The sequence below is a fragment of the Phymastichus coffea genome, unplaced genomic scaffold (assembly GCF_024137745.1).
Source record: "Phymastichus coffea isolate CEN01 unplaced genomic scaffold, Cenicafe_Pcof_1.1 PCOF00126, whole genome shotgun sequence".
NCBI classification, from domain to species: Eukaryota; Metazoa; Arthropoda; class Insecta; order Hymenoptera; family Eulophidae; genus Phymastichus; species Phymastichus coffea.
In genome coordinates, this window is record NW_026706937.1 from 198,771 (window position 1) to 270,859 (window position 72,089).

General features: G+C 41.0%; 1 protein-coding gene and 1 long non-coding RNA gene across 4 annotated transcripts; one reads left to right on the forward strand and one right to left on the reverse strand.

Annotated features, from left to right (window-relative positions):
- The first annotated feature begins 20,092 nt into the window (after positions 1-20,092).
- LOC131671447 (runt-related transcription factor 1-like) lies at positions 20,093-41,456 on the forward strand. 3 transcript variants are annotated; one of them, XM_058947860.1, is made up of 7 exons: positions 20,093-20,314; positions 23,746-24,491; positions 24,576-24,806; positions 32,760-32,885; positions 36,908-37,084; positions 38,913-39,239; positions 39,695-41,456. In XM_058947860.1, exons 2-7 carry the CDS (start codon positions 24,119-24,121, stop codon positions 40,093-40,095), a joined length of 1,635 nt encoding a protein of 544 aa, XP_058803843.1. In that variant the 5' UTR covers positions 20,093-20,314; positions 23,746-24,118; the 3' UTR covers positions 40,096-41,456. The 3 variants fall into 3 exon arrangements, with proteins under 3 accessions (XP_058803843.1, XP_058803845.1, XP_058803844.1); XM_058947862.1 differs by having other exon boundaries at positions 32,760-32,873; XM_058947861.1 differs by lacking the exon at positions 20,093-20,314 and adding an exon at positions 20,471-20,492.
- LOC131671448 (uncharacterized) lies at positions 29,550-29,954 on the reverse strand. The gene is made up of 2 exons (XR_009302542.1): positions 29,745-29,954; positions 29,550-29,669 (listed from the first exon to the last, which is right to left on the reverse strand). It is a non-coding gene; the product is annotated as an uncharacterized LOC131671448 (long non-coding RNA).
- Positions 41,457-72,089: the final 30,633 nt, after the last annotated feature.

The window sequence follows — 72,089 nt, forward strand, 5'->3', positions numbered from 1 at the left end:
AGCCTCCCTCTTTCTCTCTGTCTAGCTCCCCTCGACGTTTTTCCGTTTGGTTTTCAAGAATTTTCTTTTTATTTCGATCTGATGTGTTGCGGCTTTTTAAATAAAACGTGGCATTTGATTCATCCACGTTATTGATCAACGTTGGAAAGTGGTTGGAAAATTTTATTTAATAAACTTTGATAATCCCTAAAGAAAGACTTTCGGTTCGCCACGCGACGACTCAATGGGAATCAAGCAACGCGCCGGACAACGGCATAATTTTGCAGCAAGCCTGGCAGAACGACGCCGACTGATAGTCGAGGCATCGAAAACAATTTGCCAAAGCGGCGGAGTGCTGCGAACGGCATTTACGAAATCGAGGAGGGAGGCGGCCGATAGGAGCAACAATCAACAACGACTCGCAGGCCGCGCGCGCGCGCGAAATCGGCGGACGTGGCTATCGCGGCGAGCGGCGAAATGCCTATATGCCGCGACAACGCGATCGCGTTACTAAGCCTGCGCACGTATCGCCCGGTCGTGCTGCCCCGCGGAGATTCTTCTTTTCGTGCCCGTTAAAGCGAACCTATCTATTTCACTGGGTTAACGATTCGCGATGCGTCCCTTGAAAATCACCTTTGACGCGTCGGCTCCCCTCGTCGATGCGTTATCGCTCTCGTAAAACCTTGGCACGGCCGCGTTGCTGCCCCTGCCGCCGAGAATTTCGTCACTGTGCATGCGCGCGAGCTAGCGATGGATGATGGGATTTTTATGGTCGCCCGCCGGCTGCCTATATGCGTACGTTTTTCTTTCCTTTTTTTTTTCTTTTTTTGTTTGATTTGCGTTACGAGTATGCCGTTTGATGCACCTTTCGACCTTTTGGCGTAGGAAAAAGGACTAAGTGATCGTTAGATCACTGATTAGATTCAGGTTCAAAGTTAGTGGATATTTTTTGGTCGATGGTAAATCGAGCAAATCAAATTTTTAATTTCAATCTTATACATATGATTATTATATTTTTTCCAAGGGTGATGCTACGTATGATTTGATATCTTTGATGTTGTAATCTGACTTAATTTTTTTAAATTGTAGCAGATTATAGGGTTGATGAATCGTCTATATAGCAGTGCTAGCTGCACTTTTTAAGGAATCAAGTTGGGAAATACGAATGATTAGTAAGCGAACGGGAATGTATTGGCATCGCGAAAATGTCAAAGAAATCATGGCATTCACACGGGAGATCAAACAAACCGAAAAGTCATCGCACATCGCGTTTGATCATCTGCAATGCCAACATGAGTCGCGAATCACAAAGAAAAAGCGACCGCTGCAAAGCGAGAACTGCAAGAGCGCATATTCAAACGGCAAGTCACGTATCACTCGCTTCACAAAATTAGGCATGGGCAAAAGGACATAGAGAGAGAGAGAGAGAGAGAGAGAGCGGCGCAATATAATATCAGCGACACCAGGTCTGGAAAAAGGTGCACACGAAGTGCGCATTCGTCGCTGTCTATATGCGCTCGCGTATACACGCGGCGAATAATCAACGAACGTAGGGCGAGAGCGGCGAAGAGAGGAAAAAGGGAAGCACGCCAAGCCTCTTTCTCTCTGGCGTATTATAAAAATCCACAAAATAACCGAGCAGGGCCATTAGCAATGCTCTTTTAACCCTCGACCATTCAACCCCCTCTCGCAAGAGCGAGCTCTGTATCCGTGTGATGCGTGTAAATTTTCCAGCGGCGCGGTGGTCGAGCTCTGCTCGCCAACGAGCGAGACACGGCTGTACATTTTTCGTCGACTACCGCTGCTACTGCTGCCGCTGCTGTACAGTAGCTGCCAGAAATTCAAGCCCTGTCACTCTCGCGACTCGCCCGCTAATGGGATCGATGTACTGGTTTTGCAAGTTATCTTTTTTTTTTCATCCACGCCTCTAACATATTTTTCAGCAAATAATGCTAGTTTTCGGCTTCGACGTATAACACCGGATGGGTCCGTGTAATTTTTTTACTCGCCAAGAAAGCGATTTGGTCGATACTAGCAAAATGCTTGTGTTTAAAAACAGCCGAACGATCGTTCATTCAACAAATTAGTTAACTATTTGCGGTATTCATTGGTGGGTCTCTAAAAATGGGAGTAATAACGTATTCTTTCTTAGCATAGAAGATTTGTCACGATAACGAGTCCAACAATTAAACTCATCTATTTATTTTCTAATGTTCATAATGAACTCGACATAAAAAAAATACTTAAAGCGTAGTTTTGAATTGACATTAAAATGTTACTATAAAAATCATTAAATATTAATGCACATGAATATTCAAAATAAATATGTATCGAAAAATAGAGTATCGGTAAATAGCTCGCATCTATGCGCATACACGGTGCGAAAGGCTGAAAACATTCCGCGAGCGTAAATTTTTAACGGGCAACTGACCATAGCCGAATCTCTCTCTTTCTCTCTCGGTATGCGACTGATCCGAAATTTATGAACGCAACTGTATCTCTGGTCGTCGGTGCGCTGGTTCTGGCCTAACCAACACTTGTATACAGAGACTCGTATGCGCGCGCGTGCAAGTGGCGGCGTCGCGTATACATACGCACATGTATATACTTTCATCCTCTCTTTATCGGGCTGGCCAGCAGCAGCACCAGCAGCAGCCTCCCATCCCCCGCGCACACCATCATCCCGCTTTCCAGTGGTAATCCGACTGGCTAGCCACTCGCGCCAACAAATACCCTCAGCGCGGTTCCGCAGCGCATGGAAATGGCTCTCCAAGCCCCTTCCCCCTCCCGTCATCCCTTCTCCCTCTTTCGTCCAATAGCCACGCACGCTTTTTCACACTGTCCCAAGCAATTTCAGCTTTAAACAATAATATCGGCCGTCCACGCGCTTTTCAGACCCCGTTCCACACCTGTATATATACTTTCGCTCGCCGGGCTTTATTCTTTCGAGCGCCGCACTGCTGCTGCTGCTGCTGCTGCTGCTGCTGCTGATTTTTTGTTTGCATGCGAGCCGGTTAATGAGTTTTGCACTACGGCTGATGATGGTTAACGAAGTATTTTTGTTGGCTGATTGCTGCTGTTTGCCCGTTTCATTTTCATTATTTTTCAGTTTCGAATGCGCTCTCTTCGGCTCTTGATTGGTCTTCATACTTTTTCTAAGTTTACTTCCACGTTGAATGAAATTGAGCTGTGGAATAATGGACTGTGAAATTTCACTACTCTGAAATTCGCAAAGTAAAACTTGTATACGTTGGATCGAGCACATAAAATGAACTTGGAACGTCGAACAAACTACGTAATTAAGAGCGTCAAATATTAGCTATTCGATGAAGTACAAAGCCAAAATAATTAGAGAAACAAATGGTTACTGAAGGTGAAAATTCAGTTCATAGCATGCGATATACTGTTTAACAATCAAAAGAGAAGAAAGAGAGAGAGAAAGGCTGAAGAGCAGCCGGTGGTTCATTCAACCCTCATAAAACATTGGCGCGGCCGCACACACGAGCTTGCATTCTTTCTCCTCATACGCAGCCGCCGCAAAAATCAGCCGCATGCGAGCTCGACTAATTTTTCATCGAGTGCTCTTTCGCAGCAGTCGCGGCAGCAGCAGTCGCCGCCGCTGAAATTCAAATACACGGCCATTTTCGAGAGCACGAGCGCGAGCGAGAGGGAGAAAGAGAGAGAGATAGAGAGAGAGAGAGAGAGAGGACGAGTGAGATAAATGAAACGCGAGCGCGAGCCAGTGGAACCGCGTTGGTGAACCGCGCCCCCGACACCCGGGGTACCGCGAAATGCGGCCGCCACGTCGACGGGAAAATTTTTACCCCTCTCTCGCTCGCAGTGCAGCTGCCACCGCACACGCGATTTTCGATCGATCGCCACACCAACACCATCACCACTACCACGGCTGCGATGCCGCGGATCGCTTTTGGCGTGCTTCCCTCTCTCTCTCTCTCTCTCTCTCTCTCTCTCTCTCTCTCTCTCTCTCTCTCTCTCTCTCTCTCGATGTGCCTGGGTTAGTAGGATGTGTCGCTGCTCTGAGCGTTTTGCGCGTGGTTTAGTGCGTCGATGACCTGCCTGCACGATGCCCTCCAATGGGCGTTTGCTCGCATGAATATTATTGTGACTCGTGTGCGTGGCTGATTTTCACTTTTGCCTCGCGACTCGTGATTGTTGCCAAAACACGGAGCTTTTGGCCCCTTTCCATTACAATAAATACACTTACTCTTTCTTATTTCTTTTTTTCAATCCTATAAGAAACAACAACATTTTAACTTTCAAGATTCGAACTTTTTTCCTTGAGTTCATTTTATTATTAATAATGCATGCTCACGCGTTGGATTTAACCGAATGAAAATGAAGCTGGAGTTACAAACGTAAATCCAAACCCAGTAAATGTAAACGTATCCAACAGAACAGAAAAAATATTTTACTTACTATAACGCTTTTGATTTGAGTCTTCTCCGTCATTAATGTTTCTAGAAAAATATTCAAATAAAGTCTTCTTCGTGGAATAGTTCGTGCGTTGATATCAAATTCAACATCTAGAAACTTAAACTGATAAAAATATGGTCTCTGATACACCGACAAACATGAAATACTAAATGAAAAATTCCTCTCATACGAGTACGTAACAAATGAACAATTACTGTCTGCAATATAGTTGAATTCCTATTTTTTGTTGATACTATTGACTAGCCAAACCACCAAATGCAATGTCTAGGATAGCCCAATCAGCCGAGGGAGAGAGAGAGAGATAGAAACAGTGTCCAATCTATAGAGGCTGAGCGCGCGAGCCATTACATCTCGTGTGTACGCGCGTAGGTCTCGCGACGCGTAAAAGCGCATGTAGCGCGTAAAGTTAAGAGGATTACGCGTAATTTCGTTGACGTCGCGTGGGCGCTACGATGTAACGACAGCGAGACAATTAACGTCAGACGCGAGCACGGTTGCCTAGGTGAACGACTCTGTTCCTATAGTTTTTTTTTTCTTTTTTCGGGCCTTTATTTTCAATTTTCTTTTTCGTTTCATTTTTCATTGCGGCCTCGCTCTCGGCCGAGCTTTTCCACCTTATATTGCCGAGGCAGCCTTTTTGACGTGGCGAGCTTTCAACCTCACGCTTTATTATAATGCTTTTAGTTGTGTGGTCGTGCGCAAAGTTTGCCATGCTGCCGTGTCCTCGCGTCGCCGCTGCTTTTCCCGCGCTACGTGTTGTACAAAGTTATGCTCGGTTGCGTGAGCAACCTTAACGCGATTTATTATTCCGAATGAACGTTCCCCGACGGCGAATTTTCTTGTTCGTTGTACCGCCAACTTGATCTTGATTGTCCTGAAGTCGTCAGGATTCAACATCTTGGTCCGAACGTGTACTTTTCTTTTGGAAATATAGTTTTGCAAAAGTTTTCCAAATCGTGAATCCCGGCTATTAAATTTCGATTGACGATAGCATGTTATCCATCGTTGAGGCTCTCACGCTAAAAGAAAAATGACGACTTAACCAAGAAAATGCAAGTAGCTTCGGATGTGAAGAAACTTCGGTAAAAAGCTTGTATCTTCGTGAAAATTGCGTAGCGAATTCAGTAGTCATGTAGCGTGCACACGGGCGGGTGGGGTAACACGCAGAGGCACGATATTTATCGTGCGTCCGCAAAAAAGGAGTCGCTAACAAAAGAGCGTAAAAATGAAGCGCGAGCGGCGTGTAAAAATCGGCACTACGCGCAGCGCGCCACTATGGATTGGAAATGAGTGATCGATGCTCGCGCGCGAATAAACCCTGTATGGAGAAGAGCGGAGATGGGGATGGCAAACGCATTTTCCAGGCTGTGTGCAGGCCGAGTGTACGTGCATATATGCATACGAGGGCGCGTTCGTTTGTCCAGTGTACACAGACTTGCGCGCAAGCAAGCATCGCCTGCTGACCTGTCACACACGGCTATATCTCGGCCCTCTCTCTCTCTCTCTCCCTCCCTCTCTCTCGTTTTTTGAGGCAGGGCGAATTGCCATGCTTCACCGACTACTACGTGCTGCTCGCGCGACCTTCTATTACTGTTTTTAGAAGCATCATCACTTTATAGCTACGTTCAGATGATCGACTTTTGATAATCAAATATTTTAATTTATATAGAAGGGAAAAAATTTGTAGAATATCATTAATAAGCGATTATCAAACAAATCTCAATATCGTGATTTGACAGAAATATTCTAAATTGAAATAGAATTACTTTGGATCTTTTACTTTAGACGACAATTCGCCACCGGGAATAGCGCTAACACACCTATAACTAGATGGTCTGGCAATTTTCTTAAAATGACACTTTATGATTTACTTCTTGCTTGTCAATTGAGTAATGATGTGATGTTCAAAATTTCTTACATGCATACAAAGACAAATTATAATAATCGACTACCGAAAGATATAATCGCGAAATTAAAAAAAATGATCATCAGTTTGTCTCTGAAACAAATTTTGTCGAACGTCGAAAGCATCAAATAACATCGACAACTTTGAGTCAGCCAAACCATTGAAGATCGCTGTGCTCGCCGACAGAAACGTCGCAGCAGTTCGATTGGATCGGTCGTCACGAGTATCGTCAAACCGATTTTCTGCTTTTCGCGCGAGTCCGCCGGGCTTGCATTAATTAGGCGCCATTTGAAGGCTCGTTAAGTCCGGCTAACGACATAAGTGGAGTCGCGCAGGTCCACGCACGCAGCAGCGTAACGCGCGTATGTAACGCGCGCGACAGTTGCAAAGGCGGTTTGCCAGCGGCGGCCGCGCGCGCGACTCGGCCGACCGGTTAACCCGGCAATTAGCCGATCTAGCCGCTGCGCGCATGTAAATTAACCCGGGGCCGATTCGCCGAGCCGCGCCGGAAACCGAAAAAGAGGAAATTATCCGCGAGCTAAGGCAGATACGCTCTCTCGCGCACACAACGACCGAAGGCCTATCGCCCTCGCGTTAGTTTCGCAAGGATATTCGCCTCCTGCGCCCGCACTTCCGACAAGCATTTAGTCGCGGCTCGCCTTCGCGTCTTCCACATGCTCTGCTTCCAACTGAACGACTGCAGATCGGCCCGGCGTCGCACGACTATTTTCTGCCTCGCGCGGGTTACTTTCGACCGTTCCGATAATCCGGGATGTTGCGCAGGCGCTTTCATTTTTAATCCACTTTCGCTTTCCATACAGTTCATCGATGTACTTTCGTCTTTTGCAAATTATTTAAATATTTCATGATTTTCATGAACATCATTCACTACGATAAGTAGTGATGTTGCTACATTACCAACAATCAAAATAATGAGATATTTCGACATAAACATGATTTGATTTATTTCACGTAACCAGTTTTAAATATCTAAACATGATAAAAATACCTTTTTTATTTCAAGTATTCAATGAAATACCAAGTGCAGAATTTGTAAACATTGAGTTTTAAATAATATAAACGCATTTACGGTAAAGGTCATTATTGTATATGATTCAATCGAATGGTCATTTGATTATATCTGTAAAGATGTGGGACTTTTAAAATATATCTAAAAAAAACATCATCACGACACTTCCCAACTGAAATATGATTAGTGAAATACTGCAAAGTCTAATCTACGAAAATATAGGTAAGAAGATTGACAAAAACTGGTATTATATTTATTAGTATTTGTAATGGTTGTTTAAAGGCTTTCTCTTTAGTACATAACATTATTGTAGATTTAAACATATGCTATTAAACATTCTCAAATTTTAAACTCAAAGTCTGTTATCATACATGGCTTTCCACGATAATTTAATGACTTATCCATATAACCGTAAGAGATTTATAGTGCACGAATAACAAGTAACATTTTGTTCTCAATTTTCACTCGAATTAAAGACTACTCAACAACTTTTCTCTAGAATCCTTAGAAATTAATTGCACAATTTGCTGCTAAAGGAAAATTAAAAACCGAAAGTTGATTGAAACTGCAATCGGCTACCGTCGGCAATAGGTGCACATAATGATCAAACATCGTTTCGGAGCCGCAGGCCCAATTGGAACTCCTCGGAGTGTTATATACGCTCAGTGGCGGCTTCCGGTAGGTGGGAGTGAGAGAGCGAGCGTATATGTAGGTGTGCGGTGTGCGTTTAGCGGCCTCGGCCTGTCCATCTTTAAACCGAAAACCACCGGGCGCCGCACTGGCTCCGGCTAATTGCTCGCGATCGAGCGCGGTAGGTCGATTTTTACGAGTTTGCATGCCCTCGTTTATATACAACCCCTCACCCGCGTGCATACGAGCAATTATATACATCCAATGCATATCTGCTCAGCGTTCAGACAGATAGTGGCAATGCAAGAGGGCGTTGCTTTTGTCTGGCCGCGTGTCTCTTGTCTTTCTTTTACCATTACCGTCTTTCTATGCATCTCATTTACGCATGCATAGTAAATATATTCATTGGATTTCCATCCGCATTTATTTAAGGCATTCGGCTATCGTTGTCGACTGTGTATTAAGTTTACAGACCTATTTTTGAAAAAAAAAAAAAAAAATTATTGCTATTTTTGAAATTCGGTGTTCTATACCAATTTTTATTTAATTTCACGCACGAAAGCACTCCATAAAAGTTGCAATAACCTAAAACATAAAAAGGTTGCAATTTACTTTTCTACTTTGCCGAATGCGTTAAGAGGTAACCCCAATTTCTCAACCACATGTTCGACTCGGACCTTCATCACACGCCAAGCCTACAATTAGCGAAAGACACGTCTTTTTTTTCAAACGTTTGTATCATTGTATTTTCTTGTATCAGAACCGTGCAATTTTCACACATTAGTTCAGAGGATTTTGAGTGCTGTTTAAAATAATAATTAAAAAATTGTCCAGTACCGAAAAGAACTTGATGAAAGTTTTACCGCTGTCGAAATCGAACGCCCAAAAAACTTCGCATTCACGCAAAACACAAAGGAACGGCAAACGATGTCCCGAAAAAAAGGAAAAGAAGAGGAAAGCGAAAAATTGTCTCCTGGGGTATGAGACAGCGGAAGTTCTACGTAACCTCTTATCGGCCGCTTGGAATCTGTACAGTCAGCGCGTCGGCACGCCGCGGGTTTTCTTCTCCTCCGTTGCTTTTACGGAAGAGATAGCTCGGCCTCGGCATGCAGCCGCCACCGTCGCCGCGCAAAAAAACACAAAGATGAGCGAGAAAAGACGACCACACCGACGGATTATCTCTCGATGACGAGTGACCAAGAGGGAGACGCAATCACGAGGCGTACACGAAAAAATCTAGCTGGGAGCTGATGGCTTTTGCGTGTGCGAGACTTGGTTGTCGGCTTCATTCTGTAATGGATTGTGGCAAGTTAATTATTATTGCATAGCTATTAGCGATGTTTCAAGTCTTTGTCTGGAATAATTTTTTATGAAGCACAACTAATTAATGAAAAATTGATACTGATGACAAGGTAAAGCCGTAGGCTTTCACTGTAATCTGGCTGTTGTCATCGATCAATTCGCTACAGTGCAAATTTTCGTTTAAAACGTTGTCCTCGCGTCCCTTGCTAATTATTCCAACGTAAAGTATATATTCGTCAAAGTCGCTCGACTACCATCTGCGCGTTGTTCGCTTTCCTTAATTACAGGGCAAGCACGCGGCATGCCAAACAAAAACAGAAACACTAAATGTAAAAAAAGAGCAAAATAAAAATAAAAGAAGGACATTAAGCGCAGGAAAGGGTAGCACCGAAAAATCCCCATCGGTTAACCTCTGCCTTGTGTGTGTATTCTTAAAACAGACATTAAGCTTCGACAATTTAACGGTGCACGTCCGCAAAATACGGCCTCTCACCCTCCCCTCTTTGATTGCGGTGCGCGACGTGAAAGATTAACGAACACTAAATTAGCAGAAATTGACGAGCTGCACACACGAGCTTACGAACAAAAAGAACCAACTGTAACATTGGAATTGAGCATGGTAATAAGTTAAATGTCTGTATTTAGTGAATACTTTGCTTCAGAAGTTCTATAAATATGATTTACATTAACGAGTGCGATTTTTGTATACGTTAATGAATTAATTTGTATGCTTTTTAAAACTTACAAAATACTCAAGAAGCTTTTCAAACTTATTTGCAAGGAAAAAATACTCAAGAAAATAACTTTCTGATGGAAAGTGCATAGAAGGAAGTTTCTAAAAGATTCGCAATATAATGCCGCCTAAAAGTGCAATCGAATACTGTCGAACGTCAAAGCTTGAAATGCAGCTGTATAGCCAGTTAGAGAAGTGAAACGAATGAGGCACATGCCAACCAAAAAGTCAATAAAAGAAAGAAAGAGAGAGAGAGAGAGAGAGAGTTAACAAGATACCGCGACATTGAAAGGTGTACAAGTGTGCGCATCTGAAGTTAGTGAACCGCCATAGTCTCGTGCACAAAAGTGTTGAGGGGATGTGCACGCGAGCAAGATAAAAAAAAAGAACCCCCGCGCGCGCGAGTTCTCTCGTTTTCGTATGTCTCGTATATGTATATATATATATATATATATATAGATATAGATACAGGCGAGGCAGAGGTTGGCGTCGACTCGTGAAAAATCGCTGGATGTCAGGCTAGTAACGGCGCTTTATCGAACTCTCATTACCACGAGCTCTCTCTCTCGATGTGTGCTCGTATATATAACCTCCTCCCCGGCCCGATACGCCGCTACCGCCGCGCGAATGTGTTTTTCGGCCTCGTGTGGTCGACAGCGCCGGCCGCCACTCCCTCACCCTCTCTCTTTTTCGCTCCCTCTCTCTCTCTCTCTCTCGACTCACCTAACCCTTTTGACCAACACCCACAGCTCGTCGACACACGCCCCCCTCCGCCGTGCTCGCATACATGCGCGTACACACTCATACACTCTCCCGCGCTCTGGAAGCAATAATAAACAAGCGTCGGTCGCTATGGCGACGCGACCGGCAAGCGCGAACAAAACACCCCGACGAGCACAACGCGCGAGCGCAAGAGAGAGAGAGAGAGAGAGAGAGAGAGAGCCGACGAGCTCTGACAAATTGCACGATTTTCGCCGAGAGAGAAAGCTGCATCGCCGCACGAGTGCAACGAGCCACTGCACCCACCGAGCACACAACCAAAGAGTGAAGTCCACTCGATCTCTATCCCCCTGCCCCCATCAAGCTTGTTTACATTTGTTTCGTTTGGCCAGAGAGAATCCTTGTCGGACTTCTTTGACGAAGCTTGCCAAATTAAGATTTCGGCCGCGGGGGTGATTAGTAAACGTAAAGATTTAATAATTGATTTAATTTGTATTGATCTTGCCGAATCAAGTTAATAAAGTTTAAACCAATTTTATTTATAGCGTTGGAATGATGGGCTTTCAATAGTACATATCATAATAATTATTTACGCTGTTTTAACATTACCTTTACTCCATATCGAGTGTACATCTGTAATACAATATAACGTAATTTCAGCTGGATGTAAAGTACACTATTTTATTTTTTATAAAAGTTAAGTATGAGCTTATTCTTTCTAATTCCCATATTTGACACTTAAAATGAATTGATAGGAGTTTCATGAGCTTATTTTTCTTCATTTATTATAACGAAATTGAAAAATCTATCGGGCACACATCAAGTTATCGATTCAACTTTTGAACTAGATATTCTTTGTAAATAATTATATAAACTAATCTATCAAATACGCTATTTGTTCGAAATTTGAAAATACAGTGTACACATTGAACTAGTTTGACTGAAAACAGCTAGAATTAATGAGCTTTAAACGCTAACTCTACAACTGTGCTTGAAACATTAGCGATGAGCATGTTTGAAAAAGTAGGAAACGATAAAAATGTTCAAAAAGCAGCAGTGTCGCCACCTCGCAGTAAAACGTTGAACGTTCATCTCGTTTCCCCTCATCTGGCCTCGATCGCACAAAAACTGCAGTGTGAGAGGGGAAGGACAGCGCTGCCAGCTCCTACCGTTTCAAAACTTCCGATCCGTTCGGTTTAGAAGTTACCATTAAGACGCCACTTGATTTATCGTTTACTCGTTTGTTCAATCGTCAGTTTGTTAACTGGAGGGCATCAATATTTATTAAAACAACCAGACTTTTGTTACAGTGATCTTTTCAATTCGTTTATCAAAAATTTTTGACTGTAGATACTAAAACTCACTGATGTTAATAAAACGCATAGGAAAGATTTACGAAGTATGTTGAAGTCTTTATTTTTACTAAAGAAAATCAAAAAAGATTTTTATATGCAGACTTCAAATAATAATAGAACATACTTTGAAAATCAATCTAGAATAAAATATTCAGCTGTAACTCAAGTCTTTCGCGCGTCATTTTAGTTGCTGCTATCTCCGTGGCGGCACCTCGAAGCTCTTAGTTACGCAAAACCGCAAACTCTCTGTCCCTCATCTCTTTGGCTATATCCTTTATCCTCTGGTAATAACCTTCCGGGAAACGTTCATCCAGGCTTCCTCGCAGTGGCCCGTGTGGAGAATTTTTGGATTTCCTCTCTAATCCTCTCTACGAATTTCGCTATTCGAGAATCAACATGACTTTGATTTCTATCCCGAATGTTATTTGTTTTTCATAGTCAATTTTCTCGTTTCAAAGTTCAAAAAGTTAACCGCAATTAATTCTAAAAATGTATCGGTTTTTTTTTAAATCAAATTGGTTTGTAGGTTTGATCAATAATATTTAGCTTGAAATCTAAAAAAATGCGGGAAATAACTTCAAGGTGGATGACAGTGAGTTTGTATTATAAAAGTCGAAACTGTTATATCAGTCGGAAGTTCACCCTGAAAATGTTATTGTAAGATAAGTTGACTTTACAATGGAACGAGCAGTAATGATCTTAATTAAGTTACAGATACTCAACTTAGATTCGTTGTTGCATTTTGAATATGATTTTATCGATAATAGAATGATGTACGTAGTTCAGTGGATCAAAAAGAAATGCAAGATTAGGTGGAAAACGCACTCAAAGTTGGGCGAAACACGTACGAACACTGCGCCACTGCAGACAAAGTGAAAAGTCAAAAAATGAAAGGCATCTGTAATACTTACAACATAGAAGACCGACGAGACTGATTGGAGGCGCGGCTGCATTAGCACGGAGTAATCTCTGAGGAAAGAGGTCGTGGAGTCGGCTGCGGAGGAGTAACGAGAAGGAGAATGACGGGTGCAGCGCGTTTCCGCGGTGGGCAGGCCAGGCCGCAGCGCCGCCCTCCCGCACTCATGTATACGTATCTGTGCGCGCCACCAACGAAGACTTACTTGTGTCTTGACTCCGCTATATAGGTATACTTATCCGACAACCCCACTCTTGCCGACGGATTCAACCATCTCGTGGCTTTCGCGTATGCTAACGTAAGATTGTGCTCGTTTTTATATACATGCATAAGCAAGCGCAAGCATACGTGTATATATATATATATATATATATATATATATATATATATCTGTGACGCGTATTATATACATGCGCCTTGGCGCAATTTCAAAATTCATTTGCCGTTGGTACGTATTACAACTTTGATTTTCTAAAATTGTAGTCTGCAGTAATAAAGCATTAACGGTTATTGACTTATTTCGAAAAAAATAAATAAATAAATAATGGATTTTTATTTTATAACGTATCGATAGTTTTTGCGTCCATTTCAATATTTTTGAGTATTAAGCAGTCAACCTCAAATGGCATTTGCATTTCATTAAATCGGTATAATAGTGGATATGTATCAATTTTCGTATAACTGCATGGATAAAGTATATGTAAAAATAGTAATGGCTACATTAGCAATGGAAACTTGAAGAATCCAATGAAAATTAAACGTAGACTAATGATTCATAGATTATTTAAATCTAAAAATAGAGTAAAATAATAAAAATGTTGAAAAATAAGAGACTCTGTCTTGTAAGAATTATAATTTTAGATTGCTTAAACGTTGTTTTAAATCGATAAGAAAAGTTACAAGATTCGAAGCGCGCAAATTCACAATTGTTTTCTCGAAATCTGTGAAAAGACGGAATTTGCAATCAGAAAAGAAAGAAAATGACATACCACGCACAAAGTACAAAGTGACACGCCAAACGCAAAAGTGCTGATGAAACGTCAAAGAAAACGCGCGCGTTGGCGATAGATACAAAAGAGAGAAAGCGCGAAAGAGCTTTCATGAGCTTTTCAGATAATTCTTGGATAGAGCCGCAACTGATGGAATGTAGATAGATGCGGGGCTCTCGCTCACACCGCATTTGGTTGTTCGTCTCTTTGCCTCGAATGCAAACGGTCAGCGAGGCGTCCGATCAATGATACATTTCCAGTATTCGCTTCACTCGTTTCGTACTCGTCCAATCGCGCTTTCGCTCGCTCCCGCTCATCTATTCCCCACTTGAACGCAACTATCGGCGTGCACACGCTGCACTGTTAACTCTCTCTTTTCTCTACTTTCGATGACATCAAAAACTCATCTACACGACCTGCCTCTCGTTGGCTGTTTTTCAGCACAAACGTTCTGCTTCCTACGCAGTCTCGTCGAGAGTTTCTTAAATGGAATCTTTAAGCGCTTTATCGAATAAAGTGATTGACTCCCACTAAATCGCCAGTTGTAAACTCCTTCGTTTGAATGAAAAAAAGAGTGCAATACGTATAATGCTGACGTATGTTGGCATGGTGTGTGCAGATACCGGTCTGTTGTTACACGTGTTCGAGCTTTCCCCTAGCAATGTGTAAACCCCCTACACGCCCCCACTGCATGATGTCGATCCACGTTCACCCCTTTCGCTGCTCGAGTTCATCCCCTCGCGTATTTTGTTTGTAAAGTAGAGAGGGAAAACGTGACTTTTTTCTTTTATTTTTACTTTAAGGGGAAGAGCCATAATACTTTTCAATCGATGTACAGCCATATTTATTGTATTATTGTTATTGTATTTCTTTTTTAACCAAATAATCATCCTCTGATAACGTTTGGTGTCAATGATATGCCGAACGATTCTATTGATTCTTTATATTTCAAATAGTCAGTAAATACTATCTATACTATCAAACAATGTGTAATTCAATTTAAAAGGTTTATATGCTTATATTAATTAGTTACCAACAATGGTGAATATCGACGGTTCGTGCGCCTAATATTTAACTATTATTATTTTCTCAACCTAATTTATATCATAATCATGATCCGTGGAACATTTTTCATTGCATTTACTAATTCAATACAAAACTTAAACCATATATGCAGTAATTTTTGGAAAATCCAATGGTTCATATATTTTGTGAACTTGTAGAAAATTAGTTTTCAATTTGACTGATTGTCATGTATAAAGCTCAACTCGCACGGTATGTGATAATCGAATAGCTGAAAGCCCAATATCGCTTCGCGATAGGCTACAACAAACTAATAACAGCGATATTCGAGAGAGAAAATGGAATATCAGGAGTCTCATCGAAGAAAAAGCAATAAGAAGCCGAGCTGAAAGTTGGTGGAATCTCTCTACATTGCACCCAAATTAATAAATCTTTCTCTGGCAGTCCGTGCAACTCTGACTGAATAAGGTGGGGTGCGCCAGCAAGTCGCGGCTCATAGTGGGAGGAGGTGAGTGCAAACTCGGTGGGGCAATAACCATCGTGTGGCGCTTCCGCGAGCGAAGGAGAGAGAAAGCATCTTCCGTCTCCCTCAGTCGCTGCTTCCTACAAGCCTCGCACGGTTCTCCATTGTTATGCCTTTATTATGAAAGTTTTGTCAGCTGATCGAGCGTTTGTGCCGTTATTTTCTTTTGTTAATTTCTAAGTTGACTTTCGTGTGTATGTGTAATTTCTTTATCTTTAAAAAGCGCGTTACAAGTGAAGCATTTGATTGCACGTAACATATAAATATCATTTGGAATAGTGTTGTGTTGGCACTGATTGGCCTTTTTCAAAATATCTTTCGCTCTATTTAATGAATTTGAAAGAACCTTATAAAATCGAATGAAAATAATCATCGTCTGCATCATTGAATAAAAACAACTCAATTTCAACGTCATCCACTATCGAACATGAAAGGTCTGGTCACAAAATAATCGTACATCCCATAATTCATTAAAGCCAAGGTTGATATATAAAGTGCGTACGAGAGAGAGAGAGAGAAAGAGCTCATGCACCAACGCGTTAACGAATAAAACGAATAGTCACCCACCTCCCCTCCACCCCCGTGCGAAGGTGAAAAAGAGAGAGCGGATGTTGACGAGCGAGGGTGGGGACGACACACGTGGACCTCCCACGTTCTACAGACGGGCATGGAGAGAGAAAAAAAAACGTGCACTTCTACGCCGATGCTTGAATGAAAGCTCCCTTCCTTTCTCGCGCAAGCTTTTTTTTACGACGAGTGCCACGTGGACGCGCGCGCTGCCGGCAAGCTTTGTACCCAAACGTGTTTACATGGATTTTTATTCGGAGCTCCGATTTGGGTGGCTTTTGATCATCGTGTTATTACATGGTTATATGAGGTTTGGTTTCTAGTCAGTTGGCTAAGAGAAATATTATTGTTTAAGTTAGACGCATGTTGGAACTCAATAGAATAGAGAACAACATATTGATTATTCTAGGATGTAGGTATCTTCTTCTGGAATATTATTTTGAATAAACATTCATTAGATATGATTTCCATTATATTAAACAGACGATCACTGATTCTAAAAGAAAAATTTGATAATTTCAATATCGCTTCGAACCTACTCCAAAACAAGTTATATTGATTGCAACCAATCATCAGATGAAAGGTATTTAAACTCCAATATTTGCTTATGAATTTGAATACTTGCATATGACGTAGAGGTGTTACCGCTAGTTCAACAAGTTTAATCGTCGTCATGACGTTTTAATGATAGCTTACTGATCTTTACCACTAGATGACAAAAGCATCTATACTATGTAAAGCTTGTCAATGCATTATATACAGCAAATAATCAGTTCTAATAGTGCTTCGAATTCAAGTTAAAATAAAAATATGAATTAGGTTACTGAGAATAGTGGAACACTAAAATATCTATCAAATGTTCTATATTAATTTTCTATAAACTGATAGCACTTTCATAAAAGTATGGTCTTTATCTTTCTATTTACTTCCAACCCGTTATAGAGCAATTATCCTTTAAAATGACTCCAAATTTCATTTACATCTTTACTATATAGTGGACGTATAATACATTAAACAAATAGATACATATTTGGTAATTTAAGTGCATAGAAGTTTATCAAGGTTATAATTTCTTTCATTTAGCGAAACTATTTTTTGATAAATCTAACGTAAGAAAAAATCCAAATCAAAATACAAATTTACCTATAAATTTAACTATTTCTCTATCTCCCAACCCAATGCAATGATCACTTCTAATTGCACTTTTTTATATCACCCGCGTATAAAATAATACTACTGGCATCTACACGGGGACCCTATATACCAACCAACGAAGCGAGGTGAAGATAACGAGTGTAAAAAGACGATGATAATGACTAAAAAGATGACAAGACAGGTAATCATCTACATGTTAAAGAAGATAGAGACAATTTTTAATAATAAAATTGACACGTTGATACAATTGATAGTGAGAAGTTGAAAAAGGGATTTATATTTAGTGTTTTTTTTGCTTGAACTATCCAAATGGACTAAAAAGAGTAGTAATGATCGAGTTTGCCTAATTTTTTAATAACAACCCAATAAAAATAATAAATTTCTCACCCCACATTGACAGATACAGAATTGCGGGTAGCTGGCTTTCGACAAATTTTCTTAAAGTGGTTCCCGCAGTCTGGACTAAAAATGAAAAAATTGTATCTCTTTCTTTCCACGTTGCGATTGGAGCACTGGTGTATTTTGATTTTGTAGGTCATATCGAAAAACAAAGATATATACATTTAATACACACTTATTTGTTTAACATTCCACTAGTAAGATTCCTAGTCTTTTAAAAAATCAACGTTACTTGGTTATCCGATGTTCGCATGGCAAATTTCCTTTGTCAGTCAGTCAAACAGCTAGACAAGCCGAGAATAATAATAAATGTTATCGTTAAAGAATAAAAAAGAAATGACAAAAGAGTAAAAGAGGAAAATCAATTTTAGGAGCTAAAGCTGCGTAGACAGACAGGGCGCGTGTGTAGGACCGAGGAATAGATAGGAGAATGCGCGCGTTGGCGCGCGTGACGAGCGGTAATTGAACGCAGCTAGCTATGGGCAAGGTACGCTGCTGGTATATATGTACAGCTTGGGCTGCTCGCATTGACAGCTGGCCTGCTGCTGCTGTTGCTGCTGTTGCAGGCTACGGACGCCGCCGGAGATAATTCAAATCTCGTCGATTGCTCGCCGTTGGCCTGCTGCACGCACACACGCGCGCGCGCGCGCGCGCGCGTTCATAGCCTCGTTTGTCAATATATCCACGAGACGATGGGGACGCAACCCTCTCTCTCGCACACATTCAGGCTTCCACTTCATCAGGCTGCTTATACCGCTTAATCATCTTGGGCTTTCTTCTTGCTCGACTGCCTTGTTATCACTCGCGTGCCATTGTTTGAGCATCGCTACCGCGTCGACGCCCTCGCGCACGCATCCGATTAGACGTCGACGTTCAATGCGAACGTATCTGTCGAAGCAAATTTATTCCCTTCGCAATGTAATCGATTCGTTAAATCGCAGACGCGTAAAAATCAGTGGTCATCATTTGCACGTGTGTTGTATACGGCGCCCAATCTTACACGACCGCGAACGCAGTCGAAAACTAATCTCCATTCACGCAGATCAAAAGGATCGCGGAAACATATAAGGTATACGTAACGAATCAATTGAAAACTGAAACGTCATATGGATCAGGATGGGGAGAGAGTAGAGAGGAACGGGAGAGGGGGAGAGAGAGGGAGACTAGCGGCGACTTCGCTTTTGAAAATCAAACAGCGCGTAAGCTCGTCTGCGCGCGCGTATGTCTCTGTTTGCGTCTGGTTCGGCAAATATCGAGTCCGGGGCGCAAAGCTTCCACCTGGTCGAATGTATGTACGCGCGATGCGAAAATGGGGATCACTTTTGGCAAACTATTCGGCTCGCGTATGCCCTTCCCCCGCGAGCACCGACGAGTGCTGCCGAACCTTTTATATTTGAGAAATTGCGGCGAACCTTGTGGTGTTTTTATTTTCATGCTCGCTCAAAGGTTTATTAAGCTTATTGAAGGTATCGTCAGAAGTAACGTATGTATCTGCTTTGAAAAGAACAGTGAGGTAGCTTTTAATTCAATGAGCATATGAATGTTTTTTTTTCTTTCGAGTTGTATCTATATTCTTCAAAAAGTAATATCTCGATTGTCCAATTGAAGCACCAATACAGTCTTTGTTTATCATCGACCATTCGCACTGTTTTTATCGGTCTATTCTAGAGACACTAAAATATAATCTAGCACAAAAGTGGTTTAGTGCTCATTTGTTAACTTTGCATTCTATTGATGAACAATTCGGCATAAATAATTTGTTTAATCTAAAAACATACAAGAAGTTTTTAAATAAACGAAATAAACAAAAATTGACCTATAATATCTACACAACTAAAGTTATTTAAAATACGTTAAAATTAATTTCAACATTTTTCATTTGCCGCCTTTTATTGTCTTTGTAACTTCAAAATACGTCTCTCGTGTCTCTCGTGGCTCTAATTAAAAAGCGTCGCTGTGAAAAAAAGGAAAAACGAGCGGCCGCGTCGCGAGAAAAGACGTACTCCTTTCTACTTTGGTGGCGTTGGAATGAGACAAAGAAGAAGGAGGCGGAGGTAAAAGCTCGGAGCTTGCGAGGCACGCGAGGTCACCGCAGAGTTTGTAGGGGGATAAAAGGTGTACGGGCGTGTATGTGCGTGGAGGGAGGACGGACTACCACACTGACCGGACGAGGAACCAAACCACGGTCCGAAAAAGCGAGAGGAGGCGAGACACGGAAATAGAGCGTGCGCGCGAGAGAGAAAGAGAGAGAGAGAGAGTGAGAAAGAGAAGAAGGGGTAAACCAGAGGGGAAAGAGAATCGAGAGGAGGAAAGGGGGATGAGGGGCAAGGGATGATGCGGTGGCGGTGGTGGCGGCAGCGGCTCACGCTGCATGTGTAGAGGCATGGACCAGTGCGTCAACGGCTCTTGCCTCACACGTATCGTTCGGAATTAGAGTTAGCGTCGCGTTTAGAGAGAGAACTCTACGTTTGTTGTGTCATGCAGTGTATTAAGAGTTTTCCTTCATATCTATAAACAAAGTGTGCGTTTACGACAAATGACTGGGGATTGCTTCATTTTTTCCTTTTTGTACACGGTCATCTTTCGCGAATGGATTTGCACTTTTGTGTGATGAAAGCGATTGATTGATGTTGTAAGTGCTATTTTGCTTCTAAAGATGTGATTTGGTATTTATTTGGCCAAGTTTTAGTGCTGTCGTTGTCCGGCTTTCCAAGTCATTATTGATAAAACTAGAACTTTTGTCGTAATTAGTGAAGACTTGTTAATATCCGAGTTGATCGTCATTGATAGTCGCTTCGCCATGAGAATAGGTTTGTCCTGGTTTTTTGAATTTTAGAGAATTTTCCGATGCAAACAGTGGCTTTACTTAATAGTCTACCTGATTTCCTTGAGAGTAAGAAGAAGAAGCAAACTTGCAAGAGATTTGAATGCAAAGTTAGGCGGGCATCTCAAGGCCGTCGCTGGAACGTCAAATATAAAAACTCGCCGAAAAGTTAACACGGTCCGAACGCGCATTGGAATTACTCATCGATGCTATAATTGCTCAATTATGTGCAATTTGATGGAACCCAAATCCATTCGGCTAACTTGTCGTTCAAATTTCAGCAAAATACTCGTGACAAAATATTAGAAATGAAGATTTTATGTTGGCAAAAGTTTACATTCAAGTTTGTTAACTTTATTTAAAAAATTTTATTAGTCGCTAAAAGCTTTTTTGAGCTTAAAGCTATTTTGAAATCGAGTATATGTAATAATATTATATTTCAACGGAAAAGAGCGAAAAAAGTTTGTAAAGTCATTGCCTTTGTTGAATTTTTTAACTGACTTGGCGAAATACTATATACAATAATTCAAACAACACTTTATCTAATTTTTTAAATTGCGGTATTATTAATGTTTCGTGTATCCTTCTGCTTGTTTATTGATCTCCAACTGTTGTATTCTCAAGAAGACGAAAATTTTTCACGGTTTAGAAGGATTAGATTCGCGATACTTTTCAAAGTTTCATCATCGAAAAGTACTTGAAATGCCTCACGAAACACTGATATTTCATCGCGTGATATTCAAATTTGTTAAATCTAAAGTTTTTTCACTAAAACTGACACGAAAAGGATCGGTGAAATGTAAAAATCAAAATGACACGCTGCATTTCGAATTTAGGTGAAATTTCGTCGATAAATTATCGAACAAAGTTATATCAATTATCCAATAATGTTATCTACTACGAATCTAAAATGCGAGCAAGTCTCACCGGAAAGCCAAAAAAAGCGAAAAGTGAATCAAGATTGTCTTAGCGCTGACGAGCGATCCGTCGGGCAGTCGGTAGCAGCAACAGTAGCATCAGAACGTAGGACCACGTGCGAATACGTTGGCATGTCCCCCGTCGTTCGTTTGGTGCGTGTAGGTGGGGGCGCGTTTATACGTCCCGTCGTCGTTCTTTCCCCTATTTTTTCCTCCCACCTTTCGTTCACAGTGCTGCATAGCTGATGGCAGGTCTTGTGTCACTGCTTCCCTCCCCCCCTCGACGTGTGCCCTCGCAAAAATTACTGAATGAACGCTGACGTCACGCGACAACGCGGTCCGCGCGCGCGACTGTCGAAAAAAAAAAATGAGAGAGGGGGTCGACAAAAAACGAGCTCTATCGAGGACGAAAGTGGTGGATGGAGTATTTGGTAATGGGTTGGCTCTACTGCTGCTGTTACAAATTGATTGGCTTATTTCGCTGCGAGTGCTGGTACGAGGGCGAATAGTGTAGTTGTTATAGTTTCTACTGTAATGAATATTTTAACATTGCACCACTTTGATCTTGTGAAAACGTTTTAAAATCAATAAATTCAAATCATGTTGTATTGTCTATCTACTTGCTTTAAAATTTCAATTCTCGTCTAGTTTGAGTATCTTTAACAACGACTTCAAAACTTGAAAACGTAGAAAACTTCTTGATGTATATAATTCAGATTCGTTATGGCATTAGTTAATGGGTTATGGTTCAAATGTTTCAAGGTATTAAATCATTGATGAAATAATACCTCGATGAAAACGGAAGAAAAATCAGATTTTAATACATTTTCCAGGAGTGATATTTTTCGAATTGCACTTGAAAGAAAAAACGTGCTTATTCCTGAAAATATTTGTTTCATTTCTTGTCGTTTGGTTATAAAACAATTTCGATTAATATTTAGCACAAACAACTTTGCTCTTTGAATGTATTAAACAATGCGATGTAAAGATATGTATTTGAATCAATTAAAGGTAAATGAACTTGTGCGACAGTATTAATATAATGATTCCGAATTGGTATCAATGTTCAATAAGGATTTAATTATACGCCAGCCAACTAATAGAAGATTAGTTATTGCAGTTTAACTGGTAAATTGGAATTGATGCAATCGATAGTCAAGTTCATTTCTATGTTGAATACAAGATTGTGCATTTTTTATTATTATCCTGTTGAGCAAGACTACGAGAATGACGTCATACGTACTTACAAATTTTTTATTTAGACAATTACGATTGACGCAAAAGGACTCCCAATCATAAATAAAATGAATGAAATTGTTGACACTTACGTAGCAGAAAGCAGCTTCAAAAATGTATTTGGTCGCAAACTTATCAGTAAATTTCGTAGTAAAAAGGAAGCGGACTTGAAAGGAATTTCGCGCGAGCTGGATGTGCGGGCCATAGGGGGTTAAAGCATTATGTATCGAGGTAGATATTCTGAAGTAGAGAAAAGAGATAGGGGCCGAAAGGCGGTTACGAGATAGTCGTTGCTTCTCGCGACATAAAGGCTTTTCCGCGGGTGCTTCGTTAAACGAATCGAATTATACGACGAACGACGTCGAGGGTGCCTGCCGTCGGCCACGATGACGAGGGATATCTCTCTCTCTCTCTCTCTGCCTTTCTTTACCCATGGATATACTTTGAATTTAATTATCTAGTTGTACCGTTTTAACTTTTAAACGCCTCCCTTTTCAAGCGGCTTTTCGAAGGGTTGTCTGCGCCTCGTGCGTGTGAGCTTTTTGAAGAGATGTATCTTTCTTTTGTTGGCGCGTCTTGTTTTCGAAAGCTTATTCTTCCCGCACTGCCTTGTTTGGGATCTTTTTAATTGTCCTTTCAAAGAGCAATATTTTTCGTTGATTTGTGCCGATAATTGAGATTTGAACCGTTTCATGAAAATAAAGCGAGCAAGCGTTTCCATTACAGCAACAAAATTACGTTGTACGCATTAAATATAATATTGTGAAATTTAGAAACAATGCAGATATGTTAGATCTAAGTATTTTACAGATTTTCTGTAATATCAGTAAGTGAAATGACGAAGGAACCTTGATCTTCTGATTAACTTTTTGGATAAGTTACCTATTATATTTTATCTTTACTGATTTTCATTGGTTCCATCAAAGTAAGATTGCTATAAAAAGAGGTTTCTCCTCTGGTCGTCTAAGTTTTACAATACATTATCGTATAGTTTCTAATCAAGCCAATTGATTTACTCTCCAAAGTCAATATCGCAAAAAATCCGTGGAACATATAAATTTATAAACTTATATTTTCTTTTTTCAGATTAACGAAAAATGGACCAAGAACAGCGAAATATTTGAAAATCGGTCGGAAAATCAGATTATTACTTTACGATGAATAAGTGGAAAAAGAAAACAGCGCCTCGCAACGACAAGTAACCCATGATTAAAGCAACAGAGATTTAATGCATGAAAAATAATACAAGCAGCATGCGCGAGGAAAGCTCGTGATCGTTGAGAAACCTGAGCAGCAAAAATCGAAAGCGTCCACTGATCGTTCGCCACCTGTCAAATTCGAAGAGTAGATAAGTGAGAGCGAGAGCAATAAAAAGGTCGGTCGGAATGTCGTTGAAGGTAGGCAGACAGGAGGAGCGCTGGTGAAGAGTTCAGAGGGCCCCGGTAGGTGGGTCCGGTCTATGGATATATTCGGCCGGTGCAACGGGGGCGCCGGCCTCGGGGTAAACGTGCCGCACGCGGCCGCAGCCAACCCCACCACGACGAGACCGGCGAACCTGCCAGCCTCGGTCGTCGGCGAGCTCGGGGGCAGCAACGCCACGGCCGAGGGCAGCAATAACGTGTCGGCAGCCACAGCTCAGCCGCAACAGTCCAACAACAGCGGCAACAGAATGCAGCTCACCTCGGCCTCCACGGCACCCGGCAATGCGGCCTCCCCCGAGAGCGGCGTGTCGCCGCTCGCCGACGCTTACACCAAGATGACCAGTGATATCTTTGCCGAGAGGACGCTCGGCGACTACATGACTGAGCATCCTGGCGAGCTTGTCAGGACGGGTGAGTATATCGAATCGCTAATACTGTTGGCATAGCGGAAGGAAAGGTGATCGGTGCGATCCAACTAGAGCGTATTTGTCGCAGGCTCTCCACACCTCGTTTGTACAGTCCTTCCAACGCATTGGCGCTCCAACAAGACTCTGCCGCATGGATTTCGAGTGGTGTCGTTGGGCGACATTGTCGACGGCACGGCCGTCACAGTCCGAGCGGGCAACGATGAAAATTGCTGTGCCGAGCTTCGAAACTCCACGGCGTTCATGAAGAATCAAGTCGCAAAATTTAATGATTTAAGGTTCGTCGGCAGAAGCGGCAGAGGTACGTCCATACTTTAAATATTTTACACGATTATTCTCGCGGTTGGCGCGTTAAATAGTTTTCATATCGAATCGACCACACAACAGACACATAATTGCGTTAAAAGCCTCTTAATCGTACCAATTAAAACGAAAATTCGTCGGGCTAACCCCGTGCTCTCAGTTTACCTAATTGAAGGAAAATAATGAGAGGTCATAAAAGCCAAGAAAGAGAGAGAGAGAAGCGTTAACAGCCTTCGGGTTGCTTGCGCGACATGGATTCATTCACGAAAACTTGCCTCGCCAAGGAAGCGGGGAAGGGAGCAAGCACCCTTTTGCAAGTTTGGGGTAGATCGCGGATGACTCTTGAGGTCGGCTCGCCTCTTATTTTTCCGGCCACTGCCGCGCCGGTGAAAGTCGCGCGTCGCGGAGGGTATTTCTCTCTTGAGGAGCGAGAAATTCCAGGCGACGCCTTCGCGGGGAACCTCGAGGGAGTTTGGGTAATGGCTTTTATTTGTCCGCACGCCTTCACTTCTGCCTCCCTAAAACCTCGACCTCGGAGAACTACCGGCTTCTTTCGCCCCACCTAGTAAGCTTTTGCCTCGTTTACACTCACAGCTCGGCTTTCTTCGCAATCAATTGATTTGTTGGATTTTATTGAGCCAATTTTTCGCTTGGGGGCTTTCTTATTTTTACTCTTCAAATGTTTACCAGTGATAATTATCTAATTATTTCTTTACTCTTACATTTTTTAAGCTAACTTAAAATATTCGAATATTTCTGATTGGTCAACCAAATATTTATCATGGTGAAATGTCGGCTTATTTAAAATGCGACAGTCATTTTAAAGTAGCGTGATAAATTCTAGAATAATGATAATAACTAAGAAATTTCTTAACGGAAATAACTGAAAAATGTACTCTCTAAACATGGATAAGCATCACAACATCTTCATCTCAAAAGGCTCTTATTAATTCCGCGAGCAGAAGCGGGATGAAAATGAGGGTGAAGAAGACTGCGTGCACCGTCGAGAGGTGGAGCAAAGAAAAGGAACTTGCTACTTGCTTCAGAGGCTATGATATTAATTGAGGTTACCGCCGGTTTAATTAACGTTATTAGCACGGGAATTTCAGCCTGCTCACGCTGATGAAACCTTGTCCCATTAAACGAACTTGGCCAGATCTGAATTATTTTGAGTTGTACCATAAAGGGGCGTGAGGTGTGCTTGCCGGATGAGAGCGACCATCTCTTTTGATAGGATCTACCCTCAAGTGATTGTTGATTGAAGTACTTTTGGGTTTTTACACTTACACAGTTATATTCGTATACCGATGTTAAGTACACCACCGTTCTATCAAAATGTCAAAGGTTAGCAGTGCAGCAGTCTGTTTTTTCTGCATCTGACTTATAAACCTTATCGTTCGTACCGTTAATTCATTAATCCATAGATTTTAAGTTGACACACTACGTTTTATACAAATTGCTTTAAAGTATTTGATACTGATTTCGAGTGCCCTCTATACCTCATATATGGATAATATAATTATTAAAATGTCGATGCCACTGTAAACGTAACCGAACCAATGGATTCAACATAATCAATTGTATTTTTTCTTTTTCAACTCAACACTGATAATCATTAACAAGCTCGCATTATCTGCCTTAGGCTCTCTCTCTTCGTTGCGCATCCTTCATCCGATCTTATGTTAATTCCGCACCCCTCTAGCGAAGACAATTGAGAGCTAATCCCAGACAAATGACTGACACTCGACGTGCTCCGCTCTAGGAAAACAGGTCTTTCCCTTAGACTTAACATTCACGACCGCCAATGCTTTCGGCAAAGCTGCGAACGAAGGAGTCTTCGCTCTGTAGAATTCCGACGGTCTAGGCCGATTTCGAATACCGTGAATCTGATTATCTTAATTAGTCTGAAAAAATTGGTTTAACAGTGGATGTAATAGGATTCAACAGTGATTACACTATATTATACAGAGTGAACGAGAATCAGTTGTATCTTAAATTCCATAGAAGTTGAGATATGCATTTTGAAATCTTACATTTTGCTTCGTGCGTCTCTGCGTATGTCAGTGTATTGTTCATCTGTGTGTGTTAACAGAATCATATAAATCGTGGCTCTCGATCGTTTCATCGCCTCGATAGTATCATCTAGATGACAAATATCCAACGTAAACCACATCCTTACGCCTTCATCTCAAAACCCATCTTCCTTCGACGCTCTTACGCTATGGTATAATAGCGATCCCATCAGCGTTGCATCTCCTTGTAAGGTATCAGATTTAATCTTTGTAGTCTTCCGACGCAAACTCTCGTTCATTTATAGTAAGCTAGGGCAAATGATGTGGTGTCACGTGTAAATGGAAAGTGCATTTCCTCACTGAAATAATGAAATATTGCTTTTATCCTGGAAAACATCTTTAATTGTTGTGAACAAAAATTCAATTATAAAATGTGTCTGTGCGGACTGTAAATAAACTCAACATCGTAATTTTATTATGATTTTATTTGTTTGCATAGAAGACAAGCGAAGATGCAAGATAATCGTTACACTGCACTACGATAGAAGTAACAAAACAAACATTGCAGTCGTCCAAGGTAAATCAAGCGAAGTCACCGTAAAAACGTCGTGTAAACTAGTAGTCGTCTAACGGCGGATGCTTAACATAATTTTCTAGCCGTCGCGCAGCACATTCACCCACACACATATGGCATATACATCGACATAGACATAGCGAGAGAGAGAGAGAGAGAGAGAGAGAGAGAGAGAGAGAGAGAGAAAATCGTGACTCGAATTTCCATTTGGAGCGGCAACAATTCTCATGCGTAATGAGCTTAACGCGCTGGCGGACCGCCGTTAAAAGCGGACTTTAGCGCTCGTCCCAGGCGAGCCCTAGAGCCTCTCCACCTCTCGCGCCCTCCGAATCGATTTCACGCTACAGAGAGTGCGATCCAAGAAAAAATCTAACACGCGCGCCCGTCCGCCTCTCTGCGCTATAATCCAATATATCATAATCGCTCGGAATTGATATTGATCAATAGGCCAGGCGCGCCGAGGCTCATTAGCGCCGACACTGCACCGCGCTCAGTTTTGTTTGTTTGCCGTCTGACTATGCTCGTCCGGCTGTTCGATCGGCGATGTGTTAAGGCGCTACGCGCGTTTCGGATGCCGATTTTGCTGGCGCCGCTTTTGTTGCTTTTTTCGATGCAACTTTTACGTTGCAAATGAAGCGATTTTCACCGCGCGGATTTATTAAAAGTTTAACGTTCGCTTGACGGACGCCGTCCGCACCGACAAATATCGGGCTCAGATCAATTCAGTTGTTATTATATATCTGTCATTTTAAAGTGACCTTTCTCAATTTCATTTCATTGCATTTAAGTGAATGTGAAATGATCATAATGATGCCTGGTATTATTGACATTTAGAGCAGGATAGCTTCAAGTTGAGCATTCCATTATAACAGAAAATATAAACAAGGCGACATGTTTTATTACTCAAACGAACTTATAATTCATAAATCAGACGAGTGCTTTTACATAGAAACCGTAGGATGAAAGCATACCTTGGCGGTAGAAGCGTCATTCTCAGACCGAAAATCAATGAGCTTATAATCAGCTGCGTGGGAATACAAGTACACTCTCACGGTACGTGACTCTGCATATATAAATCGATCAACAACTTTCACGTTTTTTTCACGTTCTTTATACATATTCAATTTGCAAGATTGACTCTAAATATGTATACGAGCACTCTGGCGTCGTTGACGTGAGCACATGAAAGTTAGTGCACGCATAGTATCAGCCTCGGTACCAGTCGCGAGGGATTGCCATTAAAAGTCGGGCGTACCGCCTGCTTCGACGTGCCTTTTCGTTCGCGTTTTCAATGCTTCCAATATTCGCGCCACGTGCTTCCTGAATTTGCTTACTATACTGTGAATTTTATAACCATTCAGCGGCTCTAAAATCTGCATTTTTGCTTTTCGAACCTACGTCTTTCGGTACAAACTTAATTTTTTTAGCAGTGTACGCTACGTCGAAGCCGAAGAAATGTCTCAATCTTCATGAAAAACAAAAGCCCGTGTGTATCTGAACATACCATAAACTCGCCACGCCAACCAAACGAAGCGTAAACACAGGCGGCAAGCTTGGCAGCCGCGCGGCGGCAGATATATAAGTTGGCTGACGTCGTCGCCGGCAGAATGTATATATACGAAAAGTAGTATAGCGCCAGAATAGCGTGACTGCCGGTTGGTAAAGTGCAGCGGCGAGGAATCTCGCGTGGCGAACCACCCTGTGGCCACCGCTTTGACACCCGTGCCGTTATTATTTCTGATATGCCCTTATCTTGGCTGCACCTTTGATTTTAGCACTACTCATCGATTTTCTTCTATGTTATGGACTTTTGTAGTGATGTTTATTGTAGTGTTTTGGAGTTTAGATTTCATTATCGATGTGCTCAAATAAACATTACCTTATAATTATTAATTTCTATAGAAATTTTCAGTGCATCGATGGAAAACCATAAGATGAAAAATGATCAAGCGATATGTTTCAAACTGTTTTTCGATATTGTATCGTTATTGTAATCGAGTGCTGGTTGATTGAGTTAAGCATAAATATTGAAGAAGTATGCATGCCTGGTCCCATTCAATCGATAAGTTGTATACGAATTACAGTGTAAGTCATACATTATCATTTATAATATAAATTTCAATTGAGCGTTGAATGAAAAAAATAACGATTGATATATGTTAAGAATTTTTATTAATGTGTATAGTTACACGGCTGTCGTAATTACCATTTTGTAATTAAGGCAAAATTCGAAGCACTTGTTCTTAACAGGCCCCATTGTGAAGGAAAGTGTATCCTTTAACAGAATGTTCAAGATTTGAATTTGTACTATTGCGTTAATGCAAATTATGAATAAAAAGACAAAACTTACTGCCTCCTCGTCTGTTTTCGGCGTTCATGGCTGCTCGACTGCTAAAGTTTTGAAGTCCACCGCTTCTGCCATCTCGAGCACAAATCATTGCTTGAGACAATTGAAGAAGGCTCAGTACAAGAACCAACAGAAAAGCGAAGTATTTCATTTTGTATTTCGAATAGTACTGGACTAATGGCACGTATCGACTGTGGACCTGCGTGCACACTCGCAGTATTTAAAGCAACTAATCAGCATATCGCGACCTTATTATGCTGCGTAATGGCATTGATCATTCATCCGAGTTGTGCATGATGCATGCAGTACGTTAGAGGAAACCATTGTAGGAGGAAATAATTGATAAAAATACACATTCCAATTTTCTTTGTAATCAAAAAAATATTTTGCGCTCAATCGTTCAACCTTGTTTTTTATACTGTGTAAACATTTTTCAATGTTTCTTTGGCTACCACTGCTTTTTTCGCGTCAACTTTTTCTCATATATTAATGTTTTAATAGCAAAGTTAATAGAAATTGTGCAACACTTTATCAATAAACTCTACAAAATTTCATAATAATATAATAAGATGGGCCTATCTGTCAATTTAGACCGTAATATACATTATAATAATGTAATCATTTATTCTGAAATTACAGTTATGTTAAGAAAGAAACTACTGCACAAGGAAAACTTGGCGAAAAAATGTTTCCCTGCTCGTTTGTATTCAAAACAAGTAAATGATCTCGAATGCAATTAATCTTTAGTCAGTGTATTTTTATTTTTATAGTGATAATGAAAAAAAAAAATACGTAAGATAAAAAAATAAGTGGAAGTAAATGACTTGTTGCGTTGAATTGATAATATCGAGAAATAAACGAAGTCATGATTAAATTATACTAATCTACAAATTTGTTCATTGATTTTTCATGTTTTCTTGTTGCTTATTGCTTACAATTAAACAGGCAATTTTCTGTATTCACGATAAATATAATTAAATATATTCTGTTCAATAATCATATATTGCATTGTGTTTTTCTATTTTATAGAAAGTATTATTTCCTCGTCTTAATGTGATTTTAAATATCATGTATAGTCTCGTGTAATAGTTCCATGTCATTGCAGAACATATAGTGATTTCGCTATACGCTGACAAAATGCTTTAAATACGATTTCAATACGATCGTGCAAATAGATCTATAGTCGATGTGTTCCATTAGTCGGGTACATTTCAAAATACAGAATGAATTACTTTGCATTTCTGTTGGTATTTTTATTGAGTCTTGTTCAACTGTCTGAAGGAACGATTTATACTCGAAATGGAAGAAACAGCGTAAGACAAAACTTTAGCAGTTGAGGAAATTTTTTTTTTCATTCACCGTGGGACTTGTTAAAAACAAGTGCATCAGGAAAATGTCGTTGCAACAATAAAGCAATACCAAGAAAAGACCTTGCAAGATAATTTAATAAAAGGTATTGTTATGTTATCTTTTATCTAAAATGCGATAACAACGTTTTATATTTTGTGTGTAAATAGTAGTATACAACTGATTGCACTAGCTGGTAGTCGAGAAATACCGATTTACGAAATGCCAAAAATAAGCAGACTTGCCGGGGGTATAAGTTTGCCTATAACAAGCGACATTAACGTAAAATCTACTATATTTTTACGAACAATCATCAGATTTTCTCTTTTGAATTTTGAGATGAATTTTGTTACTATGTCAAAATATATAGTCTGCGAAGTAATAACAACATACAGAGCACATGACAATATCGACTTACGCACTGCATCAAATAATAAGCGAAACAATAAAATGAAATCGCATTGTAAAATTGAAATTAAAAGGCCCCGAGCTGGAAAAAAATTGTGACGCCTACAGAGCAGGGCGTAGATGATGCGTTTCCGAAGGGCCTCGCGAAAATGATGGCCATCCGCAAGATATTCAGCGCCAAGTACACCTAGATCGCGACCCCGGTATAGTCGGGCGCACGGCGCGGTGAAAGTTTGCAAACGTGGTTATCAGCGCGGAAAGTCCGTTAAACGAGTTAGTCCGCACGGGTAATGTATCGAGAGACTGCAGCAGAAATATGCGTAGTAGTGGCCAGCAGCTGCGAACAATCTGTCCGGCGACGAGCGGCGGCCGGCGAGCTCTACCCTTTTATTATGATAAAAAGCTCTCCGCTGGCCAGGCGCGGTGCCGGCATAGGCAACGTTGTTTAGCGGAAATTTGGAAACCATACGGAGGGGGTCTCCATCATGCCGGTATTTGTTTTTTATCCGATTCGCGATACATCGCGGCGCGCTCCAACCAAGGCTGCAACGGCGCGCCGCGTGGTCGCACTTTCTTTTTGTTTCCGATTTATGAGAGGGCTTTTAGTGGGCCGCGCGGGAGCTTATTTGCGCGGGAGCGATTTTCGCATCGCCATGGTTAATACACGCTAATACATTATTCCGAGAGGGGGACGGAGCACGCCGTAGAAAATATACATGCTGAATTAATTAATTGCCATGTAACCATAAAGTATGTTGTAAACGTTACAGCAAAATATTGTATCATGTTGGGACGCACCAACAAGATTGCGTGTGAGCATTTTGAAGCTCAACCGAAATGCATCTTTCTTTTGCCCTTCGGTCGAAATTGCTTCTCTTCCTTTTCAAAATCTCATTGTTCATTGTTTTATTAAGAACTACATCTTATTCCATTTATTCGAGTAAGCTTGCCATGTAATGACTTCAATCATTTTACGCTATTATCGAGAATGTGTTTTTTACGCAGTCAATTACTTTGCTAACTAATCAAGTTCAATTTTAATGTTGAAAGAAATACATTAATGCTGACGCCTCTTCGTAAAGCTTGAAAAGCGAATTCGCTTAGTTGGACGCATTGAGTTGACATGCGATCGTGAATCAAACGAAATCATCAACATTGAATGAAGAAATAAAAAGAAAACTTCGATTCAACTCGATCAACGTAATGGTTTTCATTTAGTTTTCGGCAATACTCGACATCAGAGACATTTCCTTCTTTTTCCAGGTAAAAGCTTCACACTGACGATAACATTATCGACGACGCCACCTCAAGTTGCCACCTACGCCAAAGCCATTAAGGTGACGGTAGACGGGCCACGCGAGCCCCGATCCAAGACCAGTGAGTATCACTGTAAGCATTATTGACTTTTTCTTTATTACTTCAAACCCCATATTGATCGACGCATCTCAACGAGCATGCGAATCACGGAGTTGTAATGATGAATTCACATGCTCGTATTATACGATGTCTCTCACATATCGGTCAGTGTTTAGGCCGTGTGCCATCAATATGCCGAATGTTCGATTTGGACGCAAGCCATCGGACGCGAATAAGACGAAGTTTAGCGAGCAAGAGCAACAAATGCGTCGCGCCGTGTTTGCCGGGCAGCAATGCCTCACGCATGCGGTTATAAAGCCGCGAACCCTTGCCGGGCGAAACTTGCGCGCCGCCGCGACGATCGCCATTATTTATAAGCTGTGTTGGCGCGCGAGCGCTCCGAGCATTGACAAAGAGGGAGAGACCAAGGAACCTTGCCTCGGCGTCTTTGTCGTCGAGTTTAGCCTCCTTTTGCCCTTAATTGCGAGTCCCCCCCCCCCCCCCCCTCTTCGCCCTGCAACTCTCCGACTAAACGCCCGCGCCTTCCATTTCTGTATAATGCACGACTTCGCAATTCACATCCGTCTGTGTGTGTGTGTGTGTGTGTGTGTGTGTAGTGCGCCTCGCGTGCTAATGTGTTATTGTTGGGCAGTTGTTATTCTTGGGAGCATTATTACTTCTGCGATTAACGCGGTACTCGCACGGTGGATGCCGTGCACTTGCCTTTTCATCTTGGGTGAATTCATAACTTTACTTGCGCGCACAATATACAAATGGCACGACATACCGTTCAAGTTGATGCAATTAAAGTTGCTTGTCTTATTTTCACCGTCGATTCACCGTGAAAGCTAAGTGTGAATTGTGTACTGGTGCCACTTGATCCTGATGTCCAATTCGAAAGTAATTCATTTATCGTGCAAGAACTATAAATTGGCTACATAGTTGATATTTGAAGTATAACGACCGGTATATTGAATGATAACAAATCCTCTTGATTTTCAAACCGTAAGTCGTGATAAAATTTAACTTGCCAGTATCACTAAATCGTTTGCGAAATTCGGGCGAGCAATCCCGTACGGCTCTATCTACTGGTATCTTCGACGCGACGATGGATGTGTCTTTCGTATTCCAGTTCTCTTGGCGGAAGGCAGCCGTAATTAATTAAACAAGCAATTCATTACACACGAGTCGGGGGCCAACCCTTTAACCATCTTCCTCTCTCTCTCTCGCGCGTGCGCGCGTGCACGCGTTACTGCCCTGGCCAAGGAAATTGATTGAAGAGGGTAGGATAGTCTTCTACAGATCCACCCCACGCCAAGTCCGAATGCCGAACGCTGCGCTTCAGTTTCGGCATCTGCTTATCTCGCTCGTGGCCTTCGATGCCATCAACCTTACTATGAGAATTCGTATTGCGAATCCCAAGAATTTTTACGTTTAAAAATTTTGCTTATTTCAGCTAGATTACTTGCATGAATTTTCAGTGAATATCAAAATAGCGTTAATTTTATGATCAAAATTGTGCGATCGCACTCAAAGGATTGTTCATTTTAGAGAAAAGAAATTTTTACGAAATTTGTTCTTTTCATGAACATGCTATAAATGCTCTTCAATGAAAATAAAATTCCATTTTGTTATATTTATATTATTTCATAAAATAAAATACTTTTATATCAGAAAATTTATGGTAGATTACTAGTTATACGATAAAGATGATTATTTTATTATCACAATATAATTTATCGCGTCTATGAATTCAATAAATTGAGCTTTTCGAAACTGAAGCAAATGTTGCTTTGCTTTCCAGTATAACATTATTGCTTTCAAATATGAATGTAATCAAATGTCAATGAGACAAATAAATATAAAAGCACCCTAAATGAATAACATACGATACTGTCGATGTATTGTTTTTGTATTCCGATGCAGTTGTGCTTGTAACTTTAGAATTGGGTTCAAAGGTATTCGCGTGATAGTTATCAGAGATTAGTTAATGCACTGCAGAAAATGCACTACAGATAATCAGTTACCAAGTATTTTATTTTGAAAATGATTTCCAGGAAATATTGTAAAAGAAGCCAAGTCCGTAGAGAGCGAATTTATGCGAAACTTATTTCACTCGGTATATCACTCACGTAGGATATACACGCTGGCGCGCTAGCGAGAGATAGAGAGAGAGAGAGAGAGAGAGAGAGAGAGAGAGAGAGAGAGGAGTGAGAGAGAGAGAGAGAGACAGAGTACAATACATCGAGGGTCTCGCGTGATAAATTCGAGGGCTTGAAAGCTCTAATTTATTAATTTATCAAGTTCCCTCGCTGCGTGTGGGCGCGTACAAGTAGCACTGCCAAAGAGAGGGAGAGAGTGAGAGAGAGCAAGAGAGCCCAGCAATTCATTCGCGGATCTGGCGCAATCGTGACGCGCTCAGCCGACGATTTTCCACGCTACTTTAACCCCATAATCTTCTCGCCTGTTTACGATGCGGATGTATATGTAGCCGCTCGCGTCGGTTAAGATTTCAAATGGGTGCGACGTTGTAGAACTCGCTGACTGATTATACGGGAATTGTCGCTCGATGTGCGCTTGGATGTCGCCAGAAAAATTGCGCGATACTTATCCTATGAATTCCTCAAAGCTGTCCAAAAGAAATTTCAATTCGATTGTTCGTTGAGTGAAAAGCAAGTTGAAACTCGCAGCCTCGAAATTCCATCCATGTGCGTCTAGGAACTAAGTGAGAGCTGCATTCAATTGAAAACTCGGCGAAGTGAAAGACGAAGCGAAACAATCGATTTGGAACGTACGACGTGTATAGCGCCGTGGATGGATCGGTCTTCCGAGAAGTTAAAGCAGGAAATTGGGCATTATCGTTGCGGGGTCAGCTAGCTGCACTGCCACGGGGGAGTTTGAGAATATAGGTACGCAGGCGAGACAGAGAGTAGCGATCGTTTAACTGGATCTCGTTAGAGAGTGAAACTGGGCGCTAGATAAAGCTCACGAGCCTAAACTTGGATAGGTCACTCACTGCCTGTAAACGTATTCCTCATGCGCATGCATCGACGGGCCATTGTACAGTTGGGAACTAGAGAACGCTTCCCTATTCAGCAAACCGGCGGGAATTTCGAGCGCTGCTCCCCGGGCTAGAATTATCCGAGGGCTGCGATTGGATTATCTAGGAGAGAGACTGTCTGTCTGTCTGTCTGTCTGTCTGTCTGTCTATATGTTGCATGCTGATCACTGGTAGATATCCTCCCGATCGACGACTTGACGCTAAGCGCTAGCAAGCTGCTATGTCCACTGTATTATTGTGATTGGGCTATCTGGGTATAATTAGACACGAGCAATATATTTGCACAGGGCAACCACCATAGGAACAACGAATTACGTTGTTTAGTAACCTCTGTTTCATAAAAATTCATTAATGCTAAACTGTTGTTCGATAATATTCGTTCGATGGTTGTCACGTTACAAAAATCATAAAATATATTATTTTGTCGTTAATTCAAGTGTCATAAATGTCATTTTTTTTCTTCATATTCCGAACTGCTGCACAACGTCTATGTCCCCTTTCTCTTTGATTGTCTCTTGGCCCTGTCAATTCGCCTCTTCCTGCCGGGGATGAAATGGTATAGGTGTAAGTGTCCTTTGCCACTGGGACGTCTTTAATTGAGTTGCCGCCACTAACGGAAGGGAAATAAAACGTGTCATCCCTTTACACGTATAACGCTATCACTGTCCTTTGTTCGATTTTTGTCTTTTTCTTTGCCATTCTCTCTATCTCCTCTTGCTGCCTAATTCCCTTCAGATGTACTTTTTTTACGTCTTTTTATTTTTCGATTCAATTAATTGTGATTGAGATTTTCATCGGTTCTTTGTGATAGTGAACTGAATTCAAGCAACGAATATGCGAAAAAGTGGCGATAACTGGGACTGCAATAATGGATGAATAAATTTATCGACGTGAAAAAAAGAACAATCGACGTGCACATATACACTGACAGAATGTGAGATATATCCGAGGAACAGGCGCGCGGTTGATCGCAATGTGCTGGCCTCTTTTTCAGGGCAGCAGTCGTTTCATCCGCTGGCTTTCGCCTCGCAACGTAGCGGGCCGTTCTTTCCGTCGTCCCTGGTGGATCCATTGCAGTCGCTGCCGAGTCCTCTACAACCTCTGCCCAACCCCCTGCAGCCCAGAGATCCGCTGTCGTCGTTTCGCCACGCTATGTCCAGTAATTGCCAAAGTGAGTTTATTGATTTGGTTTTATACAACTGGTAACTGATTTTTGTATTCAAGAGAGCTTGTTATCCTTTGACGAAGGGCTTAATTATGCGGTATATGAAATCTGTCTAGCCAACGTATTCAATTAGAAGGAAATAAATCAGTAGAAATGGTTACGTATGGTCAGGCGGTTCAATGACTATACTACATAATTACACAAGGATAGTTAATGTTTCTCTTAAAAAAAGTAAAAGCTACGAGAGATCATTTTCTACATTCTGGTCTAGAGTATACCGGTAACTTTCCCTTCATCATACGCATTTGTTTCATTCGTTGATGTTTAAAAAGAAAGAGAGAGAGAGAGAGAGAGAGAGAGAGAGAGAGAGAGAGAGAAACAGAGTAGGCAAGAGCGAGTTAACGATGAAAGATCAAAGGACTGAGGGAAATTTCTCTTTCGGACAACTCAAATAAGCGAGGCAAAAGGCCCGACGTGACCCTAAATACTGCGGGAGCTACCGCATTCTCTATACTTCTCTACATTGCTCGTTCATTTCACTTCGAAAGCTGATAATTTTTTTCTCCCTCTCCATTGCCACGTCTTTCGGCTTTTTATCGTTTAACTCTTGTTTATTACTCGATGCCCAGGTGTCGTGCACAGACTCGTTCGATAAATGTGTACTGCTGTGTACGATGAATATTCAGGAATTTTCGTCGGATCAGGAAAATTTATAATAAGGGACATTCCTGAAGCTTTTTCACGTATATCGAAGAATGCCGCGGAACATAGATGTTAAACTACTTTTTGGTTCATTTTTCATCGTCTTTGTAAATCTTTAATTGAAAAATTATTTCAATGACGTTATTTAAAAATAAAAAAATTACATTTAAATACTTTGTAAAAATTAGCTGCCTAAAATGATTGAGCAATAGTAATATTTTCAATTGGGAAATTCAAATTCAGAAGTATGAAAATAAAAATGTCCGCAGGAGCATACGTACATAATTTTGAGTTGAAGACAAAACGAAGTCATCTCCCGACGGAGCAGTATACTCGCAGTAGCAGCAGCAGCGGCAGCAGCTTGCATACAGACTTTTGCGTTGGCTTTTCAACGCTGATGTCTATTGCTGTGCGCTCGGAGCACAAGCAGCAGCATCATCTCTCTCACTGGCGCAACCCCTTTAATATAATATTTAATCTAGCTTTGAACAGGCTTGCGGTTTCCGCCTCTGCTCGCTCTCTCTCTCTCTCTCTCTCTCTCTCTCTCTGCCACTGCTGCCTGTCGACTCTATACGTATATATAGATCCCTCTGCTGCTGCTACTGTTGAGCTTCGTCAGCTCCTCCTACTCGCATAGAGCCGCTGAAAAGGGCTCTCTTGCGCCAGTCGAGGTATTCGCGAATATATAACCCAACCATAGCGCGCGAGTTTTCGTTCGTTTACGTTCGAAAAGTTGTTTTTTTACTCTTACTTTGCTCACTCGAAATTTTTTTTCAACAAACTTTCACGGGCCTGGATAGATATTTCGTTGCTGAGTTTTGCTCTTTTCGGTGGGGTGGTTAAAGTTCTAACTATCAAAGAAGGCATTCGTTGTATTGCCATTTTATTTGATTGCACTTATTGAATCTTTACATTTTGCGGGTTACTCTATTATTACTAATTTTAAAATGTACATCGAGCGATTAGTTCTACAAGAACAGCAAACAGCTACAAAATCTTGCGCGTGAAACTACTTGGAAGAAACCGCAAAAATTCAATCGAATCACTTTTGTCGTCCATCCAAAAGAAAAAAATATAGCAGTTGGCGATGGCGAATCAGACGAGACAACAAACCCGACATCTTGTGTTACAGACATGTCGCAGTTCAGTCTGACAGCAAGCAACTCCTGGAGTTACGGTAGCACGGCAGGTTACGCTGGCTACCTGCCAGGGCCATTGTCGTCGTGCGCAGCGCAGACGCCATTTGCACCACCGCCAGCACCACCACCTCCGCCGCCCACAGCGTCTTCCAACACCGGCTCGTCTTTGACGAGTTTCGCTGGCAGCGCCACGATGAGCAACACGCCCACGGCACCCGATTCCACGGCGGGCAATACGCCGACTAATGTTCCTAATGCCAATGCCAATGCCAACACCAATGCAGCTAGCCAGCAAGATGCTTTCTCAGCTGTTTCCTCGCGTGAGTTCACAATTTTTATAGACATTTTAGTTTGAATATCTGTTTCGTGTAGAGGTAGATCGCCAATGAAACTTCAATTCGGAAGCTGTCTGGAAATTTTCTACTGGAATAATTTCAAAAAGTATCTCGATAGTGCGCATTTTCAATAGAGCAGTGATTTTTTGGTCTTCTGTATTTTTAGTGTTCGGTTTTCACAGGTGCCCTTTTATAGTTCTTATACATAATGTACATTATTAATTACAATTTGAATGTCGTTCAAATAATTTCGGTCTTTTCATTTCATTCGGAGATTTTGAGGCATTTTTGTTTGGATAAAAACAATGAATTACAAATAATAAGCCCTCGTATTATTCAAGGAATGTTAGAAGCAATAAACATATAGAAAACGATCGACTCTGATATTTGTTTATCCACTTAACCTGACAACTCTAACGAAAATATCGTTTATTGTGTAGTTCCAGACACAACGACACCTGGTGGTCAAGTCGATCCTCTGGACCCGTTAAGCAGTTTAATGTCGAGTACAGGTACACCATCATCGACCCAAAGGTATCAAGATTACGTGTCACCTAGGTCTCTATCCACGGACTCGAGTGCCACTGAAAGTCCAGTTCACGAACAAGATCAGTCGTTCAGTCAGAATTGTTCGACGAACAATTACTTTCCGACGCCAAGCGTATTTCCTACAATTCTCTACTCGCAACTCTACAATAACACGCAGTTCCCAAGCGCCGAGGCAACCGACCAGCAACAACAGCATCACCATCACAGAGTGGCTGGTTTGGCGGATGGAAGCTGCAGTGTTCGGGTGCCGGAAGAGGTCAGACCCGATAACAATGTTTGGCGGCCCTACTGAGCCAGCACCGATGAGTCTCTGTCGCTTGGCGAGCTGGGCATTAGTGAGACGGGCGACGCTGAACAGGTGCTTGACGATCGTGGCGACTCGTCCTGGCTCTGTCGACTGTAGGCATCATCGACCACTCGTCTCCTGCGTTATACTTCGATTCTGTTCGTGATTTCAATTGCACAGTGTTCTAAAAGCAATATCTTCGTTTGTCCAAAAGATTCGTTGTCCGGGCAAGAAAGTTCGATTTTTCAGATTCGATAACAAATTTTTCACAATCAGTCAGCTGAAATGCTAGTTTTCAATTGTGTTACTTTTAGTGAGAGAGAGAGAGAGAGAGAGAGAGAGAGAGAGAGAGAGAGAGAGAAAGACTAAGAAGCAAGTGTTAGTGAAATCATCATTGGTGAGTGATACATGCATTATAAATACATAAAAGAATGATTTATGAAAGTAGTAAGCATACTCTGTAAATAATTGTACATAGTTTATTGAGCTGCATAGCTAATATACATGTATTAAAAAATGCAATGTCTCCCCGCCGAAAAAAAGAACAAAACATTTTCAGATGACAGACCGAAAACCTATGTGATAGGTATTTAGTCATGGGCACGAAAGAGCTTTGAAGAAAGAATATATATAGTTGAAAATTGAATAGAAAAGATGCTACTTCGTCATTTTCTTAAAGTTTGAGATGGTGTGTCAGTAAAACGGGAACATCATCCACTAGACATTTTTCAAATACTCTTTATATCAAGTGTCAAATCCTGCGATAAGCGTACGTTGACAGCACATCGCTAGTTATTCATTTTTCGATTATGTTTTCATAGTATATATTATTGCTTCCTGTAATTGAGTAGTTAATAAAAGAAAAAAGGTGCATACGTTGCTGTCACGGGAATCGTGCAATAGCTTAACCAAAGCCAAAGCGAGAGGAGAAAATAGCGTCATCATCTTGCAAAGCATCTTACGCGATGAATAATAACAATTGAAAGCAAATTTATGAAGACGTACGGGATAAAGTTAATCGAAATAAAAGAAAGAAAAAAGAAATCAAATGAGGGTAATTTAAAAAAAAAGTAAATAATTGCGGTTAACGAATAGATCAACGAAAGCAATTTAAATTTATTTTCTTTGAATCGTAGCAAAGAGTTTTACATTAAAATTCATTTCGCCGCAGGAAGATGAAATACACGGCGCACTTTGGTCGTTACAAATACATATGTACTTGGCCATTGACTATCGTTACACATAGCTTTCATTTCTCGTTCATATTCAACCATAAAAGTAACTACCAACAATAAACGTACATCAAATTCATTGCAGATCAGTTCCAATAAAACATATCTAGCGTTTATTGTTACTGTAGTTTTTGACCGAAGTCGAATAAAGTGTATTTCAAAATAAAAAATATAATCAAATTGTTTTTTCTGGTCATCCCGTATATCTTTGATTGTATCGATTCATTTTTCATTTAAACTAAAATTATGGTTTTTCATCTTCTGTTGCTTTTCTACATTATAGTAGACCGCCGCTAAATGTCATCTAACTTTCAAAAAATAAGAGGTAAGTGCAAATTTTTAATCCAAACCATACTTACGATATTCAATCAGGCGAATGAAATACTTTAGCATTAAGTAGAAAAAGTGTATATTGAGAATTCTCGTTGCTTGTTATACATTTTCACTAGCAAAAGAGTACATTGCTTACACGAGTAACGCCAGAAGCTGCCTGGAATCTCTACAAAAGCTTCTTCGCCCGGAAGGATTTCTAGAGTCGTATGCAAATTCACAGGGATTTAATTAAGCTCCGTGCTTGAATCCTCGGCTGCCACCCACCAGGGTGATAAAAACAATTCTCCAAGGTTTTTGAATGTAGACGAACATACATTCAGATTTCCTAGTAATAATACTATTTTTCGCCACTATCTGCATAATGTTTATTCAAATCAGTTTTTAATTTTTAGAATGCATTGCACTCACTATTTCAATATTTTAAACGACTCGTAAAAATTGGTTTGTTTATAGAACGCGCAATCATTCAATAACTCATATGATGTGTTTTCTAGAATTTTTATTTTCGTTATCCTCGGTCGACCGTAGCAAACAAAATTGTTTGATAAAGCGATTAAGGCCGCAAATAAACTTGCGTAGAACAAGGTAAGTAGCGCTTAAAACAGCCGACAAACTGATAGCAGAGTAAGAAGAGAGCGCAAAGAGAAAAATTAGAAAAAGACGAAGTGAACTCGATGACAGCCGACAAGAGGATTAAAAAAGTGTCAAGCGCCCTCAAACGCCAACAAAGGCATCAAAACGCCTCTCTTTCTCTGTCGCTCTCTTGCTCCGTTGGTTGGCCTCACTTTGGTACAGCGAATCTGCATAAGCGAAAGAGCCAGCGTCCATATAAAGTTGCACAGAAGAGCGAGCGAGCGCGTCGTTCATCAACGTCCCGGCAGCATAGGCGTTGTTTCGCGACGGTGACTGACGCTCGTGCGCCCCACGTCGAGCTTGCATGGATTTACGCAGTATAATGGAGTTGAGTGTGCCAGTCGAGTGCCCACTACGTGGATAATGGAGAGTGGGAATTTTGGCTAAATGAGGCGCGCCCAAAAGTGAAAAGAAAAATACCGTCGCAATTACAGATATCCTTGAGCTTCCGTTCCACTTATTCTAATGAACTCTATTGAAATAGTGATCTCTATCGGCGATTTTGCTTGTCGGTTAATCCAAAATTTTCCTCATCTCATTTTCAGATTATTAAAAACAATATTCGACGAGAGTATCTATCAAAAAAATAGGAATGTAAACCGCGTACGCTTATCCAAAGAAGAATTTATTAAAAGACAGTTCTGCAGCCAATGGCGCAGTTGGTCGGAAGCTCAGCTCGCAAAATTTTTCAACATGTCTAAAAGTATAATAACGGATAACCGTGAGAACGTGAGCATGCGTCGAGTAATTTTAGCGAAGTTTCGCAAATGAACGATAAACTGCGTTAGACAGAAAAGGAGGCGGGCATGGACGAACGAAGTGAATTAAAGCGTGCGCAGAGAGAGAGAGAGAGAGAAAGTTTAGCGCGAAAGGGGGAAGCTAGAACACTGGACAAACTGGACGCGGCTCGTTGGCTCGAGCAGTTGGCCATACCGATTTATCGCCAGCCGTCTGCGTTACTGTTGGTTCTCGTTAAATTTTGTACTCGTGATTCGCGACGATTTTTAGATTCGTACTTCACTTAAAATTTGCATCTCGTTTTTATATTCTCCATTATTCAAGCTCAGTTGTAATTGACGAGTGATATTGTAGTTGCTTGGGTAGCTCAAGCCTACAATTTTTCGGTTCTAGCTTATTTCGTGAAATTGTTTATTGAATATTTCTATTTCTTAATATTGTTTAGTACTATATTCAGGATTAATAACTTTGTTCAAAAAATATTAGTGTACAAATTTCAAACGAATTGCAATGAAAATTGCAGAAACATCTTTGTCGAATATTTTCGACTTCTAATGTACTTCCAACTAAAATCATTTGAACTAGCTGAAGTTTATAATGATTTAGAAACAAGTGTAATGTTTAAAATAAGATGACGAGATCTGGACAGCGAAATGCTCTAGAACTCTACATTAAAAAAATATCCTCGAAAAAAGTATACATAGCCAGGCTCGTTGTGGTCGTTATGTTAACACGACGCGTGAATTTCACATCGCGTGCTGTGTGCACGTAGTGGTGTCGGTATCTCGCTACTCTCAGCGGCATCGAACAAGATACCACGGATAATGGGGGAGGGGCGAAAAAATGGATGAGTCAATGTAGCTTCAAAGAGGACTATCGAAAATTGGTAGCTTAATATAAGCAAAAAGTATAAGTGACCGAAGCTGACTGACTTCATTGTGACGATTGCTCATTTAAAATGAAACATGAATAATGATTGTGCTTTAACTTTGAAATTGTATATTGATTAATGTTGTATATGCTGATGAAGTTTCATGAATGATTTAGCTAAATCAAGATTTCAATGACAAAATCAGGAACGCGCGGCTAGCGGAAATAGAAAGGGAAAGTATACGACTGTCTAGAAAGGAAGAGGAAGAGTGGAGAGGGTGGTCGTTTCGCGCACCGGTCACTATGCTGGCTGGTCGACGCGCTTGCACGCGCACACACACACATACACGTACAGGCTAGCGTAGACCCTTCTTCGGTCTATGTAGGCAACCCCATGCAAAATCACCCTTTGTCCTCTCTGTCTCTTTCTCTCTCTCTCTCTCGCTCTCTCTTTCTCTCGTCGCTCGATGGGAAATTACTTTTTGTCCGTCGATTACGGGGTGAATTTTCGAGCGACGAGCCGATCGCGCGCGAACGCCCAGACGAGCCAGAGAAGGAGAAATTATCGAAAAGGGTTGTGTGATACACGTTGTTCCCATCCCCTTCCCTCACTCGTGCACCATGCGTGACCGATTCCCCGCAGCAACGAAACTGCTCGGAATTCACGGCTTTCTCGCTTGTTATTTTTACATGAGTTAGCCTATCCATTTTTTCTGCCTTTTTTTTTTACTTCGGGATGATGTTGATATTATTTGATTTTTAATATATATTTTTTGATTAAATAATATCTTGTTGAATAAAGATCAAACGCGTATTTATTTTCTCATATTCAATGATTTATTTTGACAAACTAATTAGCAAGCAATTTAATTATTTCTATATCATTGAACAGGGTTTCATTAGTAAAGGCAATAAAGTAATCATTGTAAATACTGATGTTCGCAAAGTCGAAGTACTGATAGGAATCAGAGTCCATCGCAGTTAGCAGCAGCACAAGCTGAAAAAATAAATTTGTATACATCGTTATTTTTTGTTTAAAATATTCGCTTTTTACAATATAATAATAAATATTTATTTCTTTACCTTTGTCAGGAGTATATATTCATCTAACACTGCTTAATTTCATTTTATGTCAATTTTACAATATTTTAAAAGAAATTTCAGGTATACAAGGACTTTCTATACAACCAGGAGGAAAATTGAACTTGATAGTTGTACTGGTTGAATTTTCACCTTCTCTAATATTCGTTGATTTCTCGAATAACTGATTTTTCTTTATAATGGGTACGCAATTAAATTTTGGATACTTTCCTCGTTCGTTATCCGAACCGCAATGTGTACCGCCTAATAATATGTTACGACGATAATGACCATATTCAACAAAATGTTTAGTTGTGGATTCTTTAAAATTTATAGGTTTGCCAATATTTTCATATATTTGCTTTTTAACATCTGATTTCACATTATTACTTACTAAAACTAATTTTGAAACTGTAATGTGCCACAAAGTAAATATCACAAAGAACAAAATTGAGTATTTGTTCATTCTTTTAAGGTTCAAAGAAGAATTCCATTGCAAGTGTAAAATGTGAAAATGCTATAAATAATAAGACGAGACAAAATAAGTGCCCGAATATATACTGTAACTCTCAAAAGAAGTTGGGAAGTTCGCATTAGATAATACTATGTTTTTTCCGAAAGATACGATTTATTTACTAATCATTCGGCTATAACGCATTTATTATTTTTTTTCATCGCGTAACTCAGTTAATATCGTTAGTGTCGTTAATGATACTGAAAACCGCTCAGACTACCAAGAATAAAGTCCGAACAAAAAACTTATCAGTTAAAAATATAAGTTTGGTAATCACTACGTACTTTCAAGATAATGTTATGTTGACGCAATGAATTGGTCGCTTCGATGTAATCTTTTGTTTCGTTACATAATTATCTAAATAATAAGTTTACTAAGTTTGCACTTATAATTTGTAGAGCGATGATTTCAGTAACACACGTTTTATAATTTAATTCACCCGAGGATACCTATAAGCGTTATAAACTACTTTTTTCATGCGGTGGCCATAATAAGATATAAATTTTAACTGATACTTTGACTTTATAAACATTTAATTAATTTATTTTCTGCATAGAAGTTGACAGAGATGTGTCTTAGTGTTCAAGCAATAATGAACCAATAATGTAAGTCATTATTAGCTGAAAATTATTAAGTCTACGATGGAGCAAGTTGGTTACGTTAATTATACTATTTTCGGTGAAATAATTTGTGTTTTTGACTCTTTAACCTTTATCTTATTTTTTTCACATACATATACTTTTTCTTTTTATTATAAATACGTTTATCTTAAAGTTGGCAATTCATTCAAAAATTCTCAAATTACTGTATTGCTGCGTATCGCGTTTCCAACCAATCTAGATCAATATTGTTTTTCTATAAAATCTTGTAATGAAATTAACGTTCCAATATTTTCCATAATTTCATAATGAATTTAGGTCGAACCAAGAAATTTAGTGCTTCGAATAACGCTTTTATTTATATTTTGTATTTTATTGAATTTTGTAAATAATATATTGCTACGAATGGCAATGTTCGAGCATGATGTTCACTCGAAGGTCCTGGGATGTTCAGGATTAGCATGAGGGCTCTAGAAATAGATATGACAGATAACCCACGACAATACCTTATCGGGATTGTCATTTATACATTTATGAAATCCTTGGAGCAGTACGCAACATGGCGCGAAGCGAAAGAAACTGCGCATAAATATTCGGCAGCCACGTACAGGCAGAGCGCTGGCGAGAAAGGAGCATCGCGTCGAGAGTAAGGTTTGCGCGCGGAGCTCGCTTGAGCACATAATGACGGGCGAGCGAGCGGGGAAATAAGTAAGACTTGACGAAGCACACCCGCGGGGCTTGCGTTGGAACCTTGATTATCAAGATCTTCATCTGCATGCTAAACGCCGCAGTCAGCAGCTCTGCCTCTTGAATGTACTTACGTATCTATCTAGAGATCTCTCTCGGTGCCGGCGGAAACCTCTTTCTTCCCAGACGCTATCTATATATGATGTTTGCTTAGATTAAATTAACCAGGCAGTCCGTGCCTGCTGCCGCTTCCATGCGCGGCGCTTGGCCTTTGTTGGGACCCTCTTTGAACGCGTTGCCGCCCGTGTGCGCGCGCTTAAAAAAGAAAACACACCCTACTTTTTCCCGTCTCCCTCTCTCCCTCTCACGCTCTCTCAGGAGAACAACAAACGACCGATCGAGCGAGCTTTTTGTTTTAGCTCCCACCTGGCCGATGCTCCGTTGCAGCCTGTGCGACCGAAGGGACGAAAACTGCCGTATAATTGCGCCATAATTATCGGTGCGCGGTCAAGTCGTACGTGATGTGCTTTGATTGGCTAGTCAACGTTGACTTTTCGCGCTGCGTTGTGGCTTACGTATATCCAACGGCTACGTTCATGGAACGTAGCATTGGACGTTCAAGGCCGTGCATTCCATTCAAATAATCGATGTTTCATGTACAATAAAGCAACATATTGACGGAAAATATGAACATCATACAGTGATCATTCATCGCATAAGCATGCTCATCTGGATACTCGCGGTAGATGCGCTCAAATTGGTCGGATTTAGCGCGTCGTTTTCTTTTCGAACGCACGTAAGCGCCACCTTTCTCGGCGTCTTGGTCGGGCACTAAGAAATTCCTAAGAAAGCTCGTGCCAGCGGCCGACGTCTTTAAGAAATGCAAGCTTCTTTTCCTTTCTTACCGACGCGAAACACCTTGCGACGTAGATGGTGGACAACATTTTCTCAGCTCACAATGTAAAAAAAAAGCTTACCCACGTTAACAATTTTCTTTTCTTTTCAATTATCAACCAATATTTATTGCTTTTCATTCACAGGCAGCAAACTTAAATGGATTTATTGATAATTTTTTTTATAATTAGGCAAAGCCATGAAACGTCTTGAGTAAATAGCAAAAAGACTATTACCGACCCTGCCAACGTCTTAGCGAGCTACGTTACCACCGCGGGGTTGGAGATTCTTAAGGCGAAAAGAGGGTGCAAGAAAGACGGGGGCACGGGAGAGAGAGAGTATCTTAAAGATCTTTGGCGACTTGCCCGAAGGAGGGCGACACTAGTACGAGATTAAAAAAAAAGTTGAATTTTTTTCTGCCTGGTATTTCGACAGAATTTATATTTATTCAGTTTTTAGTGAATTTTCATCACGTAGTACGTTTCATTGTGTATTTTCCAATGGATGAATATTGGACAAATTATCGTATTAGACCTTTTTGATTAAATTTTTTTCCATATTTAACTTTCTTTTTTAGATTTAGCAACATCGAAAAATTTCATTCTAACGAATAAATAATTTCATTTCGCTAAAATACATAAAGTAACTGTTGACTGAAATTGAAATCTATTCATGACCAACTTAGTCTAATTTAAAAAAAGGCTTGTAATCTAATATCAATATTTCGCTAAAATATACGAATGACGTAGTTTGAAATAGAGGGGAACAGCTTGGCACGTAATATCATTTGAAAACATAAAACAATCGCATGAGAATCTAGGAAATTATATTTTCATATAAACAAAGATAAATAAATTATTGCGAGGCACGCGTAATAGAAAGAAAAATTATTTTCGCATGCAAACTGAGATGAAACGCAATTGGAAATGAGAGAACTGGCCTGGCGAAAAGACGTCGGTCTGGTGAGAATCTCGCGGGTGGAGGAGGCGAGGTAGGCCAACGGGCTTGCACCTGTCGATAGAGTCGGTGTAGGTATCGGCGTAGAGGAGAAAAGCGGGAGGGCCGAGCAGCGAGCGAGAGAGGATCTCGGCGAGTATCTTGGCCGGGTCTCAGCTCGGCGGTAGCCTAGGCAACCCAAACTCCCTCCTGCAGTTCAGAGAGTGAGAGTGGCGTACCTCTTTTCCCTCCCCTCCCCCTCGCGTCTATATATACGTGTGCCACACTCTCTTTCGACGCTCCACGCCGCAGTGGCAAGCCATAGCGCAGCGCCGCAGCGGCCACGCTCTGGCCCACCTCAGATACCACCCAGCAGCTTTCCACCCCCTCCCCTCTCGCCCGCTTCTTCTCGCCGCCATCCACCCCCCCGCTGCCGCCCGAGTCTGCAGCTACTGCTCTGCTGTCTCTAGCGCCTTTTCTCACAGAGCCAAGTCTCTCTCTCTCTCTCTCTCTCTCTGTATGTGTGTGCACTATATCGAAAGTATTTGAGCTTTGTCAAAGTGTGCGAGAGTATCGGTGAAATTCCTCGCCTTCTCTATATGTACATGTGTTATTTCGACGATGAGATTGAAGGAAAGTCGAGTCACGAAAACTTTCTTTTTTTTTCTCGTATTTTTTTTGAGACTAGCACTTTGCAATGTACATTTTTTAATGAAAATACCATCTACATTCATTATTATTTCTCATGCAATATATCAGAGTATAACTACAATTTTGTGGTTGACTCTATTGATGTTTGTTCAAAAAATCAATTATATTATTTATATTCACTAAGACAAATCTGAACAATTCAAAAGTTCACAAATGCGTTTTACATACTGTTACGTGTTATTAGAACTAAAAATATTTGTAAAGTTTTCATAGTTACTAGAGAAGATTGAAAAAGTAGGACTGATTTTGAAAAAATGAAATTTTGTTATGTATTAGTATTTATTATATACGCAAGACTAACACTGAAAAAATAACGATAACTAATGCGATGGAAAGCTGTAGAAATGATACTTCTAGATATGTCGATAAATGTCGGTAACGCTACGTATTTTGAATGGATCTACCAGCTGGTCTTCGTGCACGAACGTTGGAGTCTTTGTTGGCAATTGCTTTAAGAATCCTCACCAATTGAGAGACTGCGGAAATGCGACGAACAATCAGTTTGGAACCAGAGCCTGTGTGAAAGGGCCGAGCCGGTAGCGCGAGCTAGCGAAGATCGCCTGGCCCATGATCGCCGCTTTCATGGTTGCACGGTTGCAGGAGAAGGAGCGGCTCGAGCCGGCGCGTCACCATTTTGTTTTGCGGTCGCGATTGCGTTGGGTGTGTGCGCCTCGTTCTGCGCATCGTCTTGCGGTTGGTTTGCGGTCTGGGGACGGCCAGGCGGCGATCATTGGCCGCGGGGGTGGCTCTCGCTCTCGTGCGCCGCTTTCGGTGGGGGTGTGGTGGCACCTTGCGGTTTGCGGGTTGATCTGACGTGCCAGCGACGAGCGAGAGTGAGGCCGAGCCCATCGACTATTCCATTGGCTGCTGCTGCTGCTGCTGCCTCACGCTCGGCGACGCTAACGCACGTTAGTCTCACGGCTGCACGCACGCGTCCCTCCAATTCTTCGATAGCGCCTATATGTTCGCATATGCGAGAGACCTATCTCTCTCTCTTGGCCATGTGCAAGAGCTTCGACAGATGCAACTGGTGCGACAACGAGCTACTTTGCCGGATTTCCAGAGCTTCATTATCATCGTGAAACTATTAGCGGCCGATCATGTCCACTACTTCTCGCCGTACCACTACGGTTAATAGTACTTTTCAGGCTTCGGTTCATCCTTACGTTCATCGCACAGTTTGTTCGTGTAATACGTACAATAATATTGCCATATTAGAAATAAAATTCTTTCGGTAACAAAAATCTGCAAAAATCTCATTTATAAAATATTGCTTTTCCAACTATTTTATTCATTCGTGACGAATTTTTTTTTTTTTTTTTTTTTGTAAAGCGATCAAGAAAAGACAAAGGACGTAGTCTTCGTTCCTTCGGAATAATGACATAACTAAGCTCATGCAAACGGAACATTCTATTCTCGATATATCGCCAAGCTTTTAATTTAAAATTAGAGCGCGCCTCGATAATATTAAGCTTGCGCGCTCTCTCACGATATCTTTCACGACGCAAGCGAAAGCGAGAGAGAGAGAGAGAAAGTACATAGAACAGCTTCGGAATATAAGGGGAAATTCGCCCCGGCGTTTAATTACGCGTCCCTCGTCTCAAGCTTCCTTTCATTAAGGCAATAATTTTAATAATTTTTATCTTTCCGCTTAATCCGACTAATTAAAATTATGCTTTGATCGTGGCGCGCGAAACTCTCCCCACTTGAAGTAGACGCACCGCCGCCTAACCTTATATATCATTTTGTCTTTGCGCTTTGTTGTTCGCCGCAGAACTAGTTTCGATTATGTACAGTTGAGCCTGTTTAATTATTTATGAATTGAGGTCGAAAAAAAAAGTTTATTGAAACTTTGGTTACGATCTTAGTACTTTTTAGATTCACGCGAGCTTTGTGACAGAGCTCTAATGACAAGGCTGCGCATAAAGCTAATCACTAAGATAAATCTATAGAAAAGAAAGAATAATTTTTTAAAATCAGTTCTGGCCATACTTTGCGATAAGGTACGGCGTTTATTACTAATTGTAAGTATACACACTGATTACAATAAATTTATATATATAACAATCACTACTAATTACATGGTGTTGGAAATTTAACATTGCGCGTGATAGAAATGTTCCTATGCGCTTTGTTCACATGCGCAATAAAATAAATGCCTAACATTTTAGGCAAGCCACTGATTCAAGTTTCGAATCTATTTTCTTACAGTTATTTTCATACGCAAAAAAGAAAATTAAAAATAAGCACTACGTAAAATAGAAATATGCAACCTAGTTATTTATTTTTTCCGTACATAATGTACTCTTTTCACGGCAAAATTGTGATTTTTCATCACTTTGATAGGGCTTATAGAGGTGCAAATATAGGGTTTACCTTTTGGTAGACACTTGTTAACATTTTCAACTTTACTATTCCTTTTATTTTTTGAAATGTCGCAGGAAAGTTTCGCTTTAACATATCTTTCATTAGGATCTTAACACACAATAGGTTCAGCAATAGAGCAAATACCGCTTTGACGTCTTAATGAATGGTTTCAAATGTTTTTTCAACTTTACTGTTTTTCCCTTCTTCAAAAGGCCGATTTCTCTTAACTTGTTAAAGAGATTTTTCCATTCTTATAGTATGGTCTAGTTTTATATTGTTGTCGGCTGAACATTCTGGAATTTTGCACAGCAAAAGTATCTTTTCATCTGAAGTATATGTATATAATAGGCTTTTGGCTTCTAATTCATTTTAAATAATCTTTGTAAACAGCCTCTCATCATCGTATATATGATTTTAGCAATGCTTTTGATATTTACGAAATCGTTTAAATCCGGTAATCTCAGCTGCCAGAGAAAAGCATTTGGTTGAAACACAATATGCTTATGCATAATAACGCAAACAAGTTATAATTTCCATTAACCGCAATGTTCGAATATTTATCTGAAATCCGAGCCGAATGAATATTTGAAGAATTTTAAAAGCTACATCTGGTATTACGAAACGAAGACTTATAACGATTTCCATAATGATGACTCTATCAGGGAAAAGGCAAAAACTTGGAACAAAATAGGAGGCGGAAAAGCCGAGTACGAATCCACTGACGTCTGCTTCTTATTTGAGCATGGCTTTTGAAAAGTTGGTCTTTCTCTGTCTGCTTTTTGCCGCCTCGTTTTTGGCCCGATCTGGAAATGTAGCTTGCGCTCGCGCGAGCGAGAAAGTTCGAGACAGAGGAAGAAAAGGTACGGAAAGCGCAAAAAGGCAAATCCTCGTTGGCAGGGCTTGTGTAAAAGTAAGAGGGATCCACGCGCGAGAGAGTGTGCAGGTCTGACGCAGGGAAAGGAAAGCCAGAGCCTCGTATTCAAATGTTGATGAAATTGACCAGACGACCTTTGATCTGACCTTTTCAAATATTCGCCTAGAGATTGAAATGAGCATCTGAGGAGAGAGAGAGAGAGAGAGAGAGAGAGAGAGAGTGAATCAACTCGCTGTCGCTTTAAGATACTCTGCGAAATAATTCATCTCTTTCCAATATCTCAAATACGTTGATACTACCTTTTTTTATCCCGCCCCATACGGTCAGACAATGCGTCCCTGTGTGCGCAAAATATTGTTTATTCCGCACGTGTCACTTTTTATTATGAAACATTACACCGAGTTTTATATGTGCGTTGTAAGTTTTTTCGTTATCATTTCGCTTTTCTAATCTCAATATGTCGATAATTTATACACATCAGTATTGAATAATCGATATGGATATGTATCATTAAACTTTCCATATCTTTCGACTGGATAGAAACCTTTTGCATCTTCGAAAAGCCAGTGAGAAGTAATCAGCTGAGAAATATATTCAGGGGAAAAAAACAAGCTCGTGCATAGCGCTATTCGGTTCGGCGACTTATTCGACAGATTGAGACATGTGCAGAGTGAGCCGAGAGCCAACAGAACAAACACTCGCCTCCCTGTTGACCTGTAGCACACCCCCGAGACGCCGCGCCGAGGCGTGAGCCCTTAAATGCGAATTTCACGTTCGTAAATCTGTCGGCCGGTTTTCATAAATCAAAACTACACTCAGGCGAATGCTGCTGCTACTGATACTTTTGAGGGTGCGAGGAAAAGCTCGAAATAAAAGAGTCCCGCGTCAAGCTCTTCCCACTGGCTGTGGACTGGACTTTATAAAGTTATTCTTCTTTCGAACTCGGCCGATTTTTAGAGGGACCGAGTTCGTAAAGGCCGAGAAAAAAATTAAGTCGATCTCGCGTGTGAATGCGATCCCATTGACGCTTAGCTCAACTGAAATTAACCAAGGAAGCTATAATGAAAAGCTTGTACGCAACGAGCAACAGTGGCAAGGCCAAGAACGAAAAAAAGGAAGTATATAGAGCTAAACGAGCGTGAGATGTATAGAGAGCAGATGGGCAAAAGAACGCAGTAGCGGCGGCGGGTGGCGGATAAAAGCGATGCCGGGAATTCTTGGCGGGAGTCATGGCGGCCTTAATTAAAAATCCAACAAACCTCCCCGAAAAACGAGCGAGCGCGACGACTAGTAGTCTGTGCACCGCGTGCTGCGGAGGTTAAGGGGGCATAACTGGACTTGTCCTCCCTCCCCCCACTCTCCGCCCTCACTCTCTCTCTCTCTCTCTCTCTCTCTCTCTCTCTCTCTCTCTCTCTCTGCAGACCGCATTCTTTCGTTTAATTCCCGCGAATTTATAGGGGCTGCTATGCTGTTTTGTCCTCTTCCTCGCGGTGGCCGGAAAGCGAGGCGCACCCACACATAGTTGGATTTTGCTATGGCTAGAGCATTGGCTAGTATTGGTGGGACGAATGGCGCCAAGTAATTTTGCTGATTAATGGATGGACTTTATTTATGGTTGTATAATTGCTGTATTCCTTGCGTGTCGAATATATCTTGGGTCAACAAACATGTAACTTCTGAGTTGATTTTCATCAGTAATCTGTTTGCCGATTGAAATACCGTATTACCTTCAGTATGACTTCACTTACTATGCTGTAACGTACTTTCAAAAAATTGAACATGAAGAACGTTAATAACGTGCAAGTCACTGATACAAGCTTCGAAGGAGTCGGGAGCTTGATTTACAAGGTACCGAGTCCGATGAATATCCTGCTAATTATGGCAATTTAGACGAAACATATTCTAAATCTCATCCGAAGCAGGAACGCTTAGCGAGAACGTCGATGAGGAGGCACTCGACAAAAGAAAGAAAAGAAAAGCGCGGGTGGCACTTGGCGCTCCCCCGGAATAATTAAAGCGGGCCAAGTTTTTACGACAAGGTGTTCATTACCACGGGTAATTAAGACGCCCCTTAACTAGACCTCGGCTACCGAGAGAGCCGCCACCGCCGCCACTGGCGCCGTTTACCACCGCGGAGAGGAGGTGGTAAACCGAGCGAGGGAGCCAAGACGAAGCGAAAGCCTCGATGAGAAGTCGAAACTTTTTTATAAGCGAAAAAGAGAAGAGGCTGTTATTGGTGATTATGGGGACGACGGCTATCCCCAACTCCCAGCGCTGCCCCCTTTAAAGTATGCGTTTTTAGATTCGCTGCTATCATCAACGGCAATCTGCCGTTATTGCCTTCAATGCAAATTTACATTTGCGCGTTTTGGCGTTATTTATTAAAATGGTAAATTCATAGTTCGACTCTTACTAAATATAATTTTATGACATTCTAACTTCAAAATCGTAGCTTTACCATGTCATCGGATTGCATCGTATATACGATTGATTCAATCGTATTAAAAGAAATCAATTGAGCGAAAATATTCGCAATCAAGTCAATAAATTTCGTCTTGAAAGATAAAAAAACGAAACACTAATAATTAAACATACCAGATTTGAAATGAGTTGAATTCGTATAACGTGACTCATTTCTTACAGATTAAGAATGAATAAATTTCGCGGTAGGTGATTAATTTTTATACTTAATTAGCGTTCATCACTATCATTATCAGTATCTTCTTCATCTTCTATTATCTATAACACATGATATTCTATCTTAATTCAATATCATCTACTGATATGACAAATATTTCTGTTGTTTGAATTGCATATTGTTTGGAAACTGGTGGTGATTGGGCATTTTACCCTACCACAGAAGTCGTTTCCAATCTGTAAAAAACGAACGAACGTTATATGCCTTCAAATTATCGAGAACATGGCGCACGTGCTTATATTAATAGCTTTTATTACTGATAAATTATTGACTTCTTTTATTACACGAGAAAAAGTTCATTGCATTGTTCGAGAAAAACTTGCTTTGGCATAATGTGATTGCAATTATCATGAATAGTTTAGGGTCAAAGTGCAATGCGATTACGAGGAATAGTGCGAGGACACGATTCTTTAAATACCGCGACGTACGGCCGATTCACATTGCATTCGTTCATTCAATTAGTCGGATATACTTTGGATCGAAAGATGAAGCGTTTCGGATTTCTGCTGGTATTATTATTGTGCCTTCTGCAATGCGCTCAAGCAATAATTTGTGCCACGGACTTGAAAAATGGGGAACTTCGAAACTTTAATAATCGGAGAGCCATGAACGCGGAAAACAAAAAGGGCGGAAGTAAGCTTTTATGTTTCATTTAGTGTGGTTAAATCCATTGCAAGAATAGAAAAAAAATACATTTGATGCTCTGTTGTAGGATTCAGTTTTCTTTATAGTGGGCCTTGCAAGTAACTGATACATCAGGAAAATGTAGCCTTCAAGACTGAATGACATTAACAAATGCTGCAACTACATACATCCTTTTCATTTCATTGTAGATTAAATAAATGTACAGCTTTTATAAACTACTACGTATATATTTGTTCATACCTATATCTTCTACTGATTCCTATGAAACAATATATTCTCGAGTTTGATAATTGTCTTGGTTGATTATTTCGTCTAGGAATCAACATACTTTGTCATCTCTCCGATTATCCAATATATTCGACTGATGCAAAGTCATTCAGGCAAAATTCGATCTTTTACGCGCTATAGGATTAAAGCTTCGACAATGTACAATTCGGTTACCTTATTTATTTAGCAATAGATATGAATCGTGACAAAGTTTTGTTACTATCTTAATAGTTTCTAAATTCTCAAACTATATGATAGAGCCGAAGTGCCAATAATTAACGTATCTCTTTATAAAACCAGTGATTTTTATGCAAACTAAAGAATAATTTAGTGCACTTATCACTAAAATATGATTTGAGCCACGATAAACAGCTTATACATCAAATAAAAAATTAATAATCAATCAAACATGCAGGTAGGTTAAAACAATACATAAAAGCACATGATAGTATTAATAATTGCACTAAATATGGCGATAGTATTACGAGTACTAATTGCACTAAAGCATAGAGGTGAATTTCTACTTAGTTTATTGTCAGCACTACAGTTCAGTCATGGTCGGTTGTTAATGTTGGAAATGAATCTGGAAGAATAGAAGTAACGAATAATAAGAATCTATTTATTTAATTATAATCAAAGTCACTAATAATATTTCGCAAGTATAATCTACGTACAACACGCGTGACTAAAAATTAATGAAATATATCGATCGTATTAAAAGTATAATTATGATTCAGTCCACATATTAATAGATTATCAATCTTTTCTAAAAAAGCATCGTCTTAATAACTCAAATCTATAATAGCAGTGCTCTTTATTCAGTACAATCAATTAACCAAACGTTTGCTGTTACTATATAATTTTATTTTTTCACGGTATATTTTTTATAATAAAGGTTTTAATCCCTATCTACATAAACTTGTGTTCCTGCATTGTATATTTGGCGAGAAAGACAACGTAGAAATTGATCAGCGGCGTTGCAAACATAGCAAGCATCTTTTACTAATTTCGAAGATTTATTCTCTTCACGGTAAGATCATGACTGTTGGTCAAATACATAGCTAGGAAGGCAACGTCGTATACCTCTTAGAGATTTGTGAACAAAGCGTCGAAGCTCGAAATAATATTTGTCAATATTTTTCATTTCAATCATTCTTTTACAAAAATGTATTTGTTACATTTGTTAAAAGTATCGCTGTAACGTTATAGTCCCAGAAAACCAGAACAACAAACATCAAGCCTAAATACCGATTACTTATTATTCAAATAATTAATTAAAAATTCTCATAGTGAACGGTATAAAGACTGTAGAAACAAGATCGGTCGTTAGGTTCATACTGCTGCCGACTGCACACTTTGAGATTTCATGTGCCAACTATCGTCACTGATAATTTTTTCTGAAGCGTATACGCTTTCGGCTTGTGTCTGCTTTTAACTAATCTTTATAAGCGCGCACACTTTCTTGTCTGTATATATTCTTTTCTCATTTCTTTCGAAACTTACGAAATCGTTTTTGCTAGTTGCGACAGATAGCATATGTTTAAAACGTATTCTGATGCAAAGATTAAAGTTTTACTTTTGCTTTCTTGAAGAGAAGGCTTTGTAATATTAATAATTTTTGATGGACTAATTTTACTGTTTTTTTTAAATAATTTTCAAGATCATTGATTCGAATACGTGGAAAGGTTTCAATCTTACAAAACTTTTTTTTTTGAGAAGTTAAAAGTGATTTATTAAGCTTCAGTAAATCAAGAGTCTAATTAAACTTTTATAATGTTATTGAAATATTCACAGTTGTACAGTGATTAATTTATGCCGAGCTTGGTTTCTATATCATATAATATGGTTGTGGCTGTTTGAATTAAATTTAAAACTAGTAAAAATAATAAGTTATATATATACAAATTACTATTGATATAGTCTTGTAATTAATTATAACTTCAGAAGATGAATAATTTATCGATCATAAAGTCAATAAACTATTCGCGTTTGAGGTGCTTCTAAATAGAAAAGATGCGCGCTTTCTCTTTCAGTTTTCAAGCGGTTTTTGGAAAGCTACGAAAAAAATGACTCGGAATGACACATTTTCTAATTTTCCTCGATAACTCCCCAAATGCCAACTCCTACTTTGCTTCTTATTTCAATACTTACGATATGATTATGATTCATTTTCTAAAATATACACAATAGAAACGCTGATCAGTTTAATTTTCAGTTTCGGCACGAATGAAAAAAACCTCATTTGCTCCAGTTATAAGAAAAGAACACGCGTGCTGGCTATGCTCAGGTTGTAGAGTCCCAGTAGATCTCTGATTGGGCCCTGCAAGGGTACAAATTTTTTCTAAGGGGACATGAGGTCATAGTGATAACCTCGACAACCTTTATGCCACATTGTGCGTGGTGTGTGTGTGTGTGTGTGATTGTCGATGTGCAGTATAAAAAGCCTCATTGGGACTGACGTTCGGATACATCCTATTACGCAAGTAGAGAATCATAATCTGCTGCCTTAATTAGGGCGTCACCAGGAAGAGCTATTCCCGAGGTCGCAACAGAAAGAACTACTCTCGTCTCCGAGACGTCAATACTGCGTGTGCTTTGCCTGTGTGGCAAAGTCTTCCTTCTATTTATAATTGTGTTCGTACTTCGTCAGGGTACGGAGCGTTTTTACGCTCCGTGTGCGGGGACTCGATTTGACGATTCCTCGAGCGAGTTTAACATCTCGTCCCACATAAGTTGTGTCGAAAAATAATAATTAGATACACGCACGAGAAAGTGATAAGTCTCGCATGGCCTCATTACTATGGTTCGCTTCACTTGAGCACAAACGTCCACACGAGACTCAAATCACTTTCTCGTACTAGTATTGAAATGTACTAGTAACGAATGGTCACTTACCGCAAAACCTAAATGTAAAGGCTAATTGAGCTTTAAATTTCATTTTCATTTCGCTTTCATTCATCGTCATGTATTTCATTATATCGTAAATTCAATAATATTTACAAGACTAGCAATGTCTTTGCATCGTCTTTATTTATTTACGGCCTTTACCTCTTAATTTTTAAGGACTATTTAATGCCCATAAAAATTTTGTTTTACTTTATAAATTCTATCTTATTATTTATATTATTTATATGAAGTTGATTAAGTAACTTCTTTTAATGATTTGATCAAATTAGCTTTAGTTTATTAAAATTTCACTTTTGTTTCACTTTAATATGGATTTTATCTCCTTTATTTATTCATTGACTTAATTTACTGACTATTATTTATTTAATTTTTTATTATTTATAGTAGTTTTATAGAATTTTTTATTATTAATAACAATCAGGTTCAAAAAACAAACTAAACGCGAGTTTAATTATTAGGCATAAACGTTACATTAAAAACTATATAATAGATAAAAATTTTTAATGCTTTAACTTTTTAGTTATAATGATTTGATGGTGCATAGCGTACCCTAAATGACCGGACATATGAATACTTACTATAGGTTCATTTATAGAATTGCGTGTCCTTAACCTGTAATTCGGCAAAAAATTACCAATCAGTACCCCTAACACTCTCCAATTTCTTATTGTTAGATGATCAAGAATCAATTAATCTATAGAAGATTATAATGACAAATAAGAAATAGGCATAATCTCATAATGGCTAATAATAATTATATAAAATAAACTCCACAGAGTAATTTACACGATTTGTATTTATTGAATGTTGAATAGAACAAAAGAGATGTTTTGTACAATAATAATATGTCTTCTTAATGTATCTGGTTACATTATCTGTTACAATGAATTTGTTCTCGCGACAACATCCAATTGATGTACTTGTTCTTAACAAGCCCCATTGTGAAGGAATCTGTATCCTGTGACAAAATATTTCTCGTACTCATTTATGCAACTAATGTAATCAAAATGAATGATAAATTAAAACTTACTGCCTCCTCGTCTGTTTTCGGCGTTCATGGCTGCTCGACTGCTAAAGTTTTGAAGTCCACCGCTTCTGCCATCTCGAGCACAAATTGTTGCTTGAGACAACTGAAGAAGGCTCAGTAAAAGAACGAATAGAAAAGCGAAGTATTTCATTTTGTATTTCGTTGTATACCTGACTATGCGAAAGTATCTGTGGATCTGCGAACACCTTCACGGTATTTAAGCTGATCAGTTCTCGCATTTTGACGTCATTATTTCACACAATCGTATTACGTTCTGACCATGGACTACTTATGATGTTTGCAATCACATTAAGAGGAAACAGTTTTGCAAAATTATTCAGTTCAGGCAATAAATTTTTCTTGAGATAGCCGTGCTGATAGTTTATTACTTTTCGTAATAAATCATTTGTGTAAGTAAGTACACCTATTCACAATAACTTGAACTCATATGACTTAATTCAATTCTGACAGACTAGGAATAAATTCTGTGTTATCATTTATGTTCATGCTTGGATATCACTGATCATTATATTTACCCGTATAATTCGTCGTTTTTAACTGCATTTTTCATTTTATTGAAAAAATGTATTTAGTTTATTAGTCAGAACAAATCTTACGATCTCATCACGTCAGTTGATCAAGACAATGCACGTAATGATAAAATATTGTTTTCATTCAATGGTTTATGGAAGTAGTCAATAAACATTATTTACAAGGAAAATGAACGAGGTAAAATATGAAATGTATACAAGTGCTGATTAAATAGTTTGAAGATTTACCTATTAACCAACAAGTTTGAATTTCACACTTTTATCAGAGTCGAAGATAATTTTTGTAATTATTTCGTAATTCTGACGTGATTATCGTTTCATATTTTTCCTGTTTCTTATTTTTCAAAACGGTTCTTTAATATTGAATAATAACATCGTATATATTGTAATAATTAGCAGCAGATCATTAATCGCGTCATTCAAAATTTATGTTATGAATTTTATCACCTTATATATATTTAATTAATACTTCCTGAAAAATAATAAGATAGTATTATGTAAAATTTGAAACTACATACTCAATAATATCATACGCGATCTAAGGGCAATCACTATGATAATTCACATGATTCACTTTTTCTCTGTTCAGTATCAGGATGTAAATTTACGATTTTAATTGACTAAATTAGTTTGAATTTGAAGCGAATTTCAAAAAATCGATCTCAACCACTAAACCATAGAAAATATGTATGTTAATTTTTTTACCATCTGAAAAATGTTAGAATAACTATTCAAGTAAAATTTGATGTCTTGAAATGGTATCATAGAAACATTGTTTCCTCTTAATGTGATTGTAAACATCAAAAGTAGTTTAGTATCAAAGTGCAATGTGATTATACGGGATAATGACGTAATGATGAGAGGACTGGCTGCTTTAAATACCGTGAATGTGCAAGAAGATGCGCAGTCGATTCGTTTCACAAGTTCGGTATACTTTGGAATACAAGATGAAATACTTTGCACTGCTGTTCGTACTTATATTAAGCCTTTTTCAACTTTCTAAAGCCACGATCTGTGCTCGAGATGGCAGAAGCGGTGGACTACAAAACTTCAACAGCCGAGGAGCCATGGACGCTGAAAATCGTAGAGGCGGCAGTAAGTTTTGATTTTCGTTTCGGTCAAAAAAATTATACAATAATTTGATAATTTATGTAATATTCTATTGCAGGATATTCATTCCTTCATAATGGGGCTTGTTAAGAATACTAGAACACTGTGTGCATCAACTGAAATACAGAGCTATACCATAAATAATATATAACATTAAATTTGAATCATTTCATGCAAGATTACATAAAAAATAACTTCTATTTTACGATTTTTCGATGAATTTGCATGATTTTTCAAAATCGTGTATGGTAACCTTTTTGATCGTTAACTGGTTTACTTACAACAAGACTATCAATACTGTACATTATTTTAACGGCTCTCCGAAAAAATATTTCTGGTTGGGCACACAGCAATTTTAAAACAGAATAACTATATTTATACAAATTGGAAGTAAACTCGAAGATATGTGAAAGGAAAATATAATTATAGCAAAATTACTACAAAGCTTTTTTATTGTCAAACTACGTTTGAATCTAGTAGCGAATAACATTAATGCATTTTTTTAATAACGAAATTGAAAATATAAATATAACCGTTCTAAAATATCAATTGATTCTCATCATTATTAATAATTGTGGAAATGAAAATACAAATCAAAATACATTTACTTTAAACTCATATATATATATATATATATACATCTATATCCAAGAGAAATGTGCAAAACTATTTAGCAAAGAAAAAGCATCAGCTTGGCGAAAGCCGAAGTCATTTTCTAAGAAAAAAATAGAGACTGATGTTGGTTATCAGAAAAGTCATAATCATCTTTCTTTACAATATATTTTAAGATATTATTAATGAAGCTATAGCTCTTACAATAATTTGAAACGTCAATATTCTCGAATAATAGTACGTTGTCTCAAGAAATATTCAAACAATGACTAAGTCCTGAGTAAGCTGGGTTCATCGGAAGGAAGGTTTCAGCGGTCCTGCTCGCGCATTAATCTCAGCGACCCTTTACCGATAAGTACATGGTAAGATCGTGTGCACTAGATAAACTATGTAGATAAAATACTTTTTTATAAAATACTGCAAGTTGGTTGTCTTATAAAATTTTAATGAAGCGAAAAATCGTACGGTAGGAGAACAATAAGTTGGTACTGGTAGAGAGAATAAACAGAAAAAAAAGCTGCAAAAATATTCGGTGCTATGAAGAATAGCGACACTCAATCACGCCAAGACAATCGCCTGGGAGTCGCCGTTCGAAACAATACGAAACAAACGGCCTCCGAGGGGCGGATATTAGTTTTTCGATTTCTCGAGTCTCCCACCGTCGCTCACGCCTTTTCTCATCCCTCTTCTTTCATTCTGGTCCCAGCCATATTTTTAGCCTGCGCATTTATCACTTTTAAAAGCCAAGAAGAATAGGAACTCACTGATTCACGAGCTTTTTAGAAACGTTTATGTTGCAAGGTTTCCTTTTAACTTTTTTCTAATTATCGGGAAAGCTTTCGAGTATTCAGCTTGCAACGACAAAAAGAAACTCTAATTCATTCAGAATAACAATTATTATTAGGTAATTTAGCGTTCCTTTTAGACGTTGCTTTTTGGGGTACTAATAGAATAGAGTAATAATAGAACGTTCCGTTCCAAAACTATCCGCAGCACTCGTCAAGTGTGCCTCGGAACTGCTGGTTCCTTCCTGGTCCTTTGCAAATCCAATTCTAAACGTAAAGTTGAACAAAGCCTTGATTTTTTACCTGGAATATACTTACTATACGTATTGTTACATAAAGTGCAATGATTTCAATTATAAACCACTTGCATCAATACTCTTCTATACAAATTTACTCGGGTTTCCTTTGCAAATCAAATGATTCAATCTTGGGTACGTTTCTTGAAATCTTTCAGATAAAGAAAAACAACGTGAGATTGTTATTAAAGATTCAATTTAAAATGCTTGAAATAACTACAAGAGCGTCGAATAATTTATGTTTACAATATCATCGTGTGGTAAGACGGTGTCATGTATGTAAAGGGTATTAATTTTCGAGACGTGAACAACATTGCGGTAAACTCAGCAGTCGATGAATGAGGCGTGAGTTCGCAAACGTAAGCCCGATGAAATATATATTCATAGAGAGCGATCGGTAGGGCGTAGCTCAATAGACTCGCAGGGGAACAAGAGGAAAGTTCAAATCCAATGCGACACACATGCCAACACGTAGGCGTGTGTATAACGTCTTGTCGACAGCCATCGCGCGGAGGGAAAAGCTAGCTGGAATTTACCTTACCCAGGCTCACGCAGCAGTATAAAGCGCTGGTGGTATACGTTTCTACGGGGGAACATAACTCATTCCAGCGATGATGTACAACGCCAACAGACTACTTCTCTCCTCTCTCTCTCTTTCTCTCTCTCTCTCTCGATCTTCATCACTAGCACTATCTCTCTTGCTAGCTGCTGCCATAGAGCGAGGGAGAAGAAGAGATAGTGCCAGAGAAGACAGGGAGGCAGAGAGACTTGGGCAGAGGCTGCGAGAGGGAGGATTAGCCGTCCTTAATAAGCCAAAGTGCACGCGAGCCAAGTGCAAAGAGTTTCGTGAATTTACACTAGTATATAGAGATATAAGCCTAGGGTGCGCTCGAGTGATCACCGCAAAAGAAAGAGGGAATTAGCGAAATTAAGGAAAAAAGTTGAGAAGAGAAAGAGCTGCAGGGAATCGGAGATGATTAAGAGCCGAGCCAAAGAATCCAGATTGCCGCGGGATAGTTTATTTTCTGCCAAGATTTTTTTCCCTCCGAGCGTGCTCCCCTCCTGCTGCGTTGACGATAATAATTTTTGCGTCGCTCGGAGATCCCCGCTAGTTTTACTTTTGACTTTCGCAAACCGAACGCTCGCTCCGAAGTATGACGAGCTAAGCGTTCCGAATTGGCGTCAGCGCGATCTAGATAAATCCTCCGCAAATTATCCCGCGTGGAAGGAGGGTTCAAAGGAATTCTCGGCGCCCATAAACCCGGGTGTGCAAGGCTTGCAAGCTCTAATTTCCTATTTAGCACTTTTACGAGTACACACGCTCGACAGACAGCCAGTGGCAGTAGCTCTTGAATGCTCCGCTGCCGCTGTTGCTGAGAGAGGACGAGGGGGGGTTGGGCGCCACATACATGACGCGCCCACGTGTGTTAATATGAATGCGAAGGGTTGCGTGTTCAGTAAGAGAGTATGAAGCTACGCCAAGATTAGCGTAGGAGAGCGGGAGAGAACGCGATAGAAGATCCCGCCAAGTGCCCTTGATAATTGCAAACAGGTCGGAGATCTAGAGGCTCGGGATTAACGCGCGCGCCAAGCAGTGTATATGCCGGCAAAGCCAAGTCCACGCGCGACTCGGCCTACCAAGAGAGAGAGAGAGAGAGTTGCCACTGATAATTCCTCGGTTGGCTGCGGATGTGAACGCGCGTGACTGCGTGTAAACAGCCCTCTTGATTAGCAGCCGGTCGTTCCTTCGAATTGATTGCTCGATTTATCCGAAAATTAATGGAGCTATTGATAATAACATTGTAACTGTTTGCCGTGAAGTCTTAATACTTCGTTATGAAAACATCTCTTTCGAGCCTTACTAATGCATGTTTACGTTTACGCTCAAGATAACACCAGGAAAATAGGTAGCATTTATTTTTATTTGAAATGACGTTAGAAATAAAGATAACTACACTTTCACAACTGATATCAACGCAGTTCACAAGTAACTCTTGAAAATTTGAATTCACCTGAATATATTATTATAAAATAGTCTTCCGTGAAGATATAATTCAACGAAAAAACGTGCGGGAATCGAAAATCAATTGCCAGCGTAATGCTCGCAAAATCTCCTTTATCGGGAAGCTCGTATTTAAAAAAGTACGGGTCCCAAGGTCGATTGACCGAAAAAGAACAAGGAGTGAGATAGAAAGAGAGCCGCGGGAGCTACTGTGCTGAAAATGAAACACGACCAGCTCTAACCGAATTTAGCGATTTTTAATTCTGGAGATTGAGCGCGCGAAGTCAATACACCAGGGGATGGAGGCAATGTAGAATTCCGAAGGCTCGCTTGCGTTCTCCTGCAGCCCCCCCACGTTAAGTCGCTAATAAGACTACAGAAAGCTCCGTATATCCCACGCCGCCGGGAATTCTTGCGTTCGGTTCTCATTTTAATCGGTTTCCCCCCTCTACCCAGCGCTCTAACTTGTCGGATTGTCTGCCGAGTCAGAGGCAAAGTTTCCTCGAGTTTTTCTGACGGTTTATCGGCTTTCACTGCGCTTCGCGTAGTCCCACTGATTGATTAGTGTAATCATTCTGTTCGCTACATCCTTGAGAAGTGCGCACTCGTTCGAAATCAAGTCTTTAAAATGAGCGACAGATAGATGAAATGAATTATCAAAAGACGCATTCGAGTGAGCGGCAGCGTGCAATATTAATTTTTCGCAATTAAAAATTGGTTTTTCAACCTAGCAGCCGAATTCCAACGGGGCGTTTATATGAAAATTAATAATTGCAAGTAAAATCGGCATTCACTCTCATAGGCAATATCGGCAGTAGTAGAGCGCGCGGAAGATCCAGAAAAAGCGAAAAAAGAGAAAGGGTTATGATAAAAATATTATGATAAAAATAAAAGCCGAAGAAGGCGAGCAGAGCGGGAATCGGCAGCGGCTCCATTCATCGGCAGTAGAAGCCACGGCGGGATTTTTGTATGTAATATCCAGTTTAATAATGGAAGCCGAGCGAGGAAAACAACGCAACTTTCGAGCGGGACAGAGAGATGGAGCGGGACGAAAAAAGAAGCGCAAGCGGGAAGGAGGTATTGATGCCCGATCGAGCTACGCCGAGCTGCCTCACCCCGGGGCGGTAGGGTAGTGGGGGGGAGGGGGTGCTTTAATTAAATACAAGACTCTCTCTAGCGCGCTCGCGCCCCGTCAACGAGGGCAATATTTTTGCGCGCAAGCATCTTTCGGCGCCGGTGCAAGCGATGCCAGCTTATTCAGACTGGCTATATAACCCGCTTCCAAACAGAACAACTCGACTGCGATACGACCGCCGATGGGCTTCGCGTCTTGTATGATTAAAGTCGCGCTTTATTTACGACCATTTCGCTGAGATTCGCTGCTCGCGCGCCGTTCCTTTTTCTGCTTCTCGCTCGGAGAGCAAGCGTATCGCGGTGATCGTAAATCCTACGTGGCTCGCGTGAATAAAATCAAATGAGAAGTCACGGGCGTGCAGGATAAAAGGTTGATCGGTACGTCACGCGCGTGGATCGCGCGTATACGTCGGTAGAGACGAACATTGTAGCACGCGCCGTTGCAAAAACGTCTCCTCGTGTCCAAGATGCCTTGGATGCGCGCGAACGCGGCGGCAACGTCAGACTCAACAGTTCAACGTATTGTTCGAACCGAAAAAGGCTTGTTTCGACGGGGCGCTTTATCAATGAACTATCGCCAATCGATTGCGCGCTCGCGTCAATCGCCCACCGAAACGAGCGGGAGAGACGTTCACGGTGATATCGAACTATCGGAATACATGCCTGGGAAAGATTTTGAATTAGCAGAGCCCAAGCCAGCGATTTACGATTGACTCGGCAAAAGTTATCGACGAGCTTGTCCGAATGATGTGTCCGTACGCTAAGGCACGCGTATACGGAGACGCACGCACACGCGCACGCCTGCGTAACTGGCGATCGGCAATAGTATGTCAGGCCCGCGTGGCACGGAACGCTGCAACACCCCTCCGGTGTCAAGAATTTATGCTTGGCGGGAGGAGGAGGAGGAGGAGGTGGTAGATAGGGAGGAGTAGGGGGGCGTGGATCGGATCATAATTAACCGAATACCAATAGCTCCGACCAACGCCAGCATCGACGGCGGCGGCAGGGCCTGCCATGCCAGCCAACTCCATTTATGACATACGCGCGAGCCGCGCTGCGCTAATTGTATATCTCGGTTGCAGTCTCTCTCTCTCTCTCGCGCGCTCGCGCGTCTTGATTTGGATTTTGCGCGCGGGATCCGAGAAGCCCTTGGTATGGCAATTAGCAGCGAGTGCCGGGCTGATTAGAGTCGGCTGTGATTAGCGATGGCTATCGGCGGCTATCGATTCGCTCGCACGCAGTGCACGCACGCGGAGCCAGTTACGGAGGGGGGAGGGGGCGATACAGAGAGGTGTGCTCCAAGCGCCTTGTTGGAATTTCAGGTGCGCCGAGCATTCGCGCCCTGATATGGCGATCCTGTTGTTCTGATGAAGCGGCGCGGTTATGAGCCTCCATATACGCACATTGACCCACACTAGCCTTCTAGTGAATAATGGGATTGAAGGGATTTTCGAGGACCACCGCGAGGCGCGATGCGTCCTGTTGTTGGCTCGATGCGCTGGGATTATCTATTTGTCGCCGCATAAAGATTTCATATGAATATTTGCGCAACGATGACAATAATTACAATCTCCAAAGTCAGTGCAACGATCTATCTGAAGTATCAATGTGTTTCTTTGCGTTTTTTAGATACCTGCGATGTATGTATACGACTTATTCGGCTGTACTTCCATGGATCGAGTGGTCTCCGTATCTTCTCATTAGATCAATAAATTAATAAATATTTTAGATGACAATACACGTACTACTTACACATACTCAAATTTACAATGCTATGTGAATTTTAGTCATAATTCTATTCTTTCGCCACGGTAATTTGATATCTTATTTGTAATGATTTTTGATGTCGGAAATTTCGATCGCAACGTGTTTCCAAATGTCTTCTTTATCCGATCCAGCCATACGCGCACATTGAAATAATCCAATCTATATGGGCTCGACCCGTCGGCGTCGGAGCCGAAGTCATAATGACGAAGGCATAATTGATTTCGAGAGATTTTTCCGCAGCGCAGCGACAGGCGCTCGTCGGTAAATGTTTACATCAAGTGGAGAGACCAGGTCGGGGTTCGGGAGCGCAAATGTGGACGGATGCGTTTAAATTGAACGTCATGAAATTATAACAGCGAACCCTTACAAAGTCCTGCGCAATCAATGCATCGCCGCAATTAGCTTTTCAAACATCACTCATAACAGCGAGAAGCGGCCGCGAGAGGGGTGACGACGCCGACTTTTCCGGCGCTGACACGGGAATCATAACGAGACGCGCAGCCCTTTGACGCGCGAGTATTGTATGCACATTTCGTTGATGCTTTTCTTTTTTTTTTTTTTCCTCGTGGCTATCGCACTCGGCTGATTTAAAAGCCACTCGATTAAGCGACAGCTGGAAAAAGCAGCAGAGTTAATTGAATGGAAAAGATTAAATATACAAACACGGACAAGAGTCGCTTTTGTTGTCGGTAGCTTTGTAATCGCGTGCGATAACGCTTGCTTCTCACGCAAATTTTATCTGCTGGCGTTTAGTAAGCTCAGTCAATCAATAACCAAGTTATTCTTATGTGACAAGATGTAATATTTGTTATTTTCGTTCATGCAATAAAATTACACGCTCACATGTGCATATGTGTTTTCATCAATTTCATTAATAGCTTTTTCATTGTACAAGATGTTTGTGTAAAAAGCATGCGATTTTAAGACATTTATGAAATTAAAAAACTTTTATCGAGTAAATAAGACCTCGGTTCACTCTTCCATCGGGAATAAACGAAATTAAACGCGCGCACAGTGAAAGAACGATAGCGCAAGAATTCGTACAAAGCGACACGTTTTTGGCGGAAAAAAATAGAAAAAGTAAAACAAAAAAAAGAAAAATTGGAGAAAAGAAGCAAGCGAAGCGCAAGAGAAGTGGGAACACTCGTCCTTATTGCAGAAGCAGAGCAGCCATAGAGAGATAGAAGGAGACAGGTTGCGATTAAAAATTCCGTCTGCACCGAGCGGAAGAAAGAGCAAAATAAAGCAAGAAGATCTTTCCCTTTCCTCTTCTCTCAGCTTCATACGCGATGTAACATCTGGCTGGTGATGAAATAAGAAAAAAAAAAAAAAAGAAGAAGAAAAAGAGAAAGCTGCATCCTCGCGAGAAGACGGTGAAGTAGACGAAGAAGAAGAAGAAGGGGTGGCGGTACTGGCAGCCCCGGTTTGCTCGTGCATGGCTTGCCGGGCTTGTGCTCTGTGTGCGGTGTCGTATCTTGGCCTCCGCGGCGCGCCGCTCTATCGACGTGCTCAACGCCGCCGCCGCCGCCGCCGCCGCCGCCGTCCGCACAGCCCGCCCACTTTCTCTCTCTTTCTCGCCCGCAAGCAAGCAGCCATCTAAAAGCCGTTCCTCGCTGCAGAGCCCAACTTCCTTCCTGCTTTCCTGTCTAGCTGTACCGCGATGCGAAGTGCAGTCCAGACCCCGGCCGGCATTAAAGCTTTCCACGATGATCTTTAGCGAGCTTCGCATTTGTTCAACGTCTCTCTTTATCCACGGCTCGCGTTCGACGTCAGAAGTAGGAAGGAGAGTGCGCCTGTTGGAGGATTTCTTAATTTGCACGGCATCTCGGTGAAAGCGGCGGGCGTGCACCACGCGAGCAGATATTGGAAGCACAGCCGTTGCACACGGGCGGACATTTTCCGTAACTGCAGGGACGGAATTCGCCGCGGCCGGTACGCGTGAGGAACTATCGCTCGCAGAGAGCATAGCTGCGATTATAGAAGTTTGTAGAATAGGTTGCGTTATTGAGATGTCTGAAGTAGAATTAGGGATGCAGCATCGCTCCCCCTTGATTCTCGAGATCTTGCAGATTCTAGAGTGCGCGGGCAAGCATCTCGCGGATGTTGCGGATTAGCCGGATGCGAAACGACAGCTACGGACCTTTTGCCGTCCTCGCTCCCGAGGCCTCTCTCGGTCTGGCGGCCGAGGCGAGCTTTCAGCTCCGCGCGGAATACCATCCGCGACCACGCGTCTACATTTGCGGCATCCGCTCGAAACGACGTCCGCGCGATTTCGATTATTTTTCGAGTGGCACGTGCGTCGCTGCAACCGATGTCGGCGGAATCCGTTCGATAATTAAATGCTCGGTCACCGTCGCCCAGCACTGGTTATTCGACCGTGGGAAAGACTGCGAGAGGAGGTCGAGAAAAGACCCGATCACGTTGTAAAGTGCGCGATATAAAAGGCTCATCGTCGAGTCGACTAATCTTCGTCTAATTCGACTCTGCCATTTGCCGGATATCGTGGAACGGGCGGGGTGCTCCGTCCCTCGCGTCGGTTGTTTTTCCAAGCGTGGCAAGACATCGTGGAAAGCCCAGCAGCAGTGGCGCGAAAAGGATCGTCAACCGGGGCCCTAAATCAGACTTGGATATCCTCGGAACGATTCGACCCTCCTTGGCTGGTGGCACTCGCGGCAGCAGTGTCCGGCGTGCGCGCGCGGAAGAAGATTTAATTAAGCCGGAGCCGATTTATCTCCCCGGCGGCAGCGAGCAGTGCTCTCCGCACCCTCGGGCAGCCGTCGAATCGTCGGACTTGGCCGGCGGAGGGAGAGAAGAATAGCGCGCCTGCGAGGGACACGCCGTAACCCGTTGGCAGGCAGGCGCGAGCCCGAGCCTGCGGTCTCGGATTTTCTCCTTCTTTGTGCGACGCTCGCTCTCGCGCGCCTTCCCTTTCTTCTGGCTCGGCGCCGCGGTTCCCTTTTTAAAACTGATTTAGGGAGGACCCGCACACGAGTCATTTGCGCCTTTGTCCCGCGCGAGCGCTGCGGTGCTGCCGTCCTCGCGGGCTTGGCTCGCGGCCGCGTTGGCGCTCGGCGCGATTTGCCGCCGATCTCCGATCGGCCGCGCGAAGCGGCGCATCGGGCGCTGTCGAGAGCGAGCGAAGCAGCTCAAAAAGGCGGAGCCCAAGCCTGCGATTATTAATTAGCGCGGCCGGTGTGCTTTCTCTCGGGCGGCATCGGCGAGCGCCGGGGGTAAAACGATACGGCGACGGGCTTACAAAGGCGCGACACCTTGGCGCGGCAAGTCTTCGGAGGCTTTCATTAGCCCGCCACACCGCCGCCGCCACCGTCGCCTTCGGGCTATTCTTAATTTGAAAGCCCGGCGCCTTTTGATGCCTTTGCACTGCTCGCGCTTGGCTCCGCCACTGTTAATTATCCCGGTAATGATGTCGCGCTCGTGCCGCGAATACAGCCATTGACCCATATCGATCTACGAGCACGCGCAAAATAGCCTCCATATGGCGCCGCGACTTTGGTTCGTGTCCGAGATCACGGACAAACAAATGGAAATTGGAAATTGAAATGAATCGCAAAATCAGAGCAGGCGTCGCAATAACAGAGAGAAGGCTCGATGGGCCTCCCCATAACCGACCGAGGAGGAAGAAATTCCCGATGCGGGCAATAAGCGTATTGGCGGCGTAAATAAGAAAATCCGAGCGACTGCGTCGCGGATCGAAAAGCGGAAGACGACAA

Excerpts from the sequence above, each read along its gene's own strand:
- LOC131671447 (XM_058947860.1), top strand. The coding sequence starts at position 24,119 with ATGGATATATTCGGCCGGTGCAACGGGGGCGCCGGCCTCGGGGTAAAC. Across the intron at positions 24,807-32,759 it reads CGTCGGCAGAAGCGGCAGAG|GTAAAAGCTTCACACTGACG; the intron begins GTACGTCCATAC and ends TTCTTTTTCCAG. Across the intron at positions 32,886-36,907 it reads CAAGACCAGTGAGTATCACT|GGCAGCAGTCGTTTCATCCG; the intron begins GTAAGCATTATT and ends CCTCTTTTTCAG.